At 35.4% G+C, this 72,089-nt stretch overlaps 2 long non-coding RNA genes across 2 annotated transcripts; one reads left to right on the forward strand and one right to left on the reverse strand.

Annotated features, from left to right (window-relative positions):
- Positions 1-10,178: 10,178 nt before the first annotated feature.
- Positions 10,179-52,602, forward strand: LOC146544079 (uncharacterized). Its single transcript, XR_014884164.1, has 2 exons — positions 10,179-10,567; positions 52,025-52,602. It is a non-coding gene; the product is annotated as an uncharacterized LOC146544079 (long non-coding RNA).
- Positions 10,561-26,725, reverse strand: LOC146544080 (uncharacterized). Its single transcript, XR_014884163.1, has 4 exons — positions 26,579-26,725; positions 24,597-24,696; positions 16,369-16,473; positions 10,561-13,379 (listed from the first exon to the last, which is right to left on the reverse strand). It is a non-coding gene; the product is annotated as an uncharacterized LOC146544080 (long non-coding RNA).
- Positions 52,603-72,089: the final 19,487 nt, after the last annotated feature.

The raw sequence follows: 72,089 nt of genomic DNA on the forward strand, positions 1-72,089 counted from the left end.
CAACTTCTCAGCTTAGGCAGTTCACTTCATTTGTTGTATTTATTTACTTTCCATATCTGCAGACATTTACAGCTCTTTGCACAGCATGGAATAATCACAAGAAGGAAAACACTTGAACTATTTTTGTTCATTGGTATCATCTGATTAAAGAACAACGACCACTCAGAACTATGAAATAATGCTTGTTACTGTGATATGTGCTTTATGGTAATCACATGATATGGGAAGACTGCCCTGAGTCAGCTGTTCTAATAGTGTTTTGACATCCTGTGTAGGAAAGAGTGACCAGGCAAGCAGTAGCTTGCCAATCCTGATTCACCTCATGACTTCTATGATCATAAGGACTGCTTATGTTTCTGAAATTTCAGAAGTTCTTTTTAATGGTTTTCTAGTGCTTGAAATATACAGAACTCAGTTTAGGAAAACAGTTTCTAAAATTAGTGGACAAAAATTGGTTAAGGTTTTCAAAATTAGAAATATTTTTCTGTCAGTATTATTAATTAATAATTAGAACACTTAACCAGACATTTCCTGAAGAAACTGTAGATAAACAGTTTGGTGGGAAAGTGCTTGGATTGTCTTCATCAAAACAAAACAAAGGGAAAGCATGTCAGTTTAAAATTGAACTGAACAAAATGAAGGTGTAACTTGGGTACATTGAGATAGGGTTTAATTTTAATAAAGAGCTCTCCAGAAAATTTTGTCCCCCCCTCACCCCCTTCCCCCCTCCCCCCAAAAAAGGAACTTTCATATTCTTTGAGATATTGCAGGCGAGAAGGTGATTAAGAAGGAGCTATGGGAATTATATGCAAAATCCCCATTGCTTACAATGGAACAGAATGTTATCAGAAGGAATTAATGAACAGAGGACAGAAAAGCAGTGTTAGGGTGTTCAAAATGGCAGATGATATTTTTAAAGCATAATATTTCCTAACACCTGCTGTTGCTTTCAGAAATTGCAGAATCATAGAATGACCAGGGTTGGAAGGGACCTTACAAATCACTCAGTTCCAACTCCCTGCCATGGGCAGTGACACCACCCACAAGATCAATCCTCATCCAAACTGATCTTGAACATCCCCAGGGATAAGACATCCACAGCATGTCTGGACAGCCTGTGTCAGTGCCTTACCATGCTGAGTAAAGTATTTGTTTCTAATGTAATCTACAACTACACTCTTAGTTTAAAACCCTTACTCTTCGTCTTGTCCCTATAGGCCCTCTTTCTCTTGAGTACTTTTTAAGTATTAGAAGGTTTCAATAATGTCTCTCTGAAACCTTCTCCAGGCTACAAAACTTTGTCTCTCTGTCTTCATAGCAGAGGTGCTTCAGCCCCCTGATCATCCTCATGGCCTTTCTCTGGACCCATTCCAACAGCTCCACATCTTTTTTGTGCTGGGTGCCCCAGAGCACAGTGCTTCAGCTGAGCTGGGGCATCAGGAGGGCAGAGTCGTAGGAGACAATAACCCCTCCGGCCTGCTGGCCATGTTTATTTGTTTGTTTCCTTAATGCAGCTCAGGATATGGCTGAATTTCTGGGTAGCAAATATATGCTGCTTGTTCCTGTCTTAGTTTTTGTTCATTCAGAGTATTCCCAAATTCTTATCGTCAGGGCTATTCGCAATCTATTAATTCCCCAGTCTGTACTGATATTTAAGATTGATCCAACCCAAGTGCAGCATCTTGCAATTAGCCTCCTTACATTTCATGAAGTACACATGAACCCACTTCTCGAGCCTGTCCAGATTCCTTTGGATGACATTCCTCCAGTGTTTTGACTACATAACTCTGCCCGATATATCACCTGTAAACTTGCTGAGAATGTGTTCTTTCCTACTGCCTATGTCATAATGAAGTTATTAAACAGCATTGGTTTCAATATGGACCTCTGGGTATCTGTAATGATACCCAGCTGCATTGGGTATCATTACAGGACACAGGCAAGGACAGGCACACAGGCAAGTGAAACAATTATTCTCCATGCTATGTCATAGTTGCTGTGTGATATCCACTGCTGGAGATATGAAAAACTCATCTGGAAATGTCCAAAGCAACCTGATCTGATGATGCTAACTCTGCTTTGAACAGAGGGTTTGACCAAATGACCTTTATGATATGACAACACAATACCTCTCCTGATATTTCATAAATTAATATTGTAAAATTCTGTGAATATTCAAAGAAGAAAGAAAGAAAGAAAGAAAGAAAGAGAGAAAGAAAGAAAGAAAGAAAGAGAGAAAGAAAGAAAGAAAGAAAGAAAGAAAGAAAGAAAGAAGAAGAAAGAAAGAAAGAAAGAAAGAGAAAGAAAGAAAGAAAGAAAGAAAAGAGGAGAAAAAAAAAAAGAGGAGAAAAAAAGAGGAGAAAGGAGAAGAAAAGAAAAGAGGAGAAAAGAAGAAAAAAGAAAAGAGGACGAAAGGAAAGGAAAGGAAAGGAAAGGAAAGGAAAGGAAAGGAAAGGAAAGGAAAGGAAAGGAAAGGAAAGGAAAGGAAAGGAAAGGAAAGGAAAGGAAAGGAAAGGAAAGGAAAGGAAAGGAAAGGAAAGGAAAGGAAAGGAAAGGAAAGGAAAGGAAAGGAAAGGAAAGGAAGGAAAGGAAAGGAAAGGAACTGCATTTTGAAATTGTGATAAGAAGTCCTTAGCCCTGAGACACAACTTAATATAATCTTTGGTATTAGTATTTAGTTGCCAAATATGTGCTTATATACCCATAGCTAATGTCAAGACAGCCTTTGGAGCAGCAGTATTCTTATTTCTTCAGATAGATGTGTAGCAATGATAGCTACAATATAATAATGTTGCAACTGTTCAAATGGTTTTCCTTTAATATCCAGCTAAACAAAACAAAAACAGGGTAGCATCCTGTTACCATGGAAACATTAATGTCCACTGCAAATTTTGTTACACTGAAAGCCATTTACAATAACATTTTGAACAGTTGTTATAAAATACCACACTAATGTCACAGAGAGGCAATACCCCTGCTGTTCTGAAGTTTAATTTTTTACATAAACTGATACATTAGTGTTGGCTAGACCACCAGCTAGAGATTGAATTGGAATTTTTCGTTTTCTTACTTTGAGTAATAGGAAATGACTAATCTTGAAGTGCTGAAAATTCCCTTATTGTTGGAAACTCCTCTATTGTTTTAGACTAAAAACTCATAAGGAAAACATGTTATGCAGAAGGGAAATCCACATGACTTGATCTCTAGAAGGGTTCCCCATCACACAGGGAAGTACAGGAAATCAGTTCAGACTGGTGAGTTATTTTCTCTTACAGCTCTACTGCAAACTGGACTTATATGTCTGCTCATTCTGAGACAAATAGGTCTATGGTACAGTTACATTAGGTTCTAGAGTCCTCAAAAAGATCCCAGGGTTAGAAGTACTCCTACTAGGCTGATGGAAAATTTTCAGTTATTCCTAATATTGATATGAAGGATTCCTCCGTCATCAGCCCCCAGTTAGAGCTATGGCTAGTTGTCCTGAATGACTCATCTAAAAAGAAAGAAGATATGCATCCTTAGCAGTTTTTGTGAAAATATAGGTGCTTGAAACCTGACAAACAGTTACAGAAATATCATTCTTTGGTCAATCCTGGAGAAAGATGTACTTATATAGCTGTTATTCACTACAAGTTACATATACTAAGTGTTTAATCTGTCTCCAAGTACACAAGCACTGGGAGGATCTGTGTTGCAGGAGGGAATGTGAGAAACTTCCCATCTCCTGATAACACAAAGGAAAATTGTCATTCCTCAGTGTTTCAAATGGCTACTCATAGTAGCAGGGTGGTCTGAGGGCAAGATGCAACTCCCTTCTTCCATGAACTGGTGAAGAAGAAGCAGTAATATTCCTCAAAAGTAGAGCTTAAAATGTCTATGAATTAGTCAGGAATAAAGAGAGGAGCTGGAATCTTACTTTTTCTTTCTTGGTGGTAACCTCACCAAGGGAGGCCCAGCAAATGTGCAAATTTTTTCCAGTTTGATTTTGAACCCAAAATTCATATAAAGAAGATCTCTTGAATAACTTCTCCAATTCAGACTGGTTCTATCTGACTAGAACAAAAATTTATTTTTAAGTTTATGGAAATGTCTTTCAGCACTTCTAAATGTCAGTATAAAAAAAAAAAGAAAAAAGAAAAATCAATCATTAATTCATACTGTTGTCTTTTTATGACAACATTCACCTTCCTTAGACACATATCTCACAGGACCACAGATTCTGTCCAGGCAATACAACACAGGTTTTTGCTATTACTGTAAACATTGCCATTATTCCTTCTACAAACCTTTATTCACTGAGTGCTTTATAAACACAGCAGATAAAACAGGAAAAAAGCAGAAATTCTGACATAGTGTTCATGTGATGCAAGGTGCAGTACCACATTTCCATGGAGCACTTCTGTTTTCATGGTAAACAGCTTTTGAGATTCAGCAAACATTGCCTTGTGTTGCCTCAGGGAGGCAACTCATCTGCATGTGCTCTGATAACATCAGATGATTGTTGGGGCTTTTAAATATCACATGACCGAACTTCAGAGTGGCCTAAGGATTCTTCAGCAATGAGGGCTAAGCTGAATTTTGACATCTTGGAGATGAGGAGCTGGAGCCTTGCTCAGCTTCTTGTTAAGGAAAGAGGACAATGATGAGGAAGCAACAGAGTTAGGTTGGAGAGTCAGACGGGAAGCTGGTGTTGATGGGGAGGAAAGGAACAGAGAAGCCTGAAAAGTGTGTTCAGTTTGACCAAAGGACAGGAAAACCTGACCTCTGGTGAGATCTGTTCTGTCCTCCCACCTGTACTAACAGGAACTGTCTTTCTTTGTGTACCAACCGTCAGGGTTGCCCTGGGTTTACAGCTCTCTGCTGCAGGCAATGGAGTCAGCAGGATCATGTTCATCTTACTTATATTTTTGCCTGTTATTTTTTTCTCTAAACTGCCTCATATCTTGTTGCTTCAGGCTTTCCTATGACAGCATTCACTGTCCTTGGTCACATACCTCATACCACATGACCACAGATTCTACTCAGCAGTGCAACACAGGTCTTTGCTGTTTTAGTAAACATTGCCATTGTTCCATCCTTTATTTAATAAGTATGGCAGATTAAACAAACTTACTTTACACACACCTGTTTCTGATAGTGATGAAAAGTAAGGAATAACAACACATATGAGTAATAAACAGTTCAGTTTTCTGACCCTGTACTGAAATCATATAGCCAGAACTCTGCTTACATGAACTGTAGCTATTGCTTCAGAAAGAAAACACCTTTACCCTAACTTTAGGGAATTTTTAGCCAGACTTTTAACCAGAATGTTCAACCTTGAACTGTTTTCTGTGTCCAGTCTAGTATTTCTCTTAAGACCTGGATTTGCTGTCAGATGTGCTCTTAGATGTCTTTTATGACTCAACACTCTGGCCTCATAAGTCCCTATCATCACTGGCACAGTGACAAAATGTTAACATGTTGTACAATTGCTTTATCAGGACTGCAATGAACCCAGAAAAAGCCTTTACTCTTTTAGCCAGAGGCTAAATAAGTAGCATCATAGATCTAAAAATGTGCATCTGGACAGTGCAGAGATTTTTAGACTTCATGGCAACCTGAGGCTGCAGAGTAAATAACTGACTGAAACCTCAAAACAAGAAGTTAAAAAAAAAAAAAAAAAAAAAAAAAAAAAAAAAGTTACAGACATATATTTTAAAAAGCAAAAATGCCATCTGTAAATGACAGTTCACTTGAGAGAACTGTGGCATATCTGATTATGACATTACATATCTGATTCTCCATTTGGATGTGTTGTAAAAGACAGGTGTAGCACCAGGGAGGTCAAATCTGCTGAGAAATCAGGTTCAGGCTGAGGCTGTGGCTCTCTACTGTGTAATAGCAGAAGGTATCATATGTGGCTGCTGAAATCATCAACTCACATGGGTACCATCAAATGCTTGTAATTAATTCAACATGCCTAGTGCCTGAAATAGCAGTGTAGGCGTTAGACAACATGTTCCTCTGAAAAAATATACAGTGAGACAGAACCTTACACAGATCTGCTTAACTTATCTTATACTTACTGGCTCCTTATCTTATACTTACTGGCTCATGGGCCTTCTAGGAGGCGTCACTTGCTGGGAGTGTTGTACCTCCAGTGGTGGACTCTAATGAAGGAATCCAGAAAACTGGGAAATATCTGAGTCTTTGATTTAAAACTAATCCAAGTTCATATTTTTTTTTCCTATTCAGTCATGGTTACATGATAGTGCTCTGAAGGAACTGGGACAGTAAGAACAGTTCAATCAGTTCAATCAAAATCATGAAAAGTCCAATTTGGAAGACATCCACCAGAATCATCAAGTCCAACTCCTCATCCTCACATCACCACCACAAATCAAACCATATTTCTGAGAGTATTGTCAAAACACTTCTTGAACTGTGGCAGGTTCCCTGGAGGAGTCTCTTCTAGAGTTTCAGCACTCCCTTGGGGTAGATCATTTTCTTAACACACAACCTGACCCTCCCTTGATGCAGCTCCATGTCGTTCCCTTGGACCTCATCACAGTCACTAGACAGCAAAGATCAGTGCCCGCCCCTCTATTCCCCTGGTGAGGAAGTTGTAGGACACCATGAAGCCTCCTTTCAGCTTCGTAACACATAGGAACACATATATTATGAGTTTTTTGAAAGTATTTGTTGGGTAACCTCAGAGATGCCCTAAAAATGTCTAAGTCCAGACAGAGCAACCAAGACCAAACTAGTGCTCTCCTTCATTCTGTGTTCTTTCTTGGGACCAGAGCAGACCTGACCATGCCCAGCTGCCACCTGAAAGGAGAAACACGCTGCTGCTGCTGTTTGCTAAAGGAAGTTTAGGCTGCGTTTATAATCACTCTCATTTTCAGTGATCTTCTCTGTACTGAAGTGTGTTAGCACTTATAAAAAACAGGAAATCTTTGGGCTACTGACCCATATTGGCATAAAGCCTAAAATTATTCTCTGTCCTGCTCTTTTCCATCCTTAGTGATGACTGAATATAAGAAAGAGTAATGATTAGATTATTTTACTAATCTTTATCCTATTTATTAAATCATGACATTTCATCTCCTATTGAATTGTAGAACTATTCTACAGAGAAGTATAATATTATTCATTTTTCTTTCAAAATACTGAATAAAAGGCACACTTATGACACATTTCAGAGGAAATTAAATAATGTTATTTTTGTGCTCAGAAATGAGATGTGTTTTTATCTTGCCATGCTTAATATTCATGCTATTTCACAATGCACATTTTTACTGTTATCAGAAAGGCATATTCCCCAGGTACAAATTTGATCTCTTGTCTGCTAACTCAGGATTATAAGAGCATCCCTTTTGGCCCATTTCTTTTTTTTATTTATTTTTATTTTTATTTTCTTACATGTTAACACACAGTAAGTTAAAATAAAATATATTTATTTTCCTGATTTTTTTCACATCTTCTTTCTCTAAACTCTTTTAAAATCCTTGTTTGGGGAGGCTGGTAATGTGGGATTATTATTCCATTCTCTTCTATCACAGATAGATCTGAATTTCTTTTTACTCAAAGTACTTTCAGCTTACTTTATGTAAGCATTATTGCATTTCATAATGTTTTATTCCAATGGATTTTTAATCATTCAAAATCTGATAAGAAAGCCATTTCTTTAGCTGAATTAAAACACCTTACACTTCCCTTCTCCTTTACATTATAAGACCTGTTTAAAACCATCCAAAGCTCTTCCCAGGTCAGTTTAGAATTTTTTTATCCATTTAAATCACAAAATTATCTCATGGCTTTTTTTAAAATTTTATTTTAAATAAAAATCTACAAATCCTGTAAGATTTCCTTTAAACCAAAACCAAAAGCTAGATGAAGTATTTCCACCAGGATTTTAAGGAATTACACATATAAAAAGATTAATATGTTCAACCTTACTTGAAAAAGTAAGAATAAGTGTTGCTAATCACTTGGTCTGATAGTTCCCTGCTGGATAAAACTTTCTTATTAAAAAGGAAAAAAAAATGGAAATTTAATTTCTCTGGTTGATGATTAACTATCTTCTTCTACAGGAGCAATATGTAACAGGCACCTTAGAAACAGCTGAGGAGGTGCTCTCTCAATTGCTGTATTCTGGGTTGCTATTGGATGTTTTTTCTCTTTTTCACTGCAGACTTCAGTGGCATTTCTGGAGTTTGCCCAAGCACATTGTCCCTACTCTTGGAAAATGGAGCACTTCCCATAATAGCTGTTTTAGTAGCAGTAAATACAATTTGTAGATTAAAGTAGGAGACAATGGAACACACGTGTTGCAAACTTGCTGATATATGCTAATTTTAGTACACTGATGATAACTTAATAGAATACCAATAGAAAGTAGAAACACTTTCTTTTTTCTTTTTTCTTTCCTTTATTATTATTATCATTATTATTATTTTTTAATATATTTTTCTATGTGCTAACATTTGTCTATGAATCTACCTGGAAACTGAAGTATAGCAGATAAATGTATCCCAAAAGGTGCCTATGGATAGCACAAGAGAATGTTTTCTATCTGCTGAAGAAATTGTTACACTCAACCATTGCATCTGCCATGCAACTGTGCATATACAAGTGACTCATGCAGGGTGAGACTGCTCTCCAGGCAGAGCCTTTCCTCTGGAGACAGGATTACAGCTGCCATCCACAAGGGTCAAAAACCCTAGTAGTGTATAGAGGATTGCAAAAGACATTGGTAAAGCCTTTCTCCAGCAGTGTCTCTTTGCTGTAACTGTTAGTCCTCACTTTTTCAAAAACACAACCTGGCTTGGAAAGGAAAACTGCCTACTAATTAAATATGTGTCCCCAGTTTAGGCATCAAATAACATAAAATATCCATTTTGATACTGGAATCTGTTAAAGCTGCAAAAATGATTTGAATTTTCCAGTGCTAATTCAATAGTTCTCTGATATATGCACTAATTCTTTCAGTAATTCAATATTTTAACAGCATTAACTCTGAAGCGTCAGAAGTGGGTAACATTATTGTACCAATTATCCAAAGCTCGCATCAGCAAAATAAGAACATATTTCAGCCTACCTTTGTGGTTTCATAAATGATTCAAAATGTGAATGACTTGATTAATCATATATATGATTATATATATATATATAGCACCGAGTAGGAATAGTCTCATCAAAAATATAAGTAAAATTCTTGAAAACAGATTTAAAATTATATTCTCACCAATTCTGAATACTAAGTACTGGAACTGACATCTGTGTTATCTAACCCAGGCAGATTTTAGAACATATTCTGATTGAAGTCCACTCAACAGAGTTCAAGAAAAGTGAGGATGAAATCTGATTTCTTTGCTCAAGTAACAACTATTTGGAAAAAGAAAATGTTTCTGCAGCAGTCTAAGAATAACAAGCAAAGCACTTCAAACTTTTTCTTAGACCTTTGCCACAGCAGGTTATAAGTAGCAGATGTTTTCTCAGTGACTAGATCCCCGTCTTTCATTACAAAGCACAGTTCTTTATGACAAAGTGTTGTCACCTGATTCCTGAAGTGATGCTGAAATGGGTCCTGCACTACCACTAAGCCAGGTTTCTATTGCTTATTGAATCCCGTTTCTTTTGCTTATTTATTTATTTATTTGTTTGTTTGTTTGTCTTGCAATGATTATAGGATGTGTTTACAATTAAAAACAAAAAAAAACAAACAAAAAAACTGGTATATATATATTTTTTAGGTCATTGAGTTTTTGTAGTGGGAAAAATCACCATCATAAGACTTTGCCAGTAAATCAGGCCAACAAATTCTGTACAACCAAATGCTTTGAAACATGGTCAGCTGATTAGGCATTAGGCTGTGACTCAGTAGATCTGGATTCAGTTCTGGCACTTTCTGCATCACCTTAGGCAAATCACATTAATGATTTTACCCTTGAGATTCCAAACATGATATAGAAATCATAGTAACATTTCTTTTACCCTTCTCTCTTCCTCCTGCTCCCCACTACTGACCAGCAGTGCATTTTACTAGATCTACAAAGCAGAGAAAGTGGATTTTGTATTTAGCATGAAGCACCTTAGTGCCATCTGAAATTCTGTTTTATGGCCTCAATGCCACTCTGAAAAAAAAAAAAAAAAAAAAAAAAAAGCCATTTATGCAAATAATTACTGAAGAAAAAACAAAGATGCCCTTCAGAAAACCAGCTATGTGCTCTTCCTGGTTTCCACCAGTGCCTCTCCCGCAATGAAAGACAGATGTGTTGTTTGTTAGTAGTGGCAATAATGTAACTATTGCTAGCTCTGCCAAAGCACCTGTGCTGCCAGCCTTCAGGGAGGTGCCATGCAAACACTGGCTGAGTGTGACTCCCTTGCTCCCAAGAGTGCTCTGGTTTGGACTGGACTCCTGTGCCATAAGGTTTTCTTGTGGAGGTTCTGCATGCTTCAGCAGCTATTTATGGATATGCTCCTTTCCAAACTGTCAAGAGGGAGAAGCAAAGGAATCACTTTTCAACCTCTGATCTCCCAAGTATTCTTAATGGGCTTGTATCCAGACATTTTCATTAATGTAAGTAGGAGCTAACTAAACCAGCTAATAAGTTGTATCTGTTTTTCACTCATTTTCAATCAACATAACTAATCAACATGCCAGAGAATGCAAAATACTGTATGAGCCCTTGAGAGGAGAAGCATTTTTAATCATTGTGATTGTTCATCTGCTGTTAAAAACGTGTCTTAAATTAATATAATGATAGCTTGTGATGCTGAATCTTTAATAGCATATGGAAGGCACATCCAATACAAAGTGGAAAATGGGGCTGTAGGATATGTTCTGAATCACAAATGTACTCATGTAAAAAAATCAGGGGATTTAAGGCACAGTGATGAGCTGGTAAGGATCCTATTTAGTCAGAAAGGAGAGATGAATAAGATTAAAAGTTCAAACTGAAATGAAAATGTCTATGAACAAGCAACAGGAACACATGAATCTCACTTAGATATAAAGAAAAACAACATGGCTAATAATGTTTGGCATCTGTATCCTTTTGAGATTATCAAGTACTTTTTAAATCTGAGTGAATAAATGAAAACCACATCACCACAAGACTAATATTACAATTAATGTTAATAAATATAGTATACTTAACAAATGGAACAGCTGACACACAGACAAATTAAAACCATTATCACCAAAACTAAACACTGTAGTCATATGATTTTAAAAGTTATTATGGTGCTCAATAATTTGTCTTTCACTGAGCAGTCAAGGTTACCAGACCCCTGGAAAGCAAATTAATATTTATAATTTTGACTGAAAAAATATCATTTTCCACATGTAATCAAACATTTCCAAAAATAATAATGGAAGACATTATGATTCCAATATGTTAGGCTGTTTTTCTGAATTTGTCTGAGTCAGGTCACCACAGACTTCCTTCGGAGTTAAGAAGCTTTCATTAGTACTGGCAATGGAATCTAAGGTGAGACTCACGAAGTTCCAAAGTGATTGTTTTAAACAACACAAGTGATTTACACCTTAAAAAAGCCTGTTACTCTGCACTAACTATGGAGACGGAGGGGGATGAGCATCTGGAAATGCTACAGTCAGAGCTCTGAGAATGCTGTGGCAGTGGGAGGCTTTTATTACATTCTGTCTTAGATATAAAGCAACTAACAGATAAATCCTACATATTTACAGATATTTTTATTTTCTAAAATGTATTCTGATAAAAACTTCCTTTCACCTACTGACCAGTGTCAAAAATATTTGCTAAAATATCTAAAGAATACACATTCTTTCATGAAGTATGCATATTTATATGACCGTTCATGATAGTTACTGTTGTCATTCTCAAAATTAAGTAGTTTGGGATCTGACCCATAGTTTGTTTGGTCTTTTTTTTTCAGTCAGAAAAAGAAGATGAGTTATGTCATTATCAATGTTTATGTTCAGTGAAGGCATTTTCTCTCATAAGCATTGAAAATTCTGCTGTATGTACAAAGGCCATCTAAAAATTAATTTCACAGCTCCACTGCAGAGTAAGCCCCACTAACCTAAGTTATCTTTATAATTATGATTAATTATCCGAACAACAGAGATTAAAGATATTAATAAAAATGTAATACTGGTAGTTCTCATGAAGAAGTTCACTTGTTCCAAATCTATTTTCTGCTGGAGGTGTTTGCTCTTGGCTCAGGTATGAACACTGTTTTTCTGTTTTTTTTTTGTTGTTGTTGTTTGTTTGTTTGTTTGTTTTTTTAACTATGGTAAGTAATGCACATCTAGGACTCTGAAACTCTTAGCCTTGTAATGTAAGGCGAAAGATGTTCCTACAATACTGAGTAAATTTCAAATTTACTAGCAATTACTAAGACGACAACTAAGCAAGCAGAGAGATCTTTTTTCATTTAGTTTTATAAAAGTGGGAATGAGTTTGTGCAGTGTTGCAAGGGAGGTTCCTGGTCAAGCAGAAGGTCCCAAATCTCATTTTAACACTATATTCAGCGCACCATCTTGCTGCTATTTCATTATAAGAATCACAGGAATTTAACCAGAAGATAAGGTTTGATCAGAAGATAAGTCTTTTTCCAGTGAACCAACATCAAAGGCACAATATGAGAAAAACTTTCTTTCATTAAATAATTATGATGTTCAAATAAGAAGTATGGGACTTGGGATATTTCTCTACAAATGTGAATTAACCATTCAACTACCTTTTTAATGTTTTCCATCTATCCATCCATCCATCCATCCTACTATCTTTGTAGTCTTTGTAATCCTTTCAAAGAAGACTCATTTTATCGTGTTCATACTTTGAAACATTTGGTGGTAGGATAGCTTTATTCATAGGCTGCATAGCTAAATTGTAATGAAATGATGGCAGGCTTTCATCTTGTGTTGAATCTGTACTAAAGTGGTTAAATAACTTCTAGTTTGAAACTAGATTTTACATGGATATGTTCATGGAGTAAATGAAGTGGCTCAGAAATGTGCTTTAAAGAACAGAAGTTATATTCAAGGTTGTATACAAAGAAACAGCCAAGAAAATCATATTCCAATCAAACTGGAGTTGATTTCAAGTTCCCTTCTGTATTTCTTCAAGTCTTTAAGTTATGGAAATGTTTCAGGCATTTCTTTCTAAGGTTTGCTTTCTGTGGTCTTCACTGCTTTTTGTGTATGGGCTGGATTACAAAAAGGAGGAGGACAGGAGAAATGGACTGACTACAACTTGCAGAAGTCTTACAGAAATTTCCAATTATGCTAGCTTGTCTTCCTCTTATTCTTGGAGAAACATCTGCAGACACTAGAAGAATCACTTTGGCTTCTGACTTCCTCTCCTTCCTTTTGGACTTCAGCAAAATGTGCTGCAGTAATGGCCCTGCACAAAGGAAGACAATGATATAGGTTAATGCCACCAAACTCTATGTATTAAATTGCAATGAGTGAATTAAGAACTTGCATGTCTCCGACTTTCATAAAGCTGATGAAAACAGATGTCATTAGAGGGCTATTCAGCCTCTACAGTACCTGAATTACTTTTTATTCTTGGTCTAGGACAGTGATAAAGACTAACTGTTGCTTGTTCAGTATCCATGAAGATCTTGTGTGGTACTAGCGAGAGTCGGCTATGATAGCTATGGTTCAGAAATGCCATCAGATGCCATAATACACACCATATCTTCTGGAGAAAGAACCTTACACTTCTTAACTGCAAGGTTAGTTAAAGAGCTCATAATCTACATTTTAGTTTGAAATGAGGACATAAATTATGATTCCTGTCTAAAACTTAGCCTACAAGTTTTCAAAAAATAAGTATAAAACTTGAATAATAATTCATTTTGTACATACTGTGGTAAATGAAATTGAAAGAAAATAAAATATTTTTAAAATGCAAATGGGTGAACCAGCCAATGTACATCTTTCTCAGAGTCTAATGGCTGCTGGATTGGATTTTGTTACAGTGGTAGATAAAATACTGTGTGCTTCCAGTAGAAGAAATAACCTTTATATTTATATTTGATCTTGAAACTAACTGTAAACACTTGAGAGAAAATCCTGGGAATGACAATTAGAATGTTACGTGAACACCTGTCATCAGAAACCAAGAATTTACAAAGGAGATGATAGAAACAAATACAAAAGTGTTAAGAATATGCTGAACAACATAATTGTAGATTTTCTATATGGGCGTAGCTCTAGCTACCTAATCTCATCATATATAACAGAAACAGGATTGAAGCAAAACCAAGAAACAAATTAAAACGATAAAGGAAAGAAAAATATATTCAAAAATTGGAATATGTGGGGATTGTTTAAATTGCAACAAGAATAACTAATGGGTGAGAAACTTGCTGGGAAAAAAAAAAAAAAAAAGAATGGATTATATACAGTAAAGTAAATGTTCCACCATAATGTGTTCTTTAATACAAATACGGGGAAAAGCCAATAAAAAAAAAGAAACTGAAGGAGCGTATTGCACACTGCTCAGTAGAAGCATTCTGAACAAGATATCCAATTATTCTGTAAAAATAACTGTTACAAGATGTTTTTATTATACAATATCTTTGGAAAATTTGAAAAGATATAAAGAATTCTCACATTTAACACTGATAAATGAAACAATATAACAAATCTTTGCTAAGTAATCTGAATCATTAGCTTTTACCATGTAAATCTGTATCTAATAACTTCTGAATGTATGGTTATTCACAGACCCCATGGGGTTTACTATACCTTGTTCTAAGCAACCTGAGGACTGTTAGTTTTTGGGATGGAATACAAAATTAGATGAGTTGCTAGCTAGGCAGATACTGGAAATCTTCACATTTCTTTTCACAGCCTTTTCATACTTCATATATTTTATATATTTTGTATGTATTATATATTTTATATATGATTCTGACCTCATGAATAGAGAGCTGCATTAGTTTGATGTTCCAAGAAACTATAACAGATATAGTAACTCCTCTAGTTTATAGGGCAGATATATTCAAGTAGCATATGTTACTGGAATCAGAGCCAGTAGTGACATCTAATCACTGTGAGAATGCTCATTCTAACTTTGCTGCCAACAATTTAGATAACAGACGTGCATTGACTTGATAGCATGTGGATAAAAGGGTATAAACTATGTTTTGTGCCTTCTGTCTGTATTACTTATAGATTATCTGATTTTAGGAATTCAAGAAAGATTGTGTCATACAAATTTAGTTAAGTACTTGTGAAACATGGCAGATTGGTAGCTTTTGATTTGAAATTCTGCAATTATCTGTAAGACTGATAGATGTGTGAAGACAGTCACATGTCTGTCAAAAATTCAAAATGTGTAGGATGATGGGGTAAGCAAAGTATAAAGAAGGATGATTTTCTTCCAAAGTGATTTGTACTTTCTTCTTCATCTTCTCCTTCCTTTTTTCATTTTTTTTTTTCCTCCATTTTATTTTCCAAAATTGCTGTTCATGAGAAGCTACTTGTGGATTTGTGCCTTTGCTGACTGGGAAGTTCATGTGCCAGCAACTGCTCAGGGCTGGGATAGGAGCAATTGCACCTAGCAGAGGAAAAATTAGTAGATGCTATTTCTGCCAGGTCTTGTTCTTCATAGCTAAGTTTCTGGATTGAGATGTGCTTTGAAATAATATAGTTCATTATCACACCTCTGAAAAGTCCCAATAGAATTTATTGTCACATCTCTGGAAAGCCCCACGTTTAATAAACCAGGCCTGCTATTCAAGTTATTTCAGTGTAACATAGACAATAGCAAAGAATACTTCCCAGACAAAACTTATCAGAATGTTCCAACCTTAATTTAGAAGCAAGACCTAAAAATGAAAATATAATTCATTCCATTAGTCTCTGGCCTCCTTGTTGACATTTTCAAGTAAAGAAAATCTATTAGAATTATTGTTGACTTCTGTTCATATTTGACCTCTCAGAACTCAAATATTCCAGAAAAACTGTTACCACATTACAAAACTCTTAATCGCTAAACGACCCAAGGAAAAACAGAAGCAATAGCTTAATTATTGTTTGTATAGTTAAAATTTGTTATGTAATATGAAAAAATGTAACAAGAAACAGTTGAAAGAAATGCTCAGAAGAAAACAAGGTCAACGCCTTTCTGAAAATTAAATGAAGTCTTTCACAGTGCTTCTGGGACACAAATATTTTTCTGAATGAAGAATGGCTTAGAGATGCCATACAAAGGGTGTGAGTGTAGGAATTAGAGAAGTCATTTCAGAAGTTCTAAAGCTCAGAGTTTCAGCTGTGTCACATTTCCAGATGGCTTCACTGCTTGAGGTGAACAGGAACAAAGGAGAGTCTTTAATAACCATTTGCTGGACCATGGCTCTATTCTGTTTGGTACCCACCTGACAATCAGGTGCCTGAAATGACTTGTTCTTCTCTTGCCATTTAGCATGCTTGGTACAGTGTCTCTATTTGTTCTCCTCTCACAACTGATGAACCTATAAACACTTGAAGAATGTGGAAATTGAAGCAATATGTTATGGCAACAAATGTATTATGTTACTAATGATTTTTAAAATGAAAGACCAAAGAACAAGAAGCCATTCACTAAGACTTCACACAATTCCTATTGTAATTAAAGAGCAACTTCCATTTCACTTCCTTCGTAGACTAGGGTGAACAACATACTCAAGCTGGCAGAGCTTTACAAAAACAAGATAAGCCTTCATACTGCAGTTTCTCAACTGAAGGAGTAAGTTACAAACTAAAGACAGCTAACCAGAATTCAGTATTCTCTGGGGAAAGCAAAGAAGAAATTCTAAGCATTTTGTTTTCGTATCTGTACTTTATGAACAGCATGTTAGAATGGCAGATGTAAAAGAGGAATATTCTTTTGCTAAGAAGCACAGAGTAGAAAATTTTCATTAAATTGCAACTTCATGTTGTCATTTAAAACATTATTAAATTCCATTACTTAGGAAGTACCTTTATTTAATATTCTAGGAAAGATAGCACACTTTCAGTAGGGATAGTTTTCATCACATGAAGTTGTTATTATTATCTTAACTCATGTATTAATTTCTGAAATACAGCACTTTGAAATAATCAGGGTGATAGGATATTTTTGAACAGATACTTATGTCATAACTGAATGTCTATATTCAGAATAAATAATAATGAGAATAATTATAAGCAAACTAATAAGTGAGAAAGAAATTGTTACCAGCTAAATGTCCTAAAAGAAAAAAAAAAAAAAAAAAAAGGCTTCTGAGATTTTATAGAAAGGGAAGAGCTGAAGGAAGCTCTGAAACCTTATATTTTTACCTTCAAAAAATATGTTAAGTCGTGGCACTTTATTTTTTGACAAACACAACCTGCAAATACCTAACATTCAGTTGTCATTTGTACATATAGTAAAAATCGCAGAGGGGCTCCTTATGAGAAGTAGTTGAATGTATTGAGATACTTTCTATATCTTCTTCGTATGTTTAATTTTACTTCTATTAAACCTCTATTTTTTAATCAAAACTAGGGATCAACTCACAGTAAAAATATCTTCAAACTGTAGACAACCTACCCTTATATATAAGAGATATTCATAGCATCCCACTAGTGAATAATTTTTTTATTCTAGGAATGGTAAAACATCCTTGTTGAACCAAATCCAAATCTGTGTGACTGAACTATGTTCAGTGGCATTACACACAAGGTAGATTGACCCAATATATTTTGAAATAAATACCACACTGTCAGCTTTCAACAAGCATTACTTCTGCTAATAAATAGAGAGATTTCTTGTATTTCTTAAATATTTTAGGAGAAAAAAAATGGCTTATCTAACAATAAAACCCCCAAAGATTACAGTCACCAAAATCTTGTTCTTTATTATAATGAAATTTCTCTTTTAGGTTTTAAAAGGCATTTATAGTCAGAAAAGTATACTAGTCCACTGTCGTTGAGATGAATAACCGCATTATTACTTGCCTGTCAAATTTAAGTTAATAGATTGTGTTAATAATACACAGACAGCTAATAAAAATTCAAAACAGAGTAGTTTTCCTTTGGACAAAATTGCCATTTTAACCTCTGATTTTCCTTCTGAATGAATTACCCATCTTCATACACACCTTGCAGTGCCTGATGTCCAACGTGGAATGAAACAATTCGAAGAACTTAAAGATATTTGAACAAACCTATGGAAAGACTCTAGCAGTATTCAAGGATTCTACCATCAGTAATCTACAGAATGTCTGTGCTCTGCACACTATTCAGGAAGCATAGCACAAGAGTAATATGTATGGTTATATGTTATTTAAAGGTATTTTTTGAGTCATATTTCAGATGCTGTTTTCCCATATATGTACAGTTCCAGTTAGAAAAGTGAGCCTCTAAACACAGATTTTTTTAATATATCAAAATACTGTATAGTTTCACTTTCCCATCTTCCAGTAAATGAACAAAAAGATATTCCACCCTTGAGATAAATGCAAGTGAGAATTACCTAACCTGAAACATAGCAATTTAGGTTTGGATTTTTTATCTCATATGAATTGTACACTGACACAGTCAACATGTCTCAGTGTAAATTCTGATAATTCAAAATTTCTTTAGAGTTAGAAAATTGCTTTTTCAATATTATTCTTCATAAAACATGTAAAAAAAAATAAATTGGAGACTTTCATTACAGTTCAGTATGACTTTCACTTACTTCTGGAATTGCTTTTATCTTCATGGAGTGACATGGTGCCTTGCATTACTCCTTATTCTATAAAGTGTCCCAGCTGTGTGATTTTTTTTTCTATCACACAGTTTAGATTTTTGGTTGTCAGAACACAAAATAGAAATTTTCCAAAGGAGAACAAGAGATATGTAAATATATCTGTGGGCAATCCAGGCCTAGAGCAGAGATACTTCGTATTGTCCTATGTATGCCATCCCTGTATCACAAATCATTTTTCTTCACTTGGGCATCCTCATCAAACCAGGCTGAACATTAACTGATAAAATATAAGCAACAGTCTTCTCCTGCTGGCCAAATTTATTTCTTTTTTTCTGTTGTTTCAAGGTCTGGCTATCTGAGGAAAAAATCATCAAAGCTGATCAAATTCAAGCTGTATAATTTGGCTCATTCAGTTATCATTTTCCTTCAGTGATCAGCTCTTCTTCCTCATAGCAGTGAAAATGTACAGTTAAGGTCTACTGCAAGGCTATGGCAATTCAGCCTCAAGCTAAATCTCCCCCTGTGTTTTGTTGTGGAGAATTCAGTGAAGTGTGCATAGGCAGATCTTTAGAAATCTCACCAGAGAAGAAATAAGATGTGAGCTCAAAACAGAAATACTGCTAATACCACTCAATGGGATAGATAAAGATTGCCCTGGAAAGAATTTCAGTTTGCTTAAGCTGGCTTAAAAAAAAAATTACTTTTTTATGTGCCAAGCTTGAATTAAAAATACTTGATTTGCATTTTTATTTTTTTTATGTCAAGACCGTCAGATTTGTAAAAAGTCTATTTTTTTCATATATAGCAAGAACATTGCTAGTATGTTACCTTGCCATCCTTATTCAGCAGCACAGTAGTCACACATACACATTCACTCAATTGAAGAGCACATGCCAAATTAATTAAGTGTATACCTTACATTTGACTTTTCTCATCTCTATGTTTTAAAAAATTGTCCTGTGTATTTCTGTTCATTATTAAAAATTGCCCTGGGATGGTCCTCATGAGTCTGTGTTCACACCTACGCCTTTGCCAACGCTGGAAAGCCTAATCACATTTCACTGCCAACTCCTCTTTCAAGAAGTCAACAGATAATTATGCAATCTGTTCATGCAGTGCAAATAACTTGGCATTCTGGGAGCCTACCAGTGTGATGGGAAACAAACCGTACTTCATGGGGATGAGAACACCTTCACTGAATTCAAATTCTATGCACTTCTAATGTCACCATATGTGGCAACATGCAAATATTTTTTAAATCATGAACTAACTTTGAGCATGTATTATTATTTTTGACAGCTCTTTTCTTCCAGATACTACACTTGTTAATGCCCAGTTTTCATCTGCTGGACATGCCATTTTTCAAACAAAGGCTTCTGTAGTATTGTATGTTTCCAAGAGTAATATTGCTTGCAAAGTCTGTATCACTCTCCTGCACTTCCCATCAGATCTTCTAGTTAAGGACAAAATCCCTTAAAGTGTATAATGCCATTTATTTTTCTCCGAAGGCTATTTTACTGTAGCATTAAAAAAAAAAAAAAAAAAAAAAAAAACACATTGATCTTGTGAAATAAGCTATGAGTTCTCAGTTTAATAGCTGTACTTTTTATCTCATTTAATATGTGAGTAAGGTGACACCTACAAGACCTGTCACATTCTACAAATTCCAGGTGAATACAGAGGCAGTGTCTTTGATTAATCAAAGTCTTTTAGAAGAAGTCTCACAGTCTGATTAATAGTTATAAAAAGACAGTTACAAACACAATGCTGTTGCTTTGTCAGATGGCTCTAGATAAAGAAATAAATCCCCAGATTTTCAACTGTTGGAATATTTTTTCAATTAGTCATGTAAATAAGTAATTTGTTGTGCATACATACTTACCAATCTGTACTTGCATTAATATGGTTTATATTTTCTATGTGCACTTACTTTTTATAATATGTAAGAAGAAATACATTTTAACCTTCAGGTAATAATGTGAGAACAAGGAGTGTTAAAACATCAAGGGACATAAAAAAATTGCAGCATAAGAGAATCTTATCATCCTGCAAGATTAATTTGAATAAATGCAATTTTCTATACTCACTATGTCATGATGACTCATAATTCCTCCATAATTAATTTACTATAATAAAATCAAGATAAGACTCAGCTTATGAGGAAAGGAAATATATTTCCTTCTCAACAGATGAGCAGTTACAGAGAATCCTGTGAAAATGCACAGGAAGCATCATGTCCTAAGAAAAAATGATAACCTGATAGTATAAAATGGGGATAAATGCAGGAGAGGATTATGCACTTTTCTTTAGAGCATAAAAAGTTTATTAATTGTTAAAATCCAGCAACACAAATAATGTACTCAAAATACAGTGGAAAAAAAAAATAAAAAATAACCTTGAACAAGTCTTCCAATAGCACTGCCAAAGGTCTATCAACACCTTCTTATTAGAGTTGTAGCAGCAGTTCTCTGGAGAGTTAAGCCCATCTAAATTTGTAAACTCGATGAAATCACCAATAAGATCCACACTGATGAAGGAGCACAGAACTACCACTGGTCAGTTAATTCACCAGACACTTTCAATGTGCTCGAGGCAGAAAAGCTATCAAACTGATAAAAACAGATGCTATGCAAAAGGTTACTGCATTGAATCAGAATATGATTCATTTTGGCATGAAACAACAGAGAGGTTCAGTCAGTAACAGGTGAAAACTGAGGAAGGGGAGGTGAACAGATGATTTGGCTAAGGTGAGGTGAGGTAGAGGTTTGGGTTTCTTTCTTAAATACGCTATTTAAGCATTCTGAAGAAAACACCAGGAAGTAAACTCCTCCTTATTCCACAGAAAGATCCAAGGTGTATCCAGTGCTGATTGCATCCATTTTACACTTAAGAAAATGTTAGAAAATAAAAGTAATGAAAAATATTTCTGAATTTTTAATAAGTTATTGCTTCATCAAAATAGAGTCACAGAATCATAAGGTTGGAACAGACATCTAAGATCATGTGATCCAACCATCCACCTATTGCAAATATTGCTCACTAAACCATGTCAAAGAAGATGTTGATGTTTGACAAAATTTTAATATCTAAATGTATTTATTACTGAAATATTTTTAAATGCCTTCTCTAATCAGTGAAGATAGAAAAAGAATTTCTAGGACTCTATTCACTTTATCTCACAGAAAATATCTAAAACAGCTCAGACAAATCCTACATGTGCCTGCTTCTTCCCATTTGCTGTGAAGAGATTTTGATGATGACCAACTTATTTGTATATGACTACAAGACAGAGATCTAAATGTGGGTAAGGCATCATCTCAGCCGCCAGAACAGGCCACGTGTTCTGGTTTCATTTGGGACAGAGGTTTTTTCCCCATCATGTCTTATTTTCTGAATTATGCTATATGTATGAAGAATCATAGAATCATCAAAGATGGAAAAGACCTCCAGGATCATCCAGTCCAACTGTCCACAAATCACCAATATTTCCCATTAAACCATGTCCCTCAGTACATCTAAATGTTTCTTGAACATCACCAGGGATGGTGACTCCACCACCTCCCTGGGCAGCCCAGTCCAGTGCCTGGCCATCCTTTAAGGAAAAAGTTTTTCCTAGTGCCCAACCTTAATCTCATCTGACACAAATAAAACAAAAATAAAATAAGAGAAATTAACCATTTCAAAGATTTCACATTTTTGTGAACAGAACCCTTTTATGCACAGTGCTGCTGGTACTAATGCTTATTAAAACTTCTCGTCAATATATTTAAGTCCTCCAAGCTCAACACTGTTTTGTTTGACCAATAACTTTAATCCTTCACTATGACTACCTTCTCTCATGTATTTCTGGCAAAATTTGTCTCCAGAATTTTTGTTCTGTATCTTGAATGCCACTCTGTTTTTCTTAGAAAAAATGTCACCAAATGACTAAACAACTGTACAGAAATCTTTGGCTAATTGAGATCCAGATATGTTTTTGAATATCTCTCTCCAACTGACTACACTTTCCATGCTTGAAATTTTCATTAACTTCAATGAGAAATCTGGCATATCTGAAGAGGATGGCAGTTAAAAAAAAAAACTTGCTGAATAAGAAAGATATTTTATATCTATCAGCATGAAGTGAGATATGAAGGGATTATGTAGGTTTATTATACTTTGGTACAAGAATTCAAGGAAAAGCTAATTATTTTAATCATGCTTTCTAGAGAAATGAAGGTTGCGTAATCATGCTGTCTATCCATCTGTCTGTCTGTTGTTGTCACCCTTGTTGGAGTTTTTTTCCGATTATATAAATCTATAATGCAATCTGACAGAAGTATATTCTCAAGATTATAAGTTTTCTCTTATTTTATGAAAACGAGCTCCTGGCTATAGCAAAGGCCTTCATTAGCATTCCCTTGAAAGAAAAGCCATTGCAATCCAGTCCTTTATTCAATTCAGAATGAAGCAGACAGTTGGCCAGTCAACACACACGTATGTTTGGACAGTCAGCACAGGTGCAACTGTAAATCTGTCACAGCATATGCTTCCTTTTGCCCAGCCAAACACATGGGAGATGCATGAGGAGTGAAGATAGAAAAAAATATGTGGGAAAGACTTGTGACTACTGTGAAGAGAACCAAGGAGTAATGAAAAGAAGTTTGCATGATTTTGTTGCTCATGAAATTGATAATTTATATGACTTTTTTTTTTTTACCACTGAAGCTTTTCCCCTTGCCATAAATGTCACAGCTCGTGTGTTTACTTTGCTTAAATTTCAAATCCTTTACTTTGTCATTATTTTTTATGAAACTGTGTCTGCCATGGTTTGTGACCAGGCGTTTGGAAGCTTACTTGTGATAGAAAGGAGGAAATATGCCTTTTGCATTATCATGAAAACATTATATAGAAACATGCAAAATCCAGCTGACACCACACTTCCTCATAGAGGACAGTGCTCTTGAATAATCTAAATGCTTAAAATGCATGAACTGCACAAATAAAGTATTGAAAAGTGTTTATATTTTATTGCCAGGCACATAGCGAAGGTAATTTCTGACAGAGAATATGGTTTAAAAAAAAAGTAGCACTTTGAAGACTAATATTTTTCACATTTTAATGAGCTATTTTATACAAAATTGATATTCACAGGGTGAAGGAGAAGAGTTTCTGTCTGGATGTTCACTATGAAGGCAAGCTTGTCAGGTGGTCATAGAAGAAGCACCAGACCATGCATACAGTCAGCTACCTTTTGTATAAGCTGCTTAACTACCTTCTCTGTAGTGCTGTACATTTGAGATTAATGGTTGGCCCAGGAAACTTAAAAGAGAGCTTTACCAATGAACTGAAATGCTGAATTATCCAATAAACTAAAAGATATTTGATAAAGCTCCAAATTCCTGGATGGTCCATACTAATGCCAGGAACAAAAGAATTCAAAACATGCAACCAAGAAAATAATTGCATTCATTCATAAGTAATTTGTTAATTGACAGAATATTTAATTTTTGTACATATTAAGGTACAAATGAAAAGAGCACTGCAATTGAAGAAAGGAGTAATAGAGATTAAAAAATAATCCCTTCCTTGAAAAAAAGTGATCTATAATTTTTTTCTGCAGGACCAAATATCTGGGCAAGAAAATTTTAGTAATCCAGCTGAAATAATTAAAAAATATACCTTGCCAGGAACATAGCATGGCTAACAAACTGCATCCTTTTAGGTATGTGAATCCAAAATTTAAGTGCTTAAGTTTCTGCTTTCTACTGCAATCATGTGAAAAGCCTGAGGGCAGGAATGTGAAAATATTTAGGAAACTAGCTCCCTTTTACTTTCTAAGAGTTAGACATAAAAGTATCTTTCTTGATCTGATGTTCTCTTCCATCAGTAAAGTGAATTGTGAATTATCTTCTAGTCAGTGCCAAATACCTTTGCTCCCTTCTTTGTCAGAAGACTTTTTCCTTTTCCTTCGCCTTGCCTAGATGTCGTCATCATGTCAATGTTCTCTCTTTACATGAAGAGTTGCACACTGAGTGAGAGAGAAATTCCTTTGTTAATTCGTGTATTAGTATTGAGCATATTCAGTTAGGAAAAAAAAAGTACAAGTCTTTCCTTTGCAGATTTTAATATACAAGTCCCATTCTTTAGGCCGTTCTGATATTTGACTCTATGATTATACATAATGTTTAGAGAGTTCAGTGAGGATGTGGGGTCATGTATTTGTAGCAAATAGAAAGAAGTGAACATGGTACTCCTCACCATCCTAGGTGTAACAATCCATTAGAGAAGACAAAAAGTACTGTTGGAGGGGAAATGGCAGATAAGGCATATCAAAGTGATTTCAAGAGAGTTGACAAAACTCCTAAGCTAGTGCTGACATGATCTGCAACATCCACAACAGAGCACATACCATTCCCAAGATTGTAGGCGGAGATAGAGTCTGAGGAGATCCTGTGTACTTAAGCATTGAGAACTGCACAGTGATGTTAACTTACCAATGGCTTATTTTTTATTGCTCCTTACTACAGTTTTTCTTCTACATATCATAAATATGCAAGTATTCACACTGTATTCTTTAGTCACTAGCTCATTCTATTTTTAGTACAAAATTACTCGTCATATAATATTTAATGCAATAATCAATGCAATTTAATCAAAGTTAATCAGCTGACACAGAGATTTGTGGTGATGCAGCTCTCCCAGTTCTGGTTAAAGAGCACTCCTGTCAGAAGCAGGACTACATTCCAGCCTCTGGTACAGAAATGCTTTGGGCTTCTGACCCCAAAGGAAGTTTCATGGAATGTGGTCTTGCCTCTCAGTTTGCCCCCTGGTAACCAGATATTTTTTCATGGGAGCCAGATCCCTAATCAGCAAGTTAGTCAGGCTTTTGATGCTCATCCACACTAAGTGACATCCAAAGCTCTTTAAAAGGACATCTTTATCTTTTCTGTCTTTTAGCTCTCCACTTTGACTGAGTCACTTATGTTTCTTCTAGAACCTGTAAAGGCAGTGGAGATGGAGAGATTTTCAGCTTAGCATTCCTTGGTAATGTCTGCATTTTTTTTACTTTCAGTCCTACTGCAAACATGACAGTAATTTCCAATCTAACAGCTGAAAAATGCAGTTTAGTGCAAAAAGAATTGTGCATTTGGAGAAAGCAAAGTCTCTAAAACATGCATGACATTGTATCCAGAAAACAATAAAGCTCATTTTCATGGTTTCAGAATTTTGTGTTCAAGGAAGATTGTTCTAGAGCACTAACAAGCACAAACATTTTCGATGTATTAGGTACTAGATTATATTTAACTGCCAGAGTCCACTGATGCTGGCCCTCTGCCCTGCTGAGGAACATAAAAGTTAATGAGACTCTTTGCTAGCTTAAAGCTGGCTTTTATAGTTTCATAAAGGTATTCTCTGTGGAATAAACATAACATTTCTATATGTAAAATCAATTATTTATTCATTTACTTTAGTTTTATCCAAAGATGTCAGAAAATAATCAAATAGTGAGTGAAACCTTGCTAAATTTTGACTATTTTTCCCAAGTAAAATTATATTATTCCCATCCCTCTGCCCCCTCCTCCCTCCCCCCATCAAACACACAGAAAAAAAAGGTAGGTGAAACAGAAATGAAGTTTTCATATTGACATGAATCTTTTGAAAGATAAAAGATTGTCATGGTTTCATGATTTTTCGTTATCAGTATTCCACATCATAACATCATGTAATGCACTGGGGGTTTGACTGCTGATGTTCAAGTTCCGGGTGCCTGTCCGGAGGAGAAGAAGAACTACATTTCCCCAGGGGGCTTTGCCTCCTTATAAAATTCAAACTAATTTACTAAATATGGTATCAGCAGAATTTTAAGGAGAGAGAGAGAGAGTGTGAAATTAATGGTGGATCGGCCTTACCACAACGCTGAGATGAGAAGCGCAGGCAGAGAAGCGCAGGCAAAGAAGAGAGCATCAGGTGACCTTGCCGGGAGTTATATCTCCTCGCTGACCGCAAAGCCCCCTGGGGAAATGTAGTTCTTCTTCTCCTCCGGACAGGCATCCGGAACTTGAACATCAGCAGTCAAACCCCCAGTGCATTACATGATGTTATGATGTGGAATACTGATAACCAAAAATCATGAAACCATGACATTGATCAAGGAACATTTGGATTTTGTGGACTTTGTGTTCAAGGAACGTTTGGATTTTGTGTTGAGGGACATGGTTTAGAGAGTACTATTGGTGATAGGCGGATGATTGGACTGGATGATCTTGTAGGTCTTTTCCATCTTTTCCAACCTTGGTGATTCTGTGAAGATTCTGTGATTCTGTGAAGATTATGAGTAAGATACTTCGAAGGGGTCCTGTGGTTTTCTACAGAGAAGCACTGCTGAGAAACATATGTAAAATCATATTATCTTACCAACTGCATAACAAACATTTCCTACAGTTTTTATTTTTCTGTCTCCAGAGCATGAAGACTATTGAGAGGAATAAACTAATTCTACAACTCATTTTTCTTAATACAACATTATATGCAATTTGAATCATGGAGGAACATTTCTAAAATATCAGTCAAGCAAAAAGGGAAGAAATAGTAATTGCTCTTTGAGGTTGATTGCATTCTGGATTCAAATGCTTTGCCCCTGAGTGCTAGGGATAAGCTTGATGTCTGTGTATCGTGGGGACAAATCAATTTATACAGATTTGTGGTGAAAGAGTTGGGAAGAATATGGATGTAGATCACATGGTTAGATTTTTTATTTATGTTTATCAGATCTGAAGATTTTACAAAGGAGATGATCACTACCTCACTGGAAATGAGTATTTTCTACTGAATCTACATGTGAATATATTTTTTATTACTTCAATTAGAGTAGTACTTGTGCAGTTTTCAGATTCAAATTAAGATGCATGGCTTTATTAAATTCAGTGAAATTAGAATGAACACAGAAATAATGCTAACCAGCAAGAAGACCTCTCAAATTTCTGCTACAAAGAATTCTCTTTTAGAAATATCCTGACAAAGCATTTGACTATTTTTATTTATATATTTTTTTCTTTTAATTGAATGATCAACTGAGGAACTGATGATGATGAATAATTTGACATTGATTTTAATGGTCATACACAAAGAGAGAAAAAAAGAAATTGTTTTGTAGTTTTTAGAATGTGGTTTCCACTATTAATATATTGATTTTATTACATTTGTTTATACCAGTTGAAGTAAGGAATGCTATAAGATAATGAATGTTTCAATTCTGTCAAAACAGAACAAAGCAAAACAGAAGAACAAGCTGAGTTGATAATCACTTTGAGTTTTGACATACAAAAGCTATGATGAACCAATGTTTTGGGAGAAGAACATACACTTTTTGCTGGAGGAACTGCCTTCACCTTTCCTGATGGCCAAGTCAGAGGGAAGAGCTCTGGCCTCAGTGGTTGTGCACACAGCAACTTCTCATCCCCTTTATTCTGTTGTGCATGTTCTTTATGCTAATATTTGTGAAATTACTGCCTCAACTGAGGCAACAGATCCATTGTCCTCAGTGTCCACTTTCCTGCAAAGTCCTTTTGCTCAAAACTTCATGCAGCTTTAATGGCATGTCAGCAACAAGCCCTTTCTTTCCACGGACTTTGATCTTTTATAAAAATCTGATTTCCAGTTCTCCAACTTTTTTTCTTGATTTGAAGTATAAATATTCTGTATCATTAATGAAAGTTAAATAAATCAACTTTACTGAAGTAAGTTAGGATAAAAAAATTCTTTTCCCTTTTCTATTAAAACTCATACTTTCTTTATTCTATAATAAAAAGTCAATAGTTTATTTACTATTATATTCTTAGGTTCAATTCAGTAACTACAGAAAATACTGAAACATCCCAGTATGTAAGCAGATTAAAAATTTGTAAGACACTGGGTGTACTGCATTTCCGATATTGAAAATAGTCCAGCACAATATTCTCAAATCTGACATGATAGGTGTGTACTCTAAGTAAACTTTTTGCTGATGGTTTACAACATCTAGTCTCTGTTTTTATCCTTGATGTCTCCCAGGTATACAGTAGCGCAGCTGCAATATTCTCAGGTATGGGGGGAGCCCTCTGGCTCTTTCTTCCAAGGTTCAAGTCAGTAAATATTTTAAATTGGCTATTATTAGTTTCTTAAATCTTGCTAGTCGTGCGCTTCTTCACTTTGGGACCTCAGAATAAATGTCAGGTATAATTAGCTGACATTTGGTGAAAATCCCCAAAGACAGATGTTATTCTGTAAATCTCTCAGCAGGAATTTTAGAAACATTTCAATGTATTGCACTTTATTGCCCACAACTGAGACTCTAACACTATGCTGCCTCTTTCCTTTTTGCTTTTCTTTAGTCTTTCCCATTTCCTTTCCTTTCTCTTTCTCTTTCCTTTTTCCACTTCTTTTTCCTTTTCTTTCTTTCCTTTTTGTTTGAAAACTAATATTCAGCTCCAAACACAACTGAAAATGATAAACAAACATAGAAAAAAATAATCAGGAAAATTCAGTCAAGTGAAAGCTTCTATCCTACGATTTTTTGCATTTTACATCAAAAACTGAAAATAACACTACTCCAAACTCCTTGACCAATGGAAGAGTTAGAGTTTGCAGAGTAGATGAAAGACTGAAGCTCAGATCTGTCTGCAGGAATACAAACTTAAACATGTCATTTCACAGTCTAGGCAGAGCCTAGCCATTGATTTCTGGGAATAAGCTGTTTCATTAGTTCTTTATATTTTTCCGCTGCATTGAAAGAATTAAACATGGATAGGATGTGAGATTAAAAATTTGTTCTTTAGCTTAACAAGAGTTTAAGTGCCAAGATATGCTTGGTACTGGGCAAGTGTGGAAACACAGAACTGCAGCAAAAATCAAGATTTGTAAGAAATAATCTCCAAGATGGTATTTAAACTTTATTTTGAATTGTGAAATCTATTGGTCTCAGTTTGTTTTCAACAAGGAAAGAAATGGCATTAGCTGTTACCCAAATTTGTTACTGTGTGAGACTTCTCTGGCAGATTTATGTGCTGCTCCAAAAGAAATGCCTTATTTTATTTTATATCATGGCCCACGATGTCATAGGTGGATGTTGGAGGCATGACAGCAGGGGCTGGACCTTCCTGCTAGTATTTCAGTACATTTTGTTGCCATGTGACATATGGCACTGGAGGGGCAGTCTGTCAAAATGGCATATGACATGGAAATGGAGATGAAGCAAAGGTGTGGAATTGAATTCCTACATCCAGAAAGAAATTGCACACATTGACATTGATTAATGTTTACTGAATGTTTACAGAAACAAAACAGTAGATGTGTGAGGTGGTGGGTTGAAACTTTCAGCAGTGGCATTAGTGACAGTGGATCCCCTCCAATGGTGCAAATTTTTACAAGAGTGACATGCAGGCTTTCATTCAACTTTGGCAAAAAAATATAATGGTGGTAACTACGTTGAATAATAGTGTTATGTAGCTGAGAATTTGCTCTATGAAGTAGTGTTATTGTGCTCTGTTGTAGTTTCCATGGAAATAAATAGAAGACATTACTTTCAGAGTGTGCTACATAAATCATATTTTGATTTCTGTAATCCCCATGTTATTTATGTATTCCTATTTTGTTTTTCACAAACTTAAACATATGAGGTTTAACATTTTCCTAGTCTTTATTGGGACTAGACATTCTTCATCAACACACAAAGATAAAAAGGAATAAAAATCATCAAGAAATAATTTTAAAAATAATATTGAAAATCATTGTAGAAAAGAGAAATCTGTTTCCAGAGAGAAAATAAAATGTTCATGATATTATGAGCCTTAAATTATTCATTTAACTCAAATGTGTGTTTTTTTTTTAATAAAACATATGAAATTCTATCGCCAAGATAAAGGTTTTTTGATATATGTACCAAATGTAAAAGTCTTTAGACACTTTACATAGCTCCAAAATCTGATTTGTTTTTGCTGTTCAAAACATGTCATCTTCATCCTCAAATAATAACTCGCTGTAAGTGTTTATGAGTCCACAATGAGAGGGTAATATTTTCTGAAAATACATGAATTATAAAATAGCCATTACGGTTATAAGGCATTAAGAAATCTCATTCTAAGGTCCATTTCTAGCATTAATGTTCAGTCAAAAGCAAACCTTTTAGTATCTGGCTATGTGCTCATGTCTGGATGCTGTTTATGTTTTGTTTGTTTCATGACAGACATGAGTTTCCCTCCTCTCTGATGTATTTCAAATTTTCTTAACTGTTACTACAGGAATTCTCTGCTACATTATCACTCATTTGTTTATAATGATCATTCTAAAAACTCATTTAATTATGATAAGAAACAATGCAGTATCTGCAAATGGAAGTAAACAGCAGTAGTGCAGAAACACAGATGAGAACTTGGTATGAGTGAAAAACAAGGCCTGGATTTCATGAGAAACAATTAAAGTTTACCTGTAAATTTATGTGAGCTCTCTCAGAAAATTGTAGTGATCAGAGTATGCAATAATAGAAGAAAAATATTTTCAACAAATCTCTGTTAGCTTTATAATATGCATGTTTAGACACTGGGATATAAATGACTAAATGACATCTCTTTCAAAGTGTTATTTTCTATTGTCTCTCCTTTTTTTTTTTTTTTTTTTTTTTTTCCTCTCTTTAGGTAAGTGTCTGCAATTGTAAGCTTAGGGTTGTTATCACAATTCAGAAATTCCCCAGGGTGGCATAAGAACGATTGCTATGAAGGCACGGGGAAGACCAAATGTCACTTTTTTCTTTTCTTGTCTCTGTAAGTAATGCGGTATTAAGGTCAACAGTGAGAAAGTGAGGCTGGTACTGCTCTCCTTGGCCATCATGGTTGGACATTATCAAAATGGAAACTACATTTAATGTGGAAATTCAGCATAAGTTATGCAACAATATCAAATTTGAGTCTCTTAAGAGACAGCCTAGGGAAGAATTTGGATCCAGTAAGACAACTAGGCCTGTTTCATCTCCTGATACGATTGTTTGTTTGTTTTTAAGTATGGAACTCTCCCAGTTTTTATGCTACAAGATCAGCATTGTAATAGTTGTTCACATCGTGTTTTGTGAACAATTTTTAACATACAGGATTCTTCATTTTTTTATCTAAAAAATAAATAAATAAAAGGAAAATATCACTCCCTCACTTCTGCCACTACCCCTCCACCTCCATGTTACAGATCTAAACGGTATTATTATCAGTCTAAGTTGAATTATTACATAAAAATAATTTTCATACTCCTTGTTTTGATTCATCTGATGTGTGCAAATGTGTGGAAATTTTGCTTCCAGCTGATGAGGCAAGAGACTTAACTTTCCATCTGTCCCCAAAACAAACACTCCTAAGTGATTTGCCAGTACATGTTCAAGCTTTATACCTATCTGATGCTATTTATTTATTGTGATTGTGAGCATGGTTACTAGATAATGTTCTATTTCAGCCACATGGCATAATACAATTACATCACCTCTTCTACTGTACTCACTGACCTACTTAAAGAATTTTTGGAATGTATGAAATAAGGTATAGGCTTTTGTAACCTAAACCTCAAAAGTCTTGTCTTCTGTAGGAAGATATTGTAAAGCATTAAAGACAACAACAGCTGTGCATTCTAATTATTTTTGATTTATACACATGAAATAAAATTAATTACTGAAAATTTAAATAGGTTTTACAAATGCTGTGATTTCAAGTAATTATTTTGTTTACAAAACAATTTAAAAAAAAAGAATGCAAGAGAAAAAAGAAGAGAGATTGATAAAAGTAAATACAAAACACAGGACAACCAAATTTAAAGTAATTTATCACTCAAAACAGATAGCCTGCACAATGTTAATCTAAGAGTTACTCACTTTCTTGTGATATTTTAAATGATAGCTCTCATGAGGTCCAAAAAAAAAAAAAAAAAAATAGGAAGATTTACATAATGGGAAGAAGAACTTGAATTATTGTTGTTTAACTCAATGTGAGTATAAAAAATGTTTGAGTAACTAACCTGGCAAAAAAGAACCTGGCATGTATGATGCCAAGTACCATGATAAGCAAGCAAAGCTGTACTTGAAATTAATAGTTCTGTGAAAAACTTGGCCAGGACAGATGCTGAGTGCCTTCCCTCCCACAGTTTATCATGAAGAGTAATCCCAGACTGCTCTGGTACTTCATACAGGAGGCCCTCTGACAACTGTAGGTGTTATTCCTTGAGCCTTTAAAAGACAAAATTATTGTGGAATACTAGATACATATGACAGCAGAGGAATCAAGTAAGTTGAAAGGTTCTAACTGTCTCATTGTCCCAGACAGTGGAAAATAAGAAGGGAGGAAACCCCACCAATTCAAAGATGTTAAGAAACATTCCTGAAGGTGTCCTACCTAGGGAATCTAAGATCTATAATGAAGATGGACAGTTATAAAATGTATACTTACCTGAAAAAATGCAAAACTCAGTAATATGGTTCAGTCATTTTTCCAGGTTTTTGAAGCATCAGCATCCCATGAGATGTATTCCTTACTTGACTCCCAGCCTCAGTTCTACCATGTATATTTAATAGTACAAGCTCACTTTTTCTACAGGGAAATTTTTGAGAGTTTTACTCATTTTCCTAACTTTTCTGATAGTCACAAGTAATGTAAGATCTATACTTCCACTTAGAAAAATCTTTACATTTGTCCCCTACACATGTGCAGATCATCTACCAGAAGCCCCTATGATCCTCATACATTCAACCTAGTGTGCATGCCCTATGAATTCCCACTAAAACTCATGGGTTTATTCATATATTTAGTGCACAGATTTATTGTATAATACATTTATTTTTAGGTCCAGCATGTTCTGGATGCAACTGAACTGCAATGACTTACACACATGCTTTTTGTGTATGTGAAGTAAGCCCAAGAAACCTGGCACATATCAGATTTATTGCAGTACCACATTTCAGTATGGATGTAAAAGGAGCAGTGTTTTGGGTGTATCTAAACCTGTCAGAAATGCCTTTTTCCCTTCTTTCAGAAAGAGTTCTTCAGTGGCAATCTCAAGGCCTCCTGCTTTCATTGTCTTATTGAGGTTTGTGTGGAGGTATGGTCAGGATCAAAGTAATAACAAAAAGATTCACAGACAGCTTTTCAAATGCATCCTTCTGAGAGATATTGAAACTATTCTTAACTCCTCAGCAGCCAGCCACAATATGGAGCAAATCTTAATGTAGAAGAACTATGTGTATTCCAATTAGGATCAGAAAATCAGAAAAGGAAGAGATGAATGGTGCATGTGTGCATGCCCTTGTGGATGGTACTGTGGTGACTGGAAAGTCCCTGTAGAAAGCAGGGAACAGAGCTGGATTTCATGAGGCAGCTACGACTACATTCTATTTAAAATACCATCTCATGAAGTGTTCTCACACAAGCTTCCTTAAGTGTTACTTCTTGATTGAGTAACTGCAGACATCAGTGTTGCAGTGTGGTGCTCAGATTGGGAATTTCAAAAAATCCTACAGGAACTGGAGGCCTTTGAACTAAGATAGCTCCCTTAGGCTCCAATGAAAACTGCAGAATTAATCTTTCATTTCTTTCTTCAATCATATCTATGTTTTTTTTCACTCCTTACTTGTGAGCATCAAAGGGAACTCCCTCTGCTTTGGAAAAAAATTATTCCCTGGCAAAATAAAACTCACCCCTTGGGAACCTCTGTTCATTCAGAACACTATCTGAATCTTAGTGACAGCTGTCATCCACTGTCATTTGCATTGCAGAAATGTTGATGTTACATGCAAACACTTGACAGTGAAAGCTTATCAGGTATTTAGCTTGGAACAAGTTTTTTTTTTTTTTTCTTCAGCTCATGTATGCTGTTTATCAACTGTATTATTGTTACTATTGCGTTAAACAGCTTCAAAAATGAATGTTCAAAACTGTTAGTTTTCTAGTCAGGTAATGCTAAATTATAGTGTCTGTAGCTTCAATCTTAGTGTAAGATGTAGAAGAATTTTATTCCTCTGCATACATATATTTATATATATAATTTGAATTTTGCTTTTATAGAAAAAAAGTTCAAAGGTGGAAAATTATCCAGAATACAATATTGTTCACTGGCAAAATAAAGAGATACTTTATGTTTGTAAGCTCAATTAAATTTTCAAGGACACAACTAAATAAGTGAGACTGAGTTTCTGGGCTTATAAGCATTTGCTGCAAGAAAAATAGGAGACTGGATAAATGGTTTGCAAATCACTCTTGAAAATAATTTTGTTTAAGTGTTTTATGGAGATGCAAACAATAGCCCTTCAGAGATTTCTCCAGTCACCGTCTAAACCAGTTCAGTTTGTCTCCTTGTTGCTTGAGGCAGTTCAGCTGGCAATTCTTTATAGTGGTTCCAAAAGGGATAATCACGCATTAACCTCCCAGTGTGTGCTTCCAAGTGCCGGTAGGTACTCTGGAATCAGTGAGATTTGCTTGCTGAATTTACCTGACCTTTCTGAACCCTCTGTGTTCCCTCTACTGGCATCCAATCCAACACTGCCATGTTTCAGACAAATTTATCCTCTAGGTACTAACACAATATCAATTAATAATGAATATTAATAATGAGAGGAGGAACTTAATTCCTGGCTTCCTGTAGTTTTGTGTCTTATGACTGGACTCCTTGTTGCCAGAGAAAGAGTAAGGTAGGGGTTAATGGTGCTGCTATGACAGTGGAATCTCCAGAGATGTCTCAGAAGACTAGATTCTCTAGTGACGAGAGAAGGGAATACTGTGAAGTCTCCCAGAAAATACCACAATAAAGCCTTCCTTTTTCCTTTTCCCTTTTTCTTTTCCTTTTTCCTTTTTCCTTTTTCCTTTTTTCTTCACTTCCCTTTCCAGCCTTTCCTTTCCTCACCTCATCTCTTCTTTCCTTGTATCTCCTTGCCTCTCCTTGCCTCTCCTTGTTCTCTTTCCTTGTTTTTGACATTCAAGCAACTTGAAGGAATAAGAGCTCTATTCTTGTTACAAACAGAAGAAAAGATGCAAATGTATTCACGGGAAACGGAAAAATTAAATTAACACATAGGCACATACACATACGTACATCAAGTGACATGTAGAAAGTTACATTAAAAAAAAAACATTTTTTAAAAGAGTTAAAGTGAAAATTTTATTGTAGATGGAGGAAAGAGTTTCTTGTTGTCTTTTCCTCCCCCTTCATCTATTGCTTTCTTATCATCTGCTGCACCTACCTTATAATTTTTAAAAGTCAGGCTAAATCTCAAAATAAGCTTTTAATTCAAGGTATCAAAGTAGCATTTCCCAAACTAGGAAACCTGGAATGAAGCCTTGAAGAACAAATGGAAGTGGAGTTACGAATGGAAACATTTGGGAACTGTGGTATAAAGCTTACTCATTCTATTTAACTAGATTTTCAGATAGATGTTGCTATTTAAAACAACAATATTTTTACTATTTTTATATTTGATTCTATTTAAAATTCTTTGCATGAATGGTCTTCAAAAAAAAAACAAACAAACAATGGAGACCTAAGATGTGGGATTTTTTGCTGTTATGGTTATAGCCATCACATTAGAGCACAAATATTTCAGGCACATTTTGCAGCAGCAGTGCTTTTAACTTAACATCTGAGGACATTCTGCTGTAGGAAGAAATATATCAGTACTCCCTTCCCCCTTCTTCCCTATATTATCTTTCACTAAGTGGTCTCATGTAAAGACAAGTGTAAGGCTGTCTTCTGACTGTGTGATTTGATTAAAGGATGGAGCTCTACTGATGATTATGTTGAAATTATCTCAGAATTATTGGCTGGAATCCTGCCTTTGCAGCCAATGGCAAAAATTCCCCAACAGAGTTGGTGGGAGACAGGACTTCCCTTGCATAAGCAGTGAAGGGTGATTTTCACAGTGTGAGGCTGTTTGTCATTAACATTGCTGCATTTTCTTTGTGCACAGTTCTGAGAAATTCCCCATCGCTGTACTTCAGTTTAATGGATAAAATTAGCTCCCTCATTGTAACTCAGTCTAATCATCAGTGCTTGTGTGATTTTCTGTGAGTGTTAAAACAGAAGAGCTTGGCAGAGATTTATGGACAGAAGAAGAAACAATCCAGAGTGTTTCATGTGAAAACTTGTATTATTTATTTATTTGCCTTGATTATGCCCTTTTTTATTTTGTTACTTTTTTATCATATTTACTTTCTTTTGTCTTCATCAGGAACTCTCCTCACAGAGAAAAAAGTGAGTGTTTGCTATGTATTTATGCAAAGAGTAAATGACTGATATGATCAAATGATTTTGAGACCTTTACCATAGCACTGTCTGTTGCTGTGGTGTTTAAGTCTTGAATGGTTCCTTTTTCAATCATGCATCCATCTTGCCACAATTTTAAACTACTGCTATGCACACAGATAATTAGCATAATCACCTCACATTTGTAAATACTCTTTGGAGACTTGAAGCCAGGCTTCTTGCTCCTGGACTACTACAAAGAAAGCAGAAGTAGCAGCTCCCTTTGTTCACGATTGCATTGTCAAAGAGTAGTTAACCCGAATCCTCAATTATGAATAGAAAATGCGTACATCCTGCTCAACTGAGATTTCTTTTTCCCATGGAGAAGATTCTAAATTTTTCAGTATTTGATTGGAATTCTTAAAAAAGCATGAGAGAAGATTAATTGTGTTAATAATTAGAAAGCTGAATGCTAACACTTTTCCCCCATAGGAGCTGCCTCAGTGTTATTTCTCTCACAGCTAACAGCAGTTACAGTCTTTGTATAAGGAACCTGATATACATGTAAATTGGCCAACAGATTTTTAGTAATAACTGAAAAATTAATTGTAAGTTTAAAGTGAAGAATTTGATTGTGTCAACCTCTTGATTTGCACTACGAAAGCAAGGGATGCAGGGGCAAGATAAATCAATTGGTCCCACAACTAATATGGTCAACCTATCCTTTGTTTTCCTTGTGGTATGTAGAAATATATTTATACCTTGTGGTATAAAAAAAACACTGCTTTTAACTAAACCATATTGTCCCTGCAAGCCAATGTAGAGAATCACATGCATGAGATGTTGTTCAAGCACTCAGTGTGAACACTATGCTTTCTGGAAAAGTCTGCTAACCGTTGCTCAGAGCTGGCAGATTAAACCAGAGCATGAGACAAAAACCCAAAAAATGTCTTCCAGCAAGGAGGTTCCCACATTGCCTCTTCCATATGGTGTTTGTCATAGGGCATTCAACTGACTTCTACTTAACAATCATTATCTAAAAAATGCTTTAGAATTATTAATTTTAGGTAGTCAATTAAAGGGAATCCTGCTACTTGTTACAGTCTTTGCAAAGTCTACAGCACAGGAGTAGGGCGAAGTTACTTTCAGATGGTTACTTCATTACTGGCCTGCTGAGAGCAGAAACCTGAACCAAGATCTTTCTCTTCACCAGTGAATATATAATAAAATCATGTGGTATTCCAATTTGGAAGTGACCAACAAGGATGATCAAACCCAACTCCTGGCTCCATACAGCACCACCCAAAAATCAAACCATATTTTTTAAGAGCATTGTACAAATGCTTTGTGAACTCTGGCAGCTAGGCACTGTGACCACTGTCCTTGGAAGTCTGTTCTGGTGCAGAATCTTTTCCTAGCACCCAACCTGACTTTCACGTCATGCAACTCCATGCCATTCCCTTGGGTCCTGTCGTCGTCACCAGAGGGCAGAGCTCAGTGCTGCCCCTTCATTGTGAGGAGCTGCTGGCCATATTGTTTTTAAAAATGTAATAAAAATACAATTTTGAATAACCATAATCAAATAATTGTACATGACCATTTATATCAAAGCACTGCAAGTTAATGTCCTCATATTAGCAGTTAATCACATATCTTAAATGGGTTCATAATGTATGTTTTTGAATTCTTTAATACTCATTGGTAAAGAATGCAAATCATGGAATAGGAAAGAACTTAAGAAAAATCATTTTTGCTGTTAATTTCAGCATTGAAAACTGAAAAGCTAAAAGTGGTTGGATATTTTAAATAAACATTAAACATTCACTGAAGTACAGAGCTTATTTCTAGATTGGATGCTGCATGTTACAAGAAAGAATTCTTCAAAAGCTGTCAGAATAGTGAGGTGGGAAATTCAAAAGCTACATGGAAAGAGCTTCAGGGTAACAATTCATAAGACACTCATGTAAGAACATGAAGTTACTTCTCACATAGAATTTTCATTCTCAATAAGTATTTTTTTATAGTCCTTGTAGCCAAAGTTAAAAGATTGAAAGGAGAAAAGGAGAAAATACTGAAATAGTGGTAATATCACAATTGAATTCATTATTTTTTAATCAGATAAAAAGTAGTTTATACACATACATGCACTTTTTTTTTTTTTTTTAGTGAAAAAGCTGGACATTTTAAAAAGAAACAATTTATTAGAAGAAGATTACATGGATTATCTGTCCATTTTAAGTGGATTAGACACTGAAATTAACCCAGTGGGATATATTGGAGGGGTACAGAACTTCTCAGGTCTTGATCTATTTGAGAGAAATGATGTTGAGGCTCAAGCTGGGGAAAATGTAGTCTAATCTACATAATCGTGTTCTGGAGACATGTATGAACTACCTGATTAGTAGATTGAAGATGGAGAATAGACCATAACAGCAGAAAAGATAACTGGAAGGTCAATGTGTCATTTTAAGAGGAATTCTATGGGCAGGAGTCCAGCCCCATGTTGCTCAGAAGGAAAAAAGCTATTTTACTATTGCTCAAGTGGAGTAAGTACAAAGACTGCCACCACAGCGGGAGATGGAAGATGTTGATTTCTGACAGAAAGAAGGCTGCTTATCCTTAGAGTCGTTTCATTGGAGAAATGGGGATTCACCTGAACTGCTATGTCTTATCCAAGTCATGAGTCGAACAAGAAGGGAAACAACAGTTTTACTGTAAAGGAGGATGAAAATCATCTGCAAAACTTATCTGTTGTCTCAGGACACTTGCTGCTTATCTGGGCCTCAAATCTGGAATATTGTGAAGAGTTTGCTGAGGTTTATCCAGTCCTCAGGCTGCTACTGTTTGCTTCTTGCTCATGTGAGTATCAGCGATGCTACTAATGGAGACGTTAAGTAAATCTAGAATGACTACACAGACCTAAAATGAAGAATAAAGGAAGTCAATTCCTGTTCTCCTCAGTCCTGTTAATTAAGGGGAGGCAGTCAGAGAGAAGCGGATGAATCACTTGGCTCTGTGGGTTTTGCTGCCAGGGATTTTTTCTTTTATGTCATGGGTGTTTCCTAATGATTGGAAAAGAGCAATTGTTGAAACAATCTACAAGAGACAAGAAAAGAGTACCAGAAAAGAGTAAGTCAGTCAACCTGATATCACTTCCTGGGAGGATCAACAGAAGAGCCTTCCTGAAAACTAATTCCTTGTGCATGGGTGACTGGAAGAAATCAGCACCAATTCACTTAGAACAAATGCCTGATTACCTTCTGTGTTGATATAATTGGCTTAGTGACTGAGAGGAAATGTCTTTTTCTTTGAGTTTAGAAAAGTTTTTAACAGGGTGCCCCATGGCATCATTATAGCTAAACTGAGAGATATGGAGTGGATGAGTGGACTGTTAAGTGAGCAAAAGACCATCTTGACAACAATGTTGAAAAACGAACTGTCAGTTGTTCAAAATATGACTGGCAGCCAGATATGAGGAGTTGATTCTGAGGCAACTATTGTTTAAAGTATTCATCAACACACAGTGTGATGGACTAAGATATTCCTTCTTATTCACAATTTAGAATAAATACGGAAGAGCAATGGATATCCTGGAGAGACTTTGACAATATGAATGAACAGGCTGCAAAAATCTCAAGAAGTCCAAAGAAAAATAATACAAAGCCCATGGAGACTGACTAGGGAGCAACTCTGCATGAAGTGCTCAGTGACAGTGACTGAACATGATAGTGGTAAGCCGTTGACAAAATGAAGACTAAGTATGCACCTTGTGGTATTAATAAGCCATAAGCAGATAGGTGGTCAATAGAATATATTATCTCCATCCACTCAGCATTCATGAGGCTTCATCTGGAGTACTGTGCCCAGTTTTGACATCCTTCCCCAGTAGTAGATCTACATTGACTCATTGGCGAAAGGCATGGGGAGACCAGTGAAGTGGCTACAAAGGGCATAAAAGGAAAGGCTGAAGAACCCAGGTTTGCTTAAAATGTTAGAGAGAATCTTAACAGAAATTTAACTTGTCTATCTAATAACTTGATAGTGGTTATAGAAAACGTAGCATGATTTTTTTTAAAAAAATTACACTGAAAAAGATAAGAGGCAATGTGCATAAATCATACTAACGGAAATTTGGAATAGATATAAGGCAGAAAAATGATAAATAAATAAAATGAGTGTTTAACCACTAGAACAGCTTGACCAGAAAGATTGTGGAAGAGACAGCTTTGGAAATATTCAAAAGTTGGAGAAAATTCTGGACAACTTAATAATGAATTTAAAGCCATATTTGCTTTGAACATGAGGTTGAATTAAATGACCTCCAAAGATCTTTTTGAATATAAATTAATGTATTAGTCTATATTCAAATTAATATACTAGTCTATATTCAATTTGCCTTAATACATTCCTTGAAATGTGGGATATTTTATATTATTCTTTAATCTAGCAATACAACTCATAGCAATAATTAGTACTGCAATTAGGATGACAAAGCTTTCTGCATCTGAATCTTTCTCTGATTTGTCAACTAGTTTATACTGTACACATAGCTATGCGTATGAGAAAAACCTCTTATCTATGAAAGCTTCATATAATGTGAATTTTTAAGATCCCAATACAGTGAAACTATATGTAAGCAGATGATTCATGAGATTCAGGCTTCTGTTCCCTGTTTCAATCACATCTGATTTATGAAAAGTAAACAGTGGATACAAATGCATATTAGCTGTCAGTGGTCCTTGTGAGGCAGTAAATAACATGAATTTCAGACTGTTTAAAAATCTTTCAAAGCTGCTCAGCATGCAACTGCTTTTATAGTTACATGAGCCTTTAAAATGCACATTTCCTGAAAGGCAAGCAAGCGGGAATAATTACTATCCATTTTTTTTCCACTCAGCTTACAGAGTTAAATTGTACTCAACAGTTATTTCTCCCTAGTGCATGATACAGCAGAAAATCTTCCAGAGCAAATGCACTGCAATCACAAAGTTGGCTTCAACAACAGAAGCATTAAAAGAAGTAATGCAGATTAATGAATGAATGATGTAGATACTCTTTGTCAGCACTGTTTGCTAAAGGGATCTCCCTCAACTCTGGAAATGAAGGCTTCCCCAGTTTGTGTGTTCAACCTGTGGCAGTAGATAGTGAGAATCAATTCTTTAAAGGACTCTTTTCTCCCTTCCCCACTGATTTCAGAAAGATCGTGTGTTCTTTTTTTGGCATTAAAAAGCTAGACTTTACAAATAATAAAACCCAAGTGCCAAAAGACTTCATCACTGTCAGCAAGAAGCCTATAATATTTTCTCAAGGATCAACCCACACATTCATCTGTCTTTAATAAAAGCAGAACTGCCTGGCCATATCAGCTGATTTTTAGTGCTTGCCTTGGAGTAAGTTTCATTTGTTGCTGCTTTTTTCAGAGGGAGGGATTTCAAGATTTATGGGTGTGCTGAGAAAACATGGGAGGAATCTGCCTGGAGGGCTGATGAGTCTCCGTGGAGTGAAAAATGTACTCAATGAAGTACATTTAAACATACTGTCCTTGGCTTGCAGTGTTGCTTTCCAAGCGTAAACCTCGCCCAGCCTCTTGAGAAACAACTTATTTAGTAGCTTTCTTCTCCATGTGATTTGTTCTGGGAACAGAGATGTTGAGGCTTGTTGCAGACACACAAGTCATCCTATTAACGAAAGTTGTTCCAGAATGAGAGAATTGTGGGAAACAAAAGACCTTAAAGTTGTGAAACACATATATTCATATGGTGTGAAATACTTAAAATTGTCAGAATGTAGGTTAGGTATTATAGAGGCTCTACTACATTTTATAGGAAATTCTTCTGAAATTTTAAAAGGACACTTTGCAATAGCTTAGGCTAAATATCTGCAAAGAGCAAATTATTTGCACAAAATGCCACCAAAAATGTTGTACAGTAAAAAAAACAAACTTGACTTCTTCACAAAACAAAATAGTTCTCTGAAATACAGACAATTAGCCAGTAAATTATAAACACTATACAGTGGGTTAATCGCATTTTTGGAATGGAAATAAAAGCTCTTGTAAAAAAGACTTGTGATGATGGTTTTTTGGTCCTACTATGCCCTCATCTTGCCCTCATCAGTGATCTGGTAATCTGGAAACTCACTTAAGATCTATATGATCTATCTTCAAATCTTTTCTGCCTTGCAAAGTAGCAAAGACTGATTCTCTGAGCTCTCAATTTCTGTACTGGTTTAGAAAGTAGTCTGACTTCTGTTTCTCATCTTTCTCATCTTAAATATCCTGTCTTTACACAAAACATTAAGAATGAAAGCCTTGTGGTTAATGAGATTTGAATATGAATGAAGATCCTATATTTTTCCCATTAAGGATTTTGCATCTGATATCCACTGCTTAAGTGCTCCAGTCACTACAGACATGTATATAAAAAGAAGACGTTGTCACATCTTCTACACTCTTGATGAAGGTGCTTGCTAATTTTGGATTTTTTGGGGAGACTGTAGATTGTATAAGTATAGCTAAAATCATTTCTAGGTATGAAACAACTTTCTGCTTTCAAAAGATGTATTAAACTGTAGGTTAATTAAGGTCGAACAAACAATTTCTAGGGAAATTTGGAATTCTGATGTTTTAAGTATTGCAGATCACAGATGATGTCTCTGTGTTGAGTAGCAAAAGTGGCAGGTAGGTGTTTAGGAAATTTGGGGTTCTAGAAGCACTGTTAAGATATTTCAGATCAAACAATCCCAATAAACTAGGGATTATGCTTAAGAACACAGCTGAAACAAGATTTAATCTAGTCCTAGCTATTACACAATACAGTTTAAAATGCATAATAGGACATTACATAGATACTGTGTTCACAGAGCACATGCTAATGAGCATATTTATTTCTGTATGTGTTAGCACAGAAAACAAATTGGATTACAATATTAATTACAACTTCTTTCCCATTTAAATTAGTATTCTTTCTTTTTCATTTCTTCTGTTGTTCTTTTGTTTCTCTATGTGTCACTAGATGACTACCTGCAGTTTTCCTCCTAACTGGTCTCCCAGCTGTAAGGTTCACATTTAACACTTCATTTTGTGGCTTTAATTTATTGACTTGCTGGTTGTGTTATATTTGAACTGCACAATGGATAAACTGATAAGCTATAAACTTCTTTAGTATATATTAGTAAAGATATTACACCTTTTTTTAAATAATCCAACCTTTTAAAATATATAGGTTGCTCCAAAATTAATGCCCCCTATTTATTTCTGCGAAAAATACAACAGATACAAAGAGCACAATAACACTATTTGATAGAGCAAATGCTCAACTGCAAAACACTATTTTTCAACATAGACACCACCATTAGTTTTACATTTTCCCAGCGAGGAACAGAAACATGCTGCATTTGTTAAAATCTGCACTGGCAGGTGTGACTGAATGTTATTGTTATCACTGCTGAAACACAACACCCACTACCTCACAGCCCCTATTTGGTCTCCACAAATATTCAGCAAGCTTAGATGAATGTCCATGGGTGCAATTCAGCCTCTGCTCTCATACCAACACTGTCTGCCTCTTACATCACGGGCCAACATAATAAAATAGAGACATGACTTTTGGAGCAGCCCTTACAGGATGAGTTGTTGACCAAAATGACTCAAGCACCATTTCCACTAAAACCACCATTAAATAAAGAAAATAAGGAAAAATATATTTAAGCTAAAACATTATGAATAATTCAGCTGTTTTCTGACAAAAACAGATAGTGCTGGAACAGAGAAGTAACTATTGAAATCTAAGCTGTGCATCGGATGTACCCCAGACATCAGTGACAGAGTGACCCACTAGTATCATGATCATAAAAAGTCATGGAGGCTCTTTACCAGTTGGATGAACTGTAAAGGTTGTGAACTGAAGTCTACTTACAGTAGCTGCAGTAATGAACCTGAATTTTAACTGAATAAGGATAAATTCAGTTATGTAAATGCCTGTGGAACAATACTTTGCATTTTGATCAGTGTGAGTGCAATGAGAAAGCATTGCTCAGATGTGTCTGAGAAATTAGCACTGCCAAATCTGTATCATTGCAAGCAAAAACTGTAGGTCTTTCATTTCTGTATAAAATGTAGCACTAAACATGAAATGTCTATGCCTACTCATCCAGCTGAGAATGGTTGTGGAATCCCTCAAGATGGGTTTTTGCACACATCTCTTTGCTGAACTAGCATCTGTCAGGGAAAATACTGACTTTCAGTAAACATCCCACAGGAGTCATAATACACATGGAGAAAACTATGTTTCATGCAGACGAATTTTAGGACTTACTGTTCATAAGCACTTCTAGGGATCAGTTATTTTATTAATTCTCTCACAGAGTTCTTTTATTTTGGTGATTCTTTGCCAGGCAGTGTTCGCTGTATTTTGAAGTATGCACTGACACTGGATCTGTGATTGTCTATAGGCAGTACGAAAAGGTCTGCTGGTCATGGTAGCACGTGCAATTTCCTTGGGGACCTGACACAAGGTGATATTAGTCCCAAGATTTTTCAAACTAAAGAGTAAATGAGTATTCTAATTATGCTTTTAGTTATCTTCATGATAATTAAGTTGCCCCTTATACAGTATTTAATTGCATAAAGTACCGTGAATATACAACCAAAGAGGTTAATCTTTGCAAAAAATCTCAGCCTAAACAGACAAGGCAGGCAAAGACAAGGAATACTCTTCCAATATATTCAGATACTTCAGATCATCTAGTTTGAAATCTTCTGTAATACTGGCCAATGAGACTCCACTATTACCCATGGAGGAACGTAATAGGGTGATTAATAGGAAGGTGTTTGCAGATTTTCAAAGGCTTTGGATCAGCTGCTGGTCTTTGACGTGTCTACTGAGCATACAGGCATGAGGGAGGTAGCACATTTTTCAGAGGCACACAGAGAAAGGAAGGGCTGAGATCAAGTTTTTCATGCCCACGTCTCCTTTCAAACACCCTTTTAACTGAGTATGCCAGTGCAAGCACTGTAAAAAAAGCTCCACTGGCAGACCATTATCATTCCATATGTAGTAGATACTGCATACATCAAACCTTCTCTATTTTGTAATCTCAGAAGGTACTCAAATAATAATTTATTCTCGATATTTTTTTCTCTGAAAAATAATCTCCTTACAGAACATTTCACACAATTTCACATTTGCACCATTTCTTTTTTTTTCTTCCTCTTTTTTTTTTTTTTTTTAAGCTAACATGTTCTTCATCTTGCTGGAGAATGTTTAGAGAAGTAAGATCTAACCACTCTGACATTTAAAACCAAATGTCTCAAGGTAAGCACAGGAACAGCTGTCAGTAAGAATTAACAGGCGCCAGCACTTGACATGAGATTGGTATTTGACAGTGTTCATGAATACTACATTTCACACTGAAGATGTTACCTTTCAAACTTCAGGTTTCCCTTTTCGTTTTAAGCAATGTCTGGCCTCATTCACCCTTTTAATGTTATGAAGTGATACAATCTTTTATACATGACAAGCATGAGAGAAGAACCCTATTATTCTCCAGGGTATGTGGTGAAACAAGAATTAATGTAAGGAGGGAAATATTCATCCATTTCATCAGGAAGGTTGAAACATTTGCTGCCAAGACTCCTAGCCTGTTATTTATTACCAATGTTGAGAACATTTTTCATGTACTTACAAAAGAGTTTTCCACTGAAGTTTATGAATTCCTCACAAATTTGCAACTGATAAAATTGAATGTCCTGTATGTTACAGGACTTATGTTGCTCTGTGTTTGCAAGTACATTTCTGAACTTTTAAATTTCCTTACATGGAGATTTAGATTTGCCGGTAATGTTCTACATGCTTGGTGATGTTTCACTGGTTCTATTATTAGAATAAGCATTTTTTTGTCAGTACATGCTTGCTTCCTGCAGAGCAATTCAGCTTAGAAGAGGGAAACCCTTTGAAATTCAGCAGGGTTTCACAGATTCTTTTGCAATCTATTGATTCTAATATCTCTAATGCAGCCCACTGTTAGAGTATAGGATAAAACTTGTCAGAATACATTATACTTGCATTATTCATTATGATATTTAATTCTGAATTATGCTAAACTATTTTAACAAATTTTCTCTGACTGGAAGGGAAAATTACTTCTCCATGGTTGCTTGCTAGCCTATAGAATACAGCTTATTCCAGAACAGTTGTTGGAATAAGCCTAAAATAATGAGCATATTGACTCTACAGTGTCAATTTTGAATTTCTTTTAGGCAAATAAATATCTTAGAAAGTCCAAATAAAAACTTTTATTAAACTGTGGTTTTATTATGTCCCTTCGTATTTTGATTTAGACTGTGCTGATTGTGTGATTTGACAATACTGTTACATCAGAATGCTTTTTAGGTTTAGATTTTACCCTGATGTAGCGGTTAATACATCCATGTCTGATGTATGAATGAAATAGTTGCGTCTCTACAGAGTTGGTACTGGGGTCGGTGTTGCTTTATGTCTTCATCAGTGACATCAACAGTGTGATCAAGTGTACCCTCAGCAAGTTTGAAGATGACACCAAGCTGTGTGGTGCCGTCAGACACGCCTGAGGGACAGAATAAATTGATTCAGAGAGACCTAGACAGGCTTGAGTAGTGGTTCCAGGGGAATCTCATGAGAGTCAACAAATCAAAGTGCAAGGTAACCCCATTATCAATACATCAGTACAGGACATACATGGACGTTTTGGAACATGTCAAGAGGAGTGCCACAAAAATCATTCAAACGATGGAACATTTCTCCTCTGAGGACAAGCTGAGAAAGCCATCTGCATTCCATTTATTTGAACCTTTTTCTCTGAAAATTACACAGTCTTAAGCATTTTTTTGGACACCAAACTCTGTTTCTTACTCTTTTTCCAAAGTATCTCAGCACCTGTAGTGCTACACCATCTTTGTTGTCTTCATACAGACCACAAAGAAGCAAAGACACAGAAACCCATGTATGCATATCCCTAAATATTTTCAAACATCTATCCTTGTTAATGTATTGGTCTTACACCTATATGTTCCATCTCTTTTTTATTCTAGAAATTTGTACAAGATGAGAATGTCTATTGAAATCAATTGAAGTCTTTCTCATCTCTATAGCTTCTCACCTTTAAGTTTTTTCTTTTCACTAACAGCTGTGTGTTGTCACTGACGCACTTTTTAAATGTGTATTCCAAACAATGTTTTTGTGAATTTCAGTGGGAAAGAATGGGGAAAGAGGTACAAGGAAGTGCTACAGCAGTGATATTACCATAGTGAAGATATCAAGTTGGTGTTATTTTAAAGAAATGTTAATTCTAGTATGTCATTGAACAGAAACTCACATACTGACGCAGCAGCAGTAAAGCATGAATCTGTCTCTCTAAAACTCAGTATCTACCAAATGACACAGTTCAGCTTCACCACTGAATGTGTACCTGTCTGCAGTGTGACTAATGCACAGCCCCTAAATTCAGTTAGGGCTGAAATCCTTAGCTGAAATGAGATCTGGATTATTCTGGTGAATAAGCCTGTAATGACAGGTCAGTCAACAGCAAATCCATTTCATACATCTCAAAAATATATTTTGTATTTAATTCATTCAACATTTATAGACACATTTAATAGGGTGCTCTGCTTAGCTCAGATATAAGGATAAACTATAATATCTTTGAACTTTAAAGTATCTTCCAAAATTACAGCATAATATCTAACTTTATATTTTTTCAGAGACACTCCATGTTTGCTAATTTCTATGGCTGTAATATCATAATATCAAAAATTGAGATGCTCTGGTTTCCTTCCCAAGCCAGCTCTCATCAGAGAGCTTTTCTTCCTCCTCCTAACAATTTACTGCCTTTTCAGCTGTGCTCTGACAAATGCTTGGGGAGGGGAGGATGCTTTAGATAGGATCTCGAAAACTTCTGAGTTCAAGTTCCAGGAACAATAAGGGGAGAAGATGAGGACTGTATTAAGTTGGCTTCACACAAAAGCTGTCCTAACTCAAACTATACCTTTGCTCAAATAAATAAGAAGATAAGCATATGTTGCACAGATAATGCTTTAAGACTTTAAGGATAACTGGTACTTTTAAGAACTCAGAGAATAGGAGCAGACAGATGTTTTGAACATCAAATTCTCTGTAAGATTTGAAATATGGGGGAGGGGAAGGAGTCTGAGAATCAAGAGAAAGAAAAGTTTTGTGAAATTTCCTCTTCTTCTATTTTCTTTTTCTCACAGTTTGGCTTTTTGAAAGTAATATGTTCCCACAAATTTGAAAGATATACAGAACTATTACATTAAAAAATTAATAATATAAGTGAACTATACTATTTTTTCCATTTTGAGTCTTTTCCACGGTGAAACTGATATGGTTATATGTTTTCCATATGAAAATGAAATGAACTGTAAACATGTGCTTTACTGAGTGCAGCATAAGCATAATTTCTACAGTAATTTCTGATAAGAATATACATAAGTGCATATTTGAGATCACTGTAGCTTCAAATATTTTAGTAACCCTCTGGGAAAGGTCACAGTTTTCCGAAATACAAATCCAGAATCCCTCCCATGCTCGCAGCAGCAACAAATACCCCTCAGTAGCTGTTTTGAGTCCTATCCTCACCAAGCCAGCCCCTATCTGTTTAGTGATTTACAAGAAACAAAATAGTGCTATGGCAAGATTTCTGTTCTTCCACTCTGCCACAATCTCCAAGGCTGGAAATGAAGAAGCTTGCTTCCAGCACTTTAGCTGCAGCTTGCTGAGCACTGAGCACCTCTGCAGCACTTTGGCCCCATCCTGAGCACTGCTGGTTGCCATGGAAGCAGCACAATGAAGAACTGCAGAGGACTGGGGAAATTATTATTTGAATACAGACATAACAATGCACTCATGTATACCTATGCCATGTACAATTTCACTGGTACTGAATGGTAAAATATCCTTTGCTCTGAAGAAACTGCTAAGATTAGAAGTTTTTCTTCCTATGAGGGTATACAGGAAAAAGAGATTTTGCACATCTGGATCCATTTCCCCCTAAGCTTCACTGTTCTTTACACTTCTATCATTTTGTACATGGTAGAACAGTACTTCTTTACATGTTTTGTCATGCTTACCATCAGGAGATAACAGAAGAGAAAACATGAGTGTGGAATATTCTCCCCTGATGAACCTCCCCAACACAGCGCAGAATCAGCCCTGCTCGGTGGGCTGGCAGAGCAATAAAGAGACCTGCCTCAGTCTGCCCTGTGAGTACAAATGCTGCAGTGTTTGAAAGCAAGAGAGTCCAAGCCAACACTGATGCTTTATCAGGATGACAAGGCAATTTGAGATCTATTGCAAAGGTTAGATTTTGACGGAGACCAAATTTGCTGCATCTTAATTCTCTCTCAAGCATCCTAAATTCAGTTCTCCAAAATAAGACCATCAGTTATTTGAATCTCTTAAAGAATATCTTTTAATATACTGCACAAAATAAAAAGTGAGAAATTTTCTTAACATTGTAGGTACAATTCATTTCACAGCATAAAATGACCAGATAGAGGTGTCTATATGTCACTCCAAGGAAGATATTGAGGCACTGGAGGGTGTCCAGAGAAGAGCAACTAAGCTGGTGAAAGATCTGGAGCACAAATCCTATGAGAAGTGGCTGAGGGAACAGGGATTGTTTCATCTGTAGAAGAGAAGGTTCAGGGATATCTTGTCTCTCTTTATAAGTACCTGAAAGCAGGTTGTAGTGAGGAGGTTGTAGTGAGGCAGTCTCTTTTACTCTAACCCTAACTCTCTTTTACTAGTGATAGGATTTGAGGCAATGGCCCCATGTTGCACCAGGGGATGCTCAAGTTGGATATTAGGAAAAAGTTACTCACTAAATGAATGGTGAAGCACTGAAACACTCTGTCCAGGTGACATCCAGGTGTCCAGGCTCCAAGTGATGGAATCATCAGCCCTGGAGGTTTTCAAGAAACATGAGATATGGACATGGTATAGTGTGTATGGTGGTGATGTTTTCCAACCTTAATGTTTCTATGATTCTAAAAAGGTATTTAGGTTAAGACTCTTTCTGGAGTACCTATGAAGAGTGCTTTCTCAATTGGAAATAAAATATGACATTTTTAGACTGTGATCTCACTTTATTTATATATCTTTTGTGGAATGGATAGTTGCTTTCTGAAGGAGTCAGTCTCACATCCTTCACTATATAAAAATGAAGCATGAAGACTAGTGTCAACAGGAGCCTTATTTTTAGTGTAAATGAATCTAATCTCAAGTCTGGTTACTTTGCCCTAATTATTATAAAGACAGAAAGCATTATGTGATCAGCTCTTCCAGTCTCGTGTTTGAAAAGCTGTTCTAAGTTCTTCTACACTTGATTAGGATACCCAACTATGAGATTGTTATGGTTAAGAAATAACATTATTCTGTAGCTGTAAATCTATGTGGTATTAGTTGGAAAGGCTGAAAAAAAAAAAAAAAAGCATTTAGTTTGTGGGTGAGTAAAGTCATTTTCATTAAATCAATAATTCATTTCTACCTGTTCTCTTTTGGTTTACTGAATGATTCCCCATCATTTGTATCAAAATAGTTGCTTCTGTGGAATGAGAGGTGATTTACAGCTGACAAATTCCTTTTGGAGCACCCAACGCATAACAAGATTTCATAGGGTATCATTCATATACTAAACTGGCATAAAGCCAGAACAGTTGGAATCTCTAGTTCTTGTTGAAAACAGGATTGGATTTCTTGGTAGTTTTTCTTTCTATCTTTCAGGAGAACTTTTAGTAGAAATGAAATCTGGATTTGCTTCAGCTCTCAGCATCTATATGCTTCCCGAAATAAAAGTGCATCTGTTTGTGACATATCACCGTACAATTTTTGGTTATTGCAACACTTGCATGTAGAATAATTCTCTGTTACTCATACACTGAACTTATTTTTCAGTGTTGTAACACAGCATGTGATCAATTAAAAAACAAAAAAATGGGTAACACTGGTTGGATGGAACCTGTGAATGTCTGGTAAATAAAATACATTTTCTGTATTTTGTTTTGTAGAAAATTAAGATTTCTTGTAACCTCACACCCTTCGGCTGATGCTATCTGTTTTCCCTTTCAGAGCTCCAAGCTGTAACCAACAGGAGATGAAAAGGAGGCAGAGGAAACTACAAGACCGAAGACTTACTTAACGTGCTTTTAAACAAAAACACTGGAGAAGGACCATTTCTGCATTAGTTAAAATACTGAAATAATGATAAAGAAAATGGATATTTGAATTTTATTGAAAATTGCCAAACAACAGCCACTTAGAAGAAAAGACAGCAATATTTACTTTTTATCTTCTCTATTACATCTTTTAGTCTTCCTGAGATATGCATGTATTAAATTATTGCATCACATCTATTATAACTGATCATATTCATACTGTTGTTTCTGTGGTATAAATTGATTGTGGTGAATAGTATAAGTGAATGCATACGTATTTGCCTATAACACTGTAATTAATATGTAACTATATAGAAAAAATTTCTTACTATAAATAGTAGTTTTCTTATATTTCTCCATGGGTGTGTCATGAGTTGAGGATGAAATTATGTCAAGACTTTATTAGAAAGATGAAACTGTAAGAGGTAGAAAATAAATGTCTTCTTACAAATCAATTGAAGAATTTCATTTCAGAAGTTGTGAAGAAAGGCACAAAGAAAAGAAAAATGCTTCTTCAGATAAATATCAACAAAAGAAGGCAGAGTTTCTTCTCTGAAAAAGCTTACTAGATAAGGAATTTGCTTAGGGAAGGTTTATTGTTTAGTTCTTTCTCAGATCTGTATGTATACATAACTCTTAGAAAAGAGTCCAAATTATTAACAGAAAGGATAATCAAATACAACACAAAGAAGTGCTCTTATTTTCTTGTGACAGGTTCCTTCTGCATGAGCAATTAAATGCTCACTTGACACACACACCCTTTCAGGCTTCTCTTTCTAAAGTGAAAGTCTTTGCATATGACAACAAACTGTGGATACATTATTTCAAGTATGAAAATTCCATGAGAAAGAAGAGAACGACCCTCACCAAAAAGTAAATGGTGATCTGGTAATTCAAATATTCATTTGAAAAGAAAGATCATGAAGTTCAAACCTCACAGATACAACAGTAAAGTGATGCTTATAGTCATGCTCCCCTTCTCCAGAGAACACTGCAAGCATTCTATTGAGTTATTTAATCTCTGGTTTAATTAAAATTTAGATATTTTTTACAGAGTTTAACAGCTCCCACAGGAAGGATAAGGAAGAGTTCTGTTGCTGTGAAGGAGACATGAGTCTGCATTATTTTAGACAGAGAAGTAATTGAATCTGAGTCTTCAAATGCAAGAATATTTGCTTACTTGAGAGAAATATATCAGGATAATGAACATTTGTCTGGATAATTGTTCCAGTTAGTGCTGTTCTTACTGATTTACCAATGAATTGTACAGAATTTTAAAAAATAAGAACAAACAAAATATGTTTTCATTAAATATATTTTTATTGAAAACTTCCTCTCATTTTAATAAAAACTGAATTTATTATGACATTTTAAATTATTGTACAAATTGTTATCACCAGTACAACGCACTTTCTATGAATTCTGTTGATTATCTAATGAGAAAGGCAAACTTATCTAAAAATACTGTGATTGTGAACCAGTGAAATGAGTCTTGTGGTTGTGGTTTTTATATAAGTAATACTGATTCTTTTCTATTATTTTCCACAATCCTTTTGATCTTTTTTTTTTTTTTTGACAACACAGTCTAAAATTGATTTTTTTTATTTTTTTTTAGAGATCTCATCTATTTCTGATTTATCTCAAACCTTTTGTAACTGAAATTTAATTAGCTGGAAGAAGTCCTATGATCTTCAAAAATTCAGTGAAACACTATATGTACAAATAAAAATAATAATGTATACCTTCTAAAAAGAAGGATGTTTGAGCATACCAGCGGTCCATTCAGCATTAGCTTATCACTTAAAATTTGATGCCAGATTGCATAGAAAGGATGCATATGTGCATCCATCACTATACGTGATATTTTATTTATTAAAGACAACTAAGATAAATGTATATATATATATTTTTAGTGATATTAGGATATCATGGCACTAAGGGAATATTGGTTTGAAATGGGACATTTTCAAGAGTCGGAAAATAGCAAGGAAGGCTAATGAAAAAGCATATCAATAGCAGTTTTAATCAAGTAAATCAGTACAAGTTATCTGAAACAGTATTTTATTCTGCATATTTTTATAGATGTTATGAATTTAAATTTTTACCATAATTTTGGTTTCTTAATTTCATTGTGAAAACCTATTTAATTATTAAAACTATATTCTAATTATTCCATTTCTATACATTTTTTTTGTTGGGTTTTGTTGGGTTTTGAGTGCTACAGTTGTATGATTTTTGTGGTTTTGACTTTTTGTCTCACAATAATTTTCTAATTACTCTTATACTAGCTGTGTAGGACCTATTAGTTGGTACTTTGTCATATGTTTTCAACTGCTACATCTTCTGTATTAATGGCAAATCTCCAGGTTTTTTCTGCTAATACATACATTTTTAATTTTTCCTCTAAATCAACATTTAATCTTGAATTTTATTAGAAAAATAATTCTCAACCACTAAGGAATACTTTTATAAATGCAATTATTTTCTTGTAATTTTCTTTTACATTTTAATATTTTAATGTATTTTTTTTTTCACTGAAAGAGGTACCTCAGTGAAGTGAATCTGATAGCTTTTTTTGTTGTTGTTATACAGAGATTTTTAAAAAATATTGTTTCATATAGATAGTCATGTAGATATTAAATATCTAAGTGTAAATAACCAGTTAAGTCTTGATAAAAACTTTAGCCTATGGTGTATTCAAAAGCACATTTAATTTCCATAAGACGAATTACCTAAAATAAACTACAAACTATTCTCATTGCATGTTTTACTTTCATGAATTAACAGTTACTATGCTTTAGATTTAATATTTCTCCTTAATTTTGGTAAAATAATTGTTTTATGAACTCATACACTAATGTTAAATGATGTGTTCTAAATTTCAGAAATCAAACCAAGCTACAGAAATGTGCATTCAAATACCAAGAATTACCATACAACTCTGCATTCTTTGGTATCGCAACTCATCTGAATACAATGGGATAACTCATGGTGAAGTCAACAAAATTTTGTCCTGGATTTCAGCTAATGTATGAAAGAATGCTGAGGAAAAGTGAGCACTAAGCATGTAAATTTAGGTTAGGAATTGTCTTTTATCAAACAGTTTTGTAAGCCTGTATGCATTATTATTTAAGGTATATTCTAGCATTACTTAAAAGTAAACTTGACTGCATGTGTTAATTCAACTTCAAGTCTATGTGAAAGACAGTATTTTTTCCCAGAACATAGTATGCCTTTATTTTTCTTGAAAAGAACTTTTATGTATCCTTTTAATCTTTACTAATCATTTTAAGAACAAGATTAAATGAATATTCAGAGGCAGTTGAGTATCACTGAAATCAAGAAACCTTAGTACGAACATCCAGTAAAATAATCGTCATATGTGTAATTATAATAATAGCAATAATAATGATAATGAAATATGATCCAATAATAGGATATACCAAAAGGAGGTATAACACTTAAAATAAATAATTTATTGTATCTCTTCTTTCACTTTAATACCTCAAGTATTCTATTTAAACAATATAACAGCAAGATCAGTAAGGTTCTTTGGATAATATTGTAAGAATTTAGCTATAAACATGGGGTGATATACAATATAGCAATTGCATTTTCACATGGGAAAATTGTAACACTTATTAGTAGATTTATTTTGATAGTCAGTTACAAAATCATTGCCTCATTAAAATAAGTAGATCATGCACCAGTGACTGCAGGAGAACAGTTTCAGCCCACATCCTCAGTTCATAATATAGCACATTTTCACTGAATTCATTGATTTCAAGCCAAATTACACAAATTGGAGTCCTCATGCACTATTTTTTTAAAAATATCTTTCAAATGCAAATGATAATACCCTCAAATTATCACATAGGTTAGTTCCTCATATTTTTCACAAGATAGTGACATATTTCTAAGGCGTTCATCATCCAAATAATTGTATACAAATTATAGACTTAATTACTCCTTGTTAAATCAACTACCTTACATTTTGTTTAATTAGTTCTAACTGTTTCAGAAATGTTGGACATGAACAATGCTTGGAATTCCATCCAGGAAAATGCAGAATATACAGAAAATAGTGTTTATACCACACCAAGTTGGTGGTCCTTGTCCCTCTTAGATGGAATTGTATAGTGGTTCCTGTCTCAGATATTTGGGTGAAAATTATTTTAAGAATTGTCTTTCATGTGAAAACTAACTCTAAAATTCTGGGTGGGTAATACTGCAGGTGTTTATTACAGAGGAGCAGGGATACAATTCTAGTTGGTTTGGCTGAAATCCAGCGTGGATAACTAAATTCTGCCTTCAGAAAAAAATTATCCAATAACTTCATGACTGATGTCCTGTTTCCAGCATTAGAAATTATCTGGGCAATGTCTGTGCTTCAGTACACTGCTTTATGAAGCATTTTAGATCTCGTTGCTAACAGAAGATACTGCAGACATGTACATTCCAAAACTCAGATATGAAGCTATCAAGTTCCCTTATTTAAATTTTTTCTGCTTTTGTTTTTGTTTAATCCTCTTCTTACCTCTCCCAGTTTTTAACTTCTTGATGAACCCTTTCTGGCATCTATTTCATTTTACTTCCAGCTGGCAGATCAAACAAGCTTCTTCTCTGAGAGCTGGTGCTAATGCACAAGCAGAACAGAAGATGTGTAACGTTTTGTAGTAACCCTGCCAGCTTCTCTTCACGTTTCTCTCTGCTTTCCCAGATTATTATTAAAACTGCATTCCTAAGAAAGGATGGACAGACAGGTAATCCAGCCTTGAACCTCTCATATGGCAAGAGTTTATAACGCTTTGTGCCAAATGATCTGTTATGTTCTCATTAGGAATGCAGTTTCCCAGGATGTTTATCTAGCTGAGCCTGTTTTTTCCTTCTTCCAATAACTATCATAATGGACATAGGCTTACTTTAGAAATCATTTGTTTTGTACAAAGAAGAAGCTGGCAAGTAGTCCCATTAATCAAAATCCCTAATTACCTCAACCAATCTGCTTAAAAGAAAATTCTGCCCTCTAAATAATGTCTGCTTTCTGCAAGACCTTCCTGGATGGTAAGGTTGAGCTAACTTCCAGAAGTGTCTGGCTGTGCCATGGAACAGTGGTCATCATTTTTACTCTCTTTTATATATGTTAGGTAGGAAAGAGTATAATCAGGACAAGTGTGATTGTTCTTGTAAGAAATGTGCTTAATCAAAAGTCATTGTAGGTCTTGTTTCTACAGAATACATGCTTTATTCAGAAGACAGGACAAGCACACACAGGACAAAATTAAAGTTGCCTGGGCAATGCTTAGTACAATATATCAAGAATTTAAACTAAATTATCTGTACACAAAATGTGCTGAATCTTGTTGATACGCAATCATGTCTTCCAAGTAATACTATTTATTTAATGTGGCTTTTTTTATAAGCCTATTAGCTACTGACTTATCCTACTGACTTCTATGAATGTGTGCTCAAGGCCAGTAAATTTCAGAGCTCATTTAGTCATCATATCCATGTCGTAAAGAGCACTTCTTAATGTACATTTAGCAAAATAATGATTTCAACAACAGACTATTTTATTTTCACCAGAGAGATTGATACGTCCATATTTCTTACAAATAAGAAAAGCTTCTTGCTGCAGGAGGTAAATGTACATCTCTGCAACAGGAGTGATTTTTTCTCAATGCAATTCCTGTCTGGGAATCACAGATCAGCAGTTTGACCTACTGTACATTGTTTCCTTTGCAGCATTTTGCTAGCTTTGTGTTTTAATTTCAGAGCTAATGTCTTTCAATGTAGTTTTTATTGGAAACAGTGCAACAGTAATGAACCAGTGTTCTAGACAAAAGACTATGAAACACTTTTTGGCTTGTCTTTGCAAAGATAATGTTACTGGTCATTAGTGATTTACTGTTATCTTACAATGTCTGGTTAATGTGAATTTTCTTAAAAATAATAAATTCTAAAATATTGACCACCACATAATTAGCAACAGGCCTTTACAAGGTCCTTTTCAGTTCTGATTGATAGTATTTATTTTTAAAGGTGTTTTATTGACACAGTTAAGAAGAAAATCTATCTTTCAAATTCTAAAGGAGAACGACTGACTTCAGTGCTATGTCACTCACCAGTTACAAATTCAAGGAAACTGTAATACATAGTCTAGTGAGAGTTATTATTTGACCGCTGCTAAAAGGACAGGTGTCCTTAGCCCTTCCTGTTGATTATGAGCTGGTTTCATTTTCTCTCTCTTTTTCTTTTTTTCCCCTAGTGTCTGTTATTCACCAGCTGCTCATTAATCACGTCTCCTGTCCTGCACAAATCACAGTGCAGATCTAGGCAGCTGCTGCAAGATAACTACTCTCTGAGTGGACATGAATCCAGCAGGCTGAAAGAGTCAAACATAGAATAGTCCACAGAGCCCAGAAATTGCTTTGAAAAATCATAAGAACTGGGTATGAGGAGTGTGACCAATAACAACTTCTCTAATAATATTTGAATACCCAAATGGATGAACGTTAAGGATTTGTGCAAAGAAAAAGCTGACTAGAAATCACACTAATAAAATTTCCTATTTACTTCAATTGCTCTGCTTAGAAGAAAGTTCTGTATTCTAAAAAATGTATGCTTTACATTGTGTGCCTGGAAGGCCAGTTGTATCCTGGGTTGCATCACAAAAAGGGTGGCCAGCAGGGAGAGGGAGGTGATTGTAGCCCTCTTCTCTGTATCATGAGGTCCCATCTGGGTACTGCATCCAGGCCTGATGCTCCCAGCACAAGAAAGATGTGAAGCTGTTGGAGCAGGTCCAGAGGAGACCACAATGATGATCTGAGGGCTGGAGCACCTCTCCTATGAAGAAGGTTGAGGGAATAGGGTTTGTTTAGCTTGGAGAAGAGAAGGCTCTGGGGAGACTTCATTGTGACCTTCCAGTACCTGAGCGAAACTTATAAACAGGACAGGGAGTCCACTTTTTACACAATCCGATAGTGAAAGGACAAGGGATACGGCTTTACACTAAAAGACGGGACATTTTGGTTAGATGTTAGATGGAAATTCTATACACAAAGGGTGGTGAGGCACTGGCACAGGTTGCCAAAAAAAGCTGTGGACACCTCATCCCTGGAGGCATTCAAGGACAGGCTGGGTATGGCCCTGGGCAGCCTGATATGGTGAGTGGCAGTCCTGCCCAAGGCAGGGGGTTGGAACTAGTTGATCTTCAAGGTCCCTGCCAGTCCAAGTTATTCTGGAATTTTATGGTCTGTAATTCTACAATTTTCCCTATGAAGTCAGCCCAGGCAAATATTGTGCTAATGCAGATACTCTTTTACATGTATTCAAGCTAGTATGCAATGGTTTCAGTTTCTGCTGTCTTGGTATATCCGTAAAAGATTCCTCCGAAGAAGTAAATGTCTCTGCTAAGAATCAAGATCGTACATCGATCTCAAGCGAAATAAAAATACAACACAGAAATGTGGAACAAATGTCTAAAATAAAGGTGCTGCAGAGAACCACTGCTACCCCACTCAGACCTATGAGCATGTTCAAAAGTTCTCTAAAAAGAGAAAGTGGCAAAAATTCAGGGAAAATCACAGATTGACAGGAGATAATTAATATTAATATATTTTTGAAAAACATGCTGGGAGAGAAGGATGTATTTTTCCCAAGAAGTTTCACAGTCTTGTGAGATAGAAGACTGTCAGTTGGGTCGTCATCTACAGTACTCAAATTACGTTTTGCTCCTTACTTCTTTTCTCCAGTGAGAGAAAAGGCCAGCCAACAGAGCTCACTAGCACAAGGTATGCATATAAGTAATGTCAAGATTTGCTACTAAACCCTGCTTGAATTTTCATGTTATATTTCTGTGATAGAAGTAGTGTAAATAATAGGACAGTCATGTCCTTTTTATTCTATCAGATTAAACAGTGAAATACTAACTTAATAAATATTCTTTTTGTGAGGTGTTCTTAAGGGGTACTTATATTAGGTATATTAGGTTTCAAAGCTAAAAAGACTTTTGATGAGACAAATCCATGACCTGAATGGTTGTCCTTGGACCACTTCTGAGTATCTTCACAGGAGAATGCAAAATGACACCACATGTACTCTTCTTACAAAGTAAAGCTAGTCTAGCACATTTACAAGTAGATGGTTTTAAATCCATTCCAAGACACTGTAGGCTTTGTTTCTTATTTGTCTATGTGACCCTCTATCTTTTTCTATTCTACTCATACTAACCAGCTTATATAGAGTAATCCTTTTTCTTTTTAATGCCCATTTATTTGGTAATAGTCTTTCCAAATCATCTGAAATCATGCTACGGGTGAGTCAGGGAGTCAGCTCTACCCTGACAACTCTCTTTAATAATAGTAGGTGGGATTTCTCAGTATAAGCTAGGTAACCCAGAAAGTAAAGTACAGAAGATTGCCTATTTTCTCAGGCAGAGTGGAAGATTTCTTTTGATACTACCAGGAATATTTTAGACAAACCATCCAGTAGGAAAATGTTCATATATTAGATTAAAACATTTTTGCAGGAATACACTAGTGTTTTTTGTTTGTTTGTGTGTGTGTGTGTTTATTTCAAAGGCTTTCATAATTTCGAAATAAATTTCTGGTCACAGCAGAAGTTGAAAAATCTGGAATTACCCAATGGTCAGATTACTTTTTGTTCTCTTAGGAAAGCTCAAACCAGATCTGTCTTTTTAGAACCTGCCTACTTACTACTCTGTGAACTATTTCAATTTCATGTTGATAAAAATATTTTAATTAAAAAATAAAAAAGTTCACTGGGTCTAAACACTTGTCTTTTTGCCTTTTGTTCTTTTGTTAGTTTTCTGAGCTGAATAAGTATATCCATTAATTCAATGATCTTAAAAGAAAATTTACTTAAAAATATCACAGAGGCACATCAGGTGATAGTATGTGAAGATCTCTCCATATTTTAAAATGTGCTCCTTATCCTTCTCTCTCTTATTTATTTATTCTATTGTTCTTTCATCAGTTGATAGCACAGACTACCTGTAAACCAAAGGAAAAAAATAGAAAATATGTCTCTAGAATGTAATCATTCTTAAAAAAGCGGTACTCTTAAAAATTGAAGATTTAACCCTAATCTCTAAATTGATTGAAAAAAATTCAGAATTTCATCAGTTGCACCTCCATTTTCATTCTTACATATAATCATGTAGTTGATATTAATAACAAACTAGTGAGTAGTTCAAGCCATGTGATTTTTTTTTTTTTTGTGTAGATAAATTTCTTTTTATCAACCTCACACACTGTTTTGAGAAATGCTGAGAGCAGATGAAAGACAGTAGTAACTTAGAAGAGAAAGATACGGTTGAAATATTAGTCTACATCTGCATTTATATAAGAAAGTGATAAAACTGTAACCAAATCAGGAATCCAGGGAAGGCATATGAGAAATCAGCAAGCATGCAAAATACAGCAGTAAATGGTTGTTAAAAGGTTATAAATTTTTAAAATTGACAAGTCTCCTTGGCCATGTTTCAAGTACCCAGGAATGCTGGAAGGAAAATGGGGGTGAAACTGGCACATCATTAGCAGCATTTTCACAAGTTCACTCAATTTTTATTCACTTCAAGAAGCAGAGACAGATCTGAAGATTGGGAAAATGGGTCACACCACTTATTCGAAAAGGTGAAGAAGAGGAAGGGATACAGATGTGATAAAGTTGATTCAGTCTTTTTGATAGCATTGGAGGAAAAATGCAAAAAAGTTTGGAAAAAAAAAAAAAACAGCAAAAAGAACAAAACAAAACACAGAAGAGATTTGAAGTACAGCAAAGGGTAAAATGTCACACTGTTTGTTCAGCACTATTCATGTAAGGCTATCTCTCATCTCTCCAGAGGAAAACATTTCTCTGTACCTAAGTGTATTCACATTCTTCAGCATGATACTACTATGTTAGATAAGGAACATCAAAGAAAAATTAGTACACACCCTATTAATTTTTCCACATCAAAATTACACTTAACTTAGCAGGTCCTTTGAGAGCATTCCACCTTGGAATCCTGGAGAGAGAACGCAAAATATGAGATAAGGTTCTGAAGTACCGATTCCTTCAGTAAATTCAAAAAGATAACTTAAAAAAAAGAATACAAAGAAAAAGAATTATAAAATTACAGTTCTGAGATGCTACAGTGGGATGTGATAAGTTTTTTGTCCACATATACCACATTACAGTTTAGGTTTTCTTCATGCTCAAGGCAATTTCTCTGCAGCAGTGAGAAGCTGTTTCAGATATCCTGTACATAAGCACAGATTTTGATGTTGAAAGTGGATACTCTACCTCTGTTATATGAAGCTCATGATTCCCTGAAGAGCTGAGATTATGACCTGCCTTATTCTTGGCTATCTGCCAGCTTTCATAATTTTTCTAGATGATTTAAATTCTGGACTTTTAAACTGACTACTTTGAAAGCTGAATAATATGTTCATAGAGTCAGTGCTACTGCTCAGTACAAACTACATATAACACTATCTGAAATCTCAAAACGTTGTTAGCAGTCTCCTCTATTTTTCGTTAGAGTTGCTGCAAAAATACTCCCTTCCTCTTATGCATGGACATTACAGGTCAACTCCCACTGTGCTTGTTCACACTGATGCTGTTTATGAGAGCTACCTTCCAACACTGGAAATTGGGCAGGTGTGACCTCATGTTGCTTAATGACTGCATGGTAAAGCCAAAAGCTTTGTGATGGAGCAACGCTAATAATCACTGTACTTTTGTAATAGTGCTTATTTTCCAAAAATCACTGCAATGAGATTTCTACAGAATCACTGTCCCACAAAATGCAGACATATCTGCTTAAGGCTCATAACTATCCTTTGCCAAAATAAAAGTCCAGGGAACAGTAAAGAAAATATTAGGTGAACAAGGGTTGTATTGACGCAGTAGACTCCATTTAACTGATCTGCTATTGTAGCATTTTATTTGCTTGCTCCTTACTCAATATATTTTTTGTGGCATTGGTATTTCTTCAAGTGGTGAAATACTGCTAGGATGGCTACTTAGAATGTGATAAATAATATTCATGTGTACAAACATGCCAAAAATTGAATTATTCTGTTCTTTTCCCTAAATATGTTTCTTTATGTAGTGTATTAAAAGAATGGCAGACAATATTTGGATATCTTCAGTAATCTCCTGCAACTGAGCAGGAAAATAATAGCTATGGAGTAAAAACTATCCAAATCTTTCTTTAAAGAAAAATTATCTATTTTTAAGGTAATAGTCTCATATCCTATTTCTTAGATGGGAAAATTCACCAGAACACACATATTGTTTTTTCATAACTTACCAGAAAGTCAAGAACACATTTTTGGAGGGTCAACATTCCACTTCACAGAATCACAGAATGGCCAAGGTTGGAAGGGACCTCAAGGATCATGAATCTCCAACCCCCCTGCCACATGCAGGGCCACCAACCTCCACATTCAATACTAGACAGGCTGCCGAGGGCCCCATCCAATCTGGCCCTGAACACCTCCAGGGATGGGGCATCCATAACCACTCTGGGCAGCCTGTTCCAGCACCTCACCACTCTCTCTGTAAAGAACTTCCTCCTGACATCCAACCTAAATCTTCCCTCCCTCAACTTAAATCCATTTCTCCTTGTCCTGCTGTTATCTACCCTTTCAAAGAGTTGATTCCCCTCCTGTTTGTAGGCTCCCTTTAGGTACTGCCCTTGGGACCTGCAACGAGGTCACCCCGCAGCCTTCTTTTCTCCAGGCTGAACAAGCCCAGCTCCCTCAGTCTGTCTTCACAGGGGAGGTGCTTCCGTCCACTGACCATCTCTGTGGCCCTCCTCTGGACCCTTCCAACAGCACTCTGTCTTTCTTGTACTGCAGGCTCCAGACCTGGACACAGTACTCCAGATGGAGCCTCACAAGAGCAGAGTAGAGGGGGACAATCATCTCCCTATTCCTGCTGGCCACCCCTCTTCACATGGAGCCCGGGATACCATTTGCTTTCTGAACTGCAAGAGCACACCGTTGGCTCATATTAAGATTTTCATCCATCAGGACCTCCAGGTCCTTCTCTGCAGGGCTGCTCTCAAGGACTGAAATACATTATGTGGAATGTATTTTTACTACAGCTAATATAATAGTTTGCACCTATTAAGGATACAGCACAGAAAAGCACTTTCATGGTAAATAAAAAATAGTTTGTTACTATATTTTTTTGGTAGCAAATTTTACAGCTAGGATTTGCTGTAGAAGACTTGTGAAATAACTATTATTTGGCATTGCATATTAATTTTAGTCCAGCTTACAAGACCAAATTCCAGTCTTCAGATTTGCCTCAAGATATAGACACTGATTTCAGAGAGCAAATTTAAGGGGAAAATCCATGGACAAAAAACATCAGCAGTTTCCCAGGAAACTTAAGAGTGGCATGGAAGAAGTCACACCCTAATACTAGCTGTCTCACAGCTGACAATTTAGATTTCTCTGAGGGACTTCTCAGGCTGTGACAGGAAAGTTTCATTTAAACTTTTTGTAAAATACATTTAGTTCAAAAGATTTAACTTAACCGCCTTTGTTACAAACTGCACTAAAGTTCTGACTTTCAGAAGAAAAAAGAAACTGGCATATTCTTCATTTGATAAAGTGATATATTTTATTAAAAGAAATAATGTGAAATAGAAAAAAATGCAGAAAATCATATTATTTAGTAAAAGTGTTCACAGTATCATGAAACTAGAACCTTAACCTGATATCCTATCTCAGCTGACGCTTCTGATTCTCTATTAAACTAGACTGAATGATGATAATGTCTTGCATTTAAATAACCACTTTTAAGGAACAGATAATTATGTGGTTTAGGGTTTTGTTCTAACACTGATCTGACACCAGTTGTCATGTAATATAACTTCAGACACCGAAAAATATGGTACCTTATATGAGATAGATATCTAGTTTTACAATATAGTCCACAGAGACACATAAGTAGTTCCAAGATGATTCATTCAACTTGGGTGGGAAGTTTTTCTCTTGGATGTGGCATAGTATGAGAATGAGTCACAAACTTGAGGTCTTTAAATTACTCACTGGAATTTCCCCTATTATCTATAAAAGGATCACTAAACTGGTTTAAAACAGGAGCATCTAGTTTAGGCACATTAGTAAAATTACCCATAAATAATGAAAATGATTTAGGTAGCTTCTTTGAAGCAACTGACTACTTTTCATAAAACAATACTGTTTTTCATTTCTGATTGAATCAATTAAGTCCTTCAAACAATAAGAATCAGTTTTAATGTATTAAAAATACTGGCAACTTAGAAAAAAAAAACTGCAATGATTCAAATATTTAACTTTAAATCCTCATCCATCATTGAAAGTAACTATAACTGAATTGAACTAACCTGTTTTATGTAGTAGTTATGTATATAAGTCAAAAGTATAGAAGACTGTGTCATTTTTAGCAGTAGACAAACAGAAATTTTTGTTCCAAGGACAACAGCACAACTTTCCATTTGTTAGAAGGACAGAGACAGATGCTGCACAAGAAGTAATTGAACTTCGCAAAAGTGAAGAGAAAATTGAAGAACAAATAAATTTCTAAACAAACTTTAAGTGCTTGGAGAAAATATTTTATCAGCATCTCATATCTTGATGGAACAAAATATTCTGGATATAATTTCTAAGCAAATGGAAGACAATAAGGTTATCAGAAATAGTCAACATGGAAAATCATTTTCAAGGGAAAATCATGAGTAACCAGTCTGGTAGCCCTCTATGATGTAATGACCCTCTGGATAGATAAGTGAATAGCAGTGTGGTTTTTTGTACCTTGATTTCAGCAAGGCATTTGATACTGTCTCTCACATTATCCTCAAAGGTACTCTTAGGAAGTGTGGAACATATGAGTGGACAGTGAGGCGGATGAGAACTGGATGACTAGCAGAGCTTGCAGGGTTGCTAATCAGAGGTGCAGAGTCTAGTTATAGAATCATAGAATTATAGAATTGTTTGAGTTGGAAGGGAAACTTAAAGGTCACCTAATCAAACTCTCCTGCAATGAATAAGGACATCTACAGCTAGAGCAGGTTGCCCAAAGCCCTGTCCAGCCTGACCTTCAGTGTCTCCAGGGATAAGATCTACAGCCTCAGTAGGCAATCTGTTCCAAAGCTTCACTATACTTTTAGTTTGAAGCCATTTCTCCTTATGCTATCACTACAGACCCTGTTAACAAGTCATCCCCTTCTTTTTTATAGTCTCTCTTTAGGTACCGAAAGGCTGCTATCGAAGCCTTCTCTTCTCCAGACTGAACAGCCCCAGCTCTTTCAGAGAGGTGTTCCATCCCCTGGATTATTTTTACAGTGAGAGTGACGGGGCACTGGAACTAGCTGCTCAGAGAGCCTGTGGAGTCCTCTTCTCTGGGGGTATTCAGAACTCTCCTGGATGCTTTCCTTTGCAACCTACTGCATGAAACCTGCTTTAGTAGGTGGTTGAACTCGATGATCTCCAAAGGTCCCTTCTAAATGCTACAATTCTTTGTTTCTGTGATTCACACCTGAACACACTCCTGTAGCTTTTTAATGCTCTCTTCTTTCCAGTAATTACTCAAAAATGCTAAAAAATAATCCATTTATTACTGTGGTATATTATACATATACCTATAGTAATGCTTACAGTCACTATCTCTTGGATTTTAACAAATTATGTTAGAATAATTTATTATTGAATTACAAACATCGTTGCCATATAGACACTGTTACAATTTCAGTTTAAATGCATTCTTATTTGTGAACTACTTTATTTAAAATAAATTCTTGGGCTTTATATATCTGCTGCTCAAAAAATAAAAATGAAAATTCTATTAAAGACAGAAGACAAAGCTATAACAGTGATCTTGATAATTTAGCCTGGAACCATTAATCTCTGCTATTCCCTCTGAGATTGAACTGAAGCAAAGCTGAACGGTTGCTCTGATTATTATACGATATAGAATTTTTGCAAGTGCAGATCCAGTCTGGAATGCTCAGTCTTCCCACCTCTTCTACATTGGATAAGAGCTGTATCTTCCATTTCCTTTTCCTCCCCTTATCCTCAGAAATACTTTTTTCTTTTTCAGAGCCTGTAAGCATCTCATAGATCCATCACTGAAAATGAAGAGTTGTTTTTAATATTTTATGAGACTGATGAATACTTTTCACTGCTTTGGCAAGATAAAATAAGAAAGAGTGTTTATGCTATAATAATTAGCAACTTTGGAAATGATTCAAAAACAGGTGTAGGTAAGACTTGACTAGAGATATCAAAAACAAGGAAAAGAGACTTCCTTTTTCAAGACTGACAAGAAAACACAGATGTCACATCTTAAAGTTATGAATATTTAATGAGGTGTGGAAATTAATATTTAATATACTCAAGAAATGTATGACCCAAGTACTTGACACATTTTTTTTTAAATGGAGCAATACAAATTTTTAACCACGTCCTATGAGTTTGACTTCTTTACCATTCTGAATGAATGCCAAGCTCGGTTTCACAGCACTAATGCATTATTTTCTGGTGTTACACATTCAAATTCACATGACAAAATAAAAGCAACATGTCTTTCAAATCTCTTATGGTACTGGTATCAATACTCCTATTGATCATTAACATAAGGATTTATTACAGAACTTTCTGAAAAGTACAAACATCAAACTATGGGTAACCTTGCTTTTCTCTTTTACATTTTTTACTAAGATCTCAGTTTCATACAATTTTACATATAAACCTAACAGTTAATGCTGAATAATTTATGATAATAATAATGATGATAGTGAGTTTAAAAATCATTTACAATGAATAACTCTAGAAGTTAGTGCAGAAATGCCCCAGAACAGCCTAGATAAATGATAATTAAAGTGATTGTGGATGGTCTTAAAGACCTGGCTACCCTTCTAGCAGGGAACCAGATTTGATCATCCAGAAGGTTCTTTTCTGGCCTATGTTCGTAACTGGCTAACAAATTTATTATTTCACTGCATTGTCATGCCCATTCTTTTGCGTACATAAGCATATATACCATATAAACTTGTTCTGATTCAGTTATCATTTGTTTAACAAATAAGGAATGGCTTATGTCAAGGCAAGAGCTGACAGCACAGTTTCTTTAGTCTTTCAATCTTGTTATAGTGGGAAAAAAAAAACAAAATAGATTAAAGGAATTTGATACAATTTTCTTGTAGTCTCAGACAGGATGCTAGTAGATAGACTCAAATCAGACCTGCATATTAAGGCAATGATCATGATCCATTTTTCTGGACATACTCAAAAGAGATGTTTTAACTTCTGTCACTCATACTATTTTTGTACATGCCATGCCTTGATGGGAACTTCCAGCGTTTCAGCACGGAACAAACACCATGACATGATCAGAGTAATACACTGTCCTCTCTGCAGGACATTTAAGGTACATTCTAGAGTGAGATTTATGTAACCAATGTGTGATGTATACTCCAGGTAGGCTGTCTTCCTACTCAAGATACACTAAGACCCGTTTTCAAGAAAGTAAATGCATGCCCCATCCCTAGAGGTGTTCAAGGCCAGATTGGATGGGGAAGCCTGGTCTAGTATTAAATGGGGAGGTTGATGGCCCTGCGTGTGGCAGGGGGGTTGGAGATTCATGATCTTTGAGGTCCCTTCCAACCCCGGCCATTTTGTGATTCTGTGATTCTGTGAATGTCTGACTTTACTCATAGTTAGATGAGATTATTCCTCTTATATATATGTAAAATCCATTTACTTAGCTTTTAAAATTCATCTTTGCAAAGAGCTCATTTTCATTTGTGGACTGCTTCACTACAAAACCTTTAAACATAAACTAGAATGCTGTTCCTTTAAGTATTTTTGGGGAAACTTCTTGGAAATTGGAGGCCTGAGCTGTATGCCTCATTTCATTCTTGTACTTAACTGTGTTCTGCAAACTTGTCTACTGAACTATGAACTCTGGATGCAAGTTTTATTATCGTTTTTCAATCATCAATAAAGATATATCCAGAGGTAGCAACCAGCATCTTGGAATGGAAAATATACGCATAAGTTGCTTTACTTGTTTGTTTGTTTGTTTGTTTTAATGGTACACCACTGCCAGTATTCCCACAATGATGCAAATTGCTTTATCAGTATCAGCTGGGCTGCACTATGTAAATTCTGCCAGATTTTAATGCAAAAATCTTCCTGAGCCAGGAAGACAGGCCGTTCTGTGAAAGCTTGAATCAACATTTTGGTAGCTTCATGTTACTGGTTTGCTTTTGCATTACTATGCATCTGCTTTATTCATTTCCCAGTTCCCAGCTTCTTTTTTCAAAATCCATTTTGATCAGATTACATACAATTAAATTACTTCACTGAACAAATCATGTTCATAAATTTGTCTTATTGATTGTCCAGAACACAGTGCTTCAAGAATCCAGTGTGCTGCATAGCTCCTGTACAGTTCTGCAAGACAATAAGGTGATTTATTTTAATGGATGACCTATTTGTGATTAAAAAAAAAAATAAATCTAATTTCAATTACTGCTTTAATTAGGATGACTCATGAAAACTGGAACTTATGCTTTAGTATAGGTCAAAAAACAATGAAGAATGATTGCTACTTGTTATGCAGCCTTTTTCCATTTGTTATTTACTGGTATAAGTAATATATTTTAGTGGGGGTATTTAATTTGTTTGTTGGTGGATTTTGTTTGTTTTTTTGCAACACCTTTTCAGGAAATAAAGGTTCTGCAAGTAGCATTTTTACTTTTATTAGCAATGACTGCAAAAGCATATCCATATTGTGACTGATAATACTGAGTGATATAGTTGTTAACAAAGAACAACATTAAAAGAAAGAAAAAGGTAACCTGTTACATTATGTTTCTGTCTATTATAAGGGCTTTCCATAACCCAGTTTCCATTAGGGACTTTCAGAGGAGTAAGTGTTGAAAAGGAAGAAAAAGGACTAGTCCCAATTGCACTGAGTGGAAGACTGCTTAATTGTTCACTTTGTCATCTGTTTTTGTGTTTGAAGTCCAGAAAAGCCAGACTAGAATAAGTGGACCATCAGTATGTGTTCTTGGTAGTAGGATATAGCAAGTGTCACTCCTAGATACACTAATTATGTGCCCACTTCTTCTACATCTGAAGATGCAGCACAACCAGCTCTCCGAGATAAGTCCCTGACCCTGTCAAAGATTTTCAGTCTAGGTTTACCATGTTTCCCATCCATCCTTCTCTGTGAGTCTTTGAGCTTCGGGTAGGTTACAGTGAATGTGACAAACAAAGTGAGGCTTTGTTTTACTGCTCAGAAGGGCTTCCAGAGCTCTTGTAGAGACTGGCATGTAGTTCCAGTTCTCGAACTTGATGCTGGCTTGGAGGTAAGGAATCTTTGATCAAGCATTCTCCTGTCCTCAGACTAACTTCTATCGTTCCATTCTCTAGGTAAGGCACTTCAGAATATGTGAATTCCCAAAGGAAACATACATTTAACTTACTCTAAGGGATCTGCATTAGTGGGGGGTTGGACTACATTATCTCCAGAGGCCCCTTCCAACCCCTACAATTCAGTGATTCTGTGATTTATTGAAGAGCTGAAACATCAGGGGACTTTCTCTGAGAGCTGATGTCTACTGACTTTTAATGACAATGATGCAAATCAATGTGACTGTTAATGTAGTGCTCTTTTTCCTAATGAAAGAGAATAAATAAAAACCTTAAGCATTAAAGCAGGAACAAGAATAGCACATAGTCTATCCGATTACTTCACTGAGAAAAATTCCTAATTATTCCAAGGAGAGTAGAATTTCTCAGAAATTATCAAAGGAGTAGAACTATAAAAAATAATTACTCCCTACATGCATATTATTAGAATGTATTATACAAGTTAAGATATATTTATATATTTTTTTTACAATATGCAGTTTAACAGCTACATCTGAACTAAACGTAATAGTTTAGCTTCAGTGGTAAAATATCAACAAGTGTTTCATAGGGACCCTTTTCCCATGACTGCACCATTAGAAATTTCTATCAGCTTTCCATCCATGTGCTAGAGAATCCCAGGGTTGTTTTATATCTGAGATCCAAGGTGACTGCCCTGAACTTCATCCAGTTTCTGTAAAGAATAAGAATATTTACTATGAGTATAAAATAGTAATGGGAGTAAACTGATAGTGTAATTTATTTAGAAAAAAAAAGAAAAAGAAAAAACAAATAAAGAAAAACATGGATATCTTGTCTTTGGAGTCACAGTTCAACTGCAGTTCTTGTAATAAACGTAATGTGTGGTGAACAAGATCATAATTTATATTCTTTTTAGATGCGTAAAATTCCACTTGATGTCATTGAGATAGATGTTTTTTGTTCAAATGAACTCAAGAATGAATGTGGCCTTCTAGGATTAACTTTGTCTATCAGGAAACCATTTTCAAATAGAAGTCTCTGCATTACCAGGAGCAGTACTTAGACAGTCTATGTTACTGTCAAATTAACACTAAATTTGCTGGCCATAGCTATTATAAACCCATAGTAAATAATTAGCATAAATGATCAGCAAAAGTACATAGGCAATTTGGTCAGTTTCTGCAGTGAAAAAATATATCTGATTTATCATCCTGGAAACTATTAATTTCTCATCAGTTTTAAAATTTCTTTCAGCCTTTGGTCAGATATTGATTTATTTTAACACATGCAGAATACTATCTGTTTGACTGTCTTATTTGCTGATCTCCAAATGACTGATTCGTAGCAAGTACTCAGTTGATGCTGATGATTTTCACAGTTGCTGAGACACTGCCCTTTTTATCTCTGGCCCTGTGGTTCTTTGGACACAGATTTATCTTGTCGTAGAAACTTTCTATTACTCTTTTAAGAGATGCCTTAATATATACATATTATCATTCTTTCAGAAGTGTAAAAAAAACCTCAAATCAATTCCCAAGGACTGTAAGAAGTATGATTTCAAAAGACATTTGTCTG

The sequence above is a fragment of the Meleagris gallopavo genome, chromosome 6 (genome assembly GCF_905368555.1).
Source record: "Meleagris gallopavo chromosome 6, MGAL_WU_HG_1.1, whole genome shotgun sequence".
NCBI classification, from domain to species: Eukaryota; Metazoa; Chordata; class Aves; order Galliformes; family Phasianidae; genus Meleagris; species Meleagris gallopavo.